This window comes from Euprymna scolopes, chromosome 37 (genome assembly GCF_053919585.1).
Source record: "Euprymna scolopes isolate OS-2025 chromosome 37, ASM5391958v1, whole genome shotgun sequence".
Classification (NCBI taxonomy): Eukaryota; Metazoa; Mollusca; class Cephalopoda; order Sepiida; family Sepiolidae; genus Euprymna; species Euprymna scolopes.
The window spans coordinates 7,760-79,848 of NC_136518.1; the positions used below are offsets into that span (position 1 = coordinate 7,760).

Sequence of the window (72,089 nt, forward strand, 5' to 3'; positions counted from 1 at the left end):
TTTTAGATCTGTATAATGCACTGCCGTTAATGCAAAAATGCCTCAGGAGTCGATTTTTGGACCACTATTATTCCTGATATTCATAAATAATCACTCTGATAACATTGTGTTTGACTTCTTTGATATCTCAACTAAAGAATCCTCCTTGATTTACAGTGACTCTAAAATAATCAAGAACATTCTATGTTTTTCCTATTGTTTTATTGTTACATTTTTTAACATATATAAAATATCTTTTGTAAATGTATGCCCCCAAACTCAAACTTGTTTGAGCTTATCGTAACATGTCTCTCATTTTCTCACATTTAATTATAAACTTAAAAACCTTTTTCACTGAAAATATTACTCTGAAACCGGCTATCTCAAAACATCTCACCCAAAATAAACTCTCCAAAAGTATTTTTCTTTCATTGCTTATTCACACACACACACACACACACACACACTTTGTTTAAGAAGCCACCTCGTTTTTAATTTTGACACCGAATCGTTTTCCTTCGTCTCTTTCCGGGTTTTTTACGTATTTCTGTGTCGACAAAAGTCGGTTTTATCTAGTTAAAATCCATACTATTATCACAAATTATTTTTTAATTATTTATTAGTAAATTAACAAACTTGTGGAAACAAATTATTTGAAAAAATCTGATCTAACAAATAATTGCGTTTTTTTTTTTGGGGGGGGGGTTCAGTTTGCACTTTTCAATACGAAGGCCATGATGAAGTGAATAGTTTATATTTTATCAACTATACTAAGCATCTACTAAAACCAATGATACGTACACGACTTTGAGGGAGGGGAGAACAAAAGGAAAAGTTCGACAAAAGGGGAGATAAGTGGCTATGACTTATCTTTTGTCATTAGACTTCCGGTTCCGGTTTCAAATTTGAAATCGAAACACAACACAAAATAATCTTTTTTGTTTAAAACTCATTTTTCGTTTTTAACAGAAAAGAAGAAAAAAAAACACTTTTTATATTGGTAACAAAAAAACAATTATGGTAAGTAAAAGTCAATTAATTAAATTTCATTTGATTGTTACTTTCTTTTTTGATAAGTTTGTTGACTTAACTCGACGTTGGATAATTTACAATCAGGATATTTCTCGTGTGTGTACATTTCTCGTGACAACGCAACTTTAATAATTATACATTGAATGTTTTATTTACTATTAATTGAATGTTCATTCAAATGGAAAATTGAGTAGGTTGAAGTACTAAAACGATTATTTGAAATCCTATTTAAAAATAATATTACGAAATTAAATTAATCACAGTGCATTTCGGTTTCTTCGTAAATAAGTCGGCCATTTTAATTTTTTGTTTATGTTGAAATATATTATTCTTTTGAGAGTACTTCTTAGCATTCCAGTTTTTGAAAGGAAGTTGAGTCTTTAAACTTTAAACTATTAAATAAAAAAATCATTTGAACTACATTTTAATTCCTAGCAAATCCTCGTTTTAATTTTAACATTTTGGGAGCTTTTTACATTCGAGATTTTTTAGAAATTAGTTATAGTTTTATAAGTATTTTGTTTAATTATTAATTTAATGACCAAACGATTTTATTAAAATAAAAAATAAAAAACAAACAAAATCAATTATTAAATTGAGCTTTTGAAATAGACAAAACCGATTTTTGCCGGCGCTGAATTAGATAAACAATCGAAAAAGGCCGAATGAAAACGAATCGTTGTCAAAAGCAAAATGAGGCGGTATCCCCCCCCCCCAATATATATATATATATATATATATATATATATATATATATATATATATATATGATGAAACATCATTTTAAATCAAGAAAAACATTAACAGTATATTTATTTTTATTAAAAATTATTTTTTGACAACTTTATAATTCATTATTATTATTATTATTTCACGAGAAAATTCAATTTTTTTCGATACTGGTTCAGCTTTAGAACCAGATAATTGTTTTTTTAACCTTAGCTAATTTTATTGCTTTTGGTAATAATTATTTGTTGACTATTTTTTCTTTGTTTTTCACCCCCCCCTTTTTTTTTTCTCTGGAACTTTCTGATAAACGCTAATTTACAATTTAATCAATTTAGAAGTAAATTTATCATCTACTTTTCTTATCCTCTTGCATCTACCACCTCTTTGCAGAAAAGCTGAACGAAAAATTGGCTTTGTCTGGTTCAAAAGCTTTACCAGTACCATTTAAATTATCTTTTCTTTCTTCTATCTTCTTCTAATAAATAAATTAATCTCGATTTTTTCCCCCCTAAACTTCAATTTCAATAGGAAAATAACCCAAGACTTCCTAGACAAGCCCTTTTCACTCACCACCTGCAACACATCCTAAAGCGGGTTTCACAAAAATATTCTTATATTTTTTAATAATGGCAAAAATATAACATTAATTCCAAGATATGTTTCTTCCAAATACGTCTTAGCAACCATATTCTCTCCATATAAATTTACTACCCCCACCACACTCTTTTACACTGTGTCCTTTCTTTATAGAAGGGGCATTCTGTTACCACATTTCAGATTCAGAGAATTTTATTCTGTATAAAACTTTGGGTACCGGGATAACGTTTTAACAAACACAATGATGCCAGCCATGTTTCTGATAAGAATACATTTCTGATTTTCATCTTTTCCATTTATATTTCTACTAGCATAGATACTCAGCATTGCCAGAGTCGACATGACGTTCCGTTTGAACACACCTCGTATACTTAGGATATTAAGCAGTTTTTCATTACTATGTCATCTTGATCGTAGGCAACCTTCAGAACAATTGTAAAAATATAAGATTAAAAACACGAAAATGTAATTGCCCCCCAAAAAAGTAGTATGTGACAACCTTCCCACCAATTATTTTGGCAGAAGGGATATGAAGAGAAGCTATTCTCCAGATATTGAACACTTTTTGCTGCCTGTGCACTTTAAAAATATCCCCTCCACCCAAAATAAAATAAATAAATCAAAACAACTTTTCTTTCATTCAAAATAGCAAGGAGTGCTCATGCGACCAAAAAAGAAAAAAAAATGGGCTCGAACGTTAAATGCAAAAGAGAGGAAGACTGTAAAAACTTACAAACTATTTTGCTCACACAGCCATGAATGCTTATGTGTCATGACTTTGCAAAATAAGCTTTTTAAACATAGTTTTAGTTTGATGTGTGCGTGACTTGCAAAAAAAGCAATACTAAAAAGGACTCCTCTTCCAAAAAGTGGTCCAGTTGACTGGCACAGAATTAATCTTTTTTTTTCTAATTTTGACATATTATGCAGTCAGGGCATTGCTCTTGCAGATGGTACCAGTTTCAACCCAGTCGGATGCGGATGACAAAAGTTTTTAGCAGACATACAAATGCATAACAGCATAAAAAAACAAAGAAATAATATCTTTAGTTTTTTAAAATTGGCCCATTAGAACTGGAGTTATGACCATTCAAAGTATCAAAAAATGTGTGGTTCACTGAACATTTTGCCTTAAGTCAGTCCTATTCAAATGCATGTAAGCTTGTGACTGAAAATGGTAGGAAATTTGCACAATTTACAGACTAACCCATCTTTAAAAAGTTATAGCTTCAGATCTTTTTAAGATATTATGAAATTTTGAACATAATATCATAATGCCACAAAGTTCAGTTGGCGTTATTTACGACCATCTCACTTGAAAACTTATGGACTAACTACCATACTAATTAGCTTATTCCAGTTTCATTTTAACAGATTTAAGTAGAAACATCAGAGAAACAGCTAAGAAAAATGATAAGTAAAGCTTTATCATCATACAAAGTATTATTCTGATGGACATTATCATTTGCCATTATAACATGAAAAATCCAAGATGATGACCAGGAAATCCAAGAAAGCAGCCAGGAAATCCAAAATGGCCACCATGACACGATTCAAAGAAATTATTAACAAAATATGGCTTGTAGCTTATCAAATGAAAGGAAATTTTGTATAGATCAAAATTGTTTTCAATTACATTAAACTAATTAGCATACTAATTAGCAAAATTAAGTTTCATTTTAACGGCTTTAAGTAGAAGTATCATAAAAACAGTTTTTAAAAAAATAGGAGGTAAGACTTTATCAACATGCAAAATATTATTGTTATGGACATTATCATTTGTCATCATTACACCATGAAATATCCAAGATGGTAACCACGACACGATTCAAAGAAATTATTAACAAAATATGGCTTGTAGCATATCAAATGAAAGGAAATTTTGTACAGATTACAATTACAATGTATCCAAGTACATTAAACTAATAAGTATAATTAAATTTCATTTTAACGGCTTCAAGTTACTGTGACAATTATCGGGTGTGTTTCTACCACTATTTTGTATAATTTTTTTAATTTTTAAGTCATTGTCGAGACGTCAAGTGACGTTGCAGCCATTTTTTCTTGTTCTTATGTAACGCTCGACACTACTTGTTTTTTTGACAGAATAAACATTTACAACACCAAAAATTTATCGAGGTAGGTAGAAGAGTAACTTGCCTTTAATACTTATTTGTTATATATTTATTTTTTGACCACTTTTTCATACCTTTGTGGATTGTAAAACAAACCCTGTAAAAGTTATGCTTTTACTTAACGGGATAAGTGGTTTATGCATTTTAGCTCATTTAAAAGCATGATCATTGTCGGCCATTCTTTTTCAAAGAATTTATTTTTTTTAAATATTCTTTTTTTTGTAAGTTAGTTATTTTTTTGTGTGTATCATGGCACACAAAAATTCTCATGTTTATATGTGTTTCTCACTACTTTTATCTACACTAGTATAAAAAGTCTTTATCTAATTCTTTTAAAATTTTAGGACAAAAGAAATTAATATATTCACTATTAAACAGCACTTGAACACAGTTTCTATCTTTACTTATCTTTGTACTACAAAGCATCAACTTTGAGACATTCTAACTTTGGACTGGAAAGATGTACATGTTGTGTTCAAATTCCATAGCAAAGACAATTCTTTTCTCTAATTAGCTAAAACAATTAGAAATGTATTCAGTGTGTACAACTTCTGCTTCGAGTAGTTATGTGAAAACACCCTGCCCGCTTATTTGCTAAAGGTCCTCTAACGCAAGCAGGCATGCTATGTTGGCATGTTTCATCGTTAATAGTTGGATTTAAATAGTGATTTCTTTGAATATACAAATTACAACAAAAATATTAAAATATCATTTTAAAGTAAATTTTATTATGAATCCAGTTATATAAGTTTTATTTTGATGGATGTAGGAGAAATGTACTTATTACTGATTTAAAAACTATGAGTGTCAAATTAAGTAGCAGTGTATGCCTTGTCCAGTGCTGAATGTTATGGTGTCTGATATTGCTAATTAGACTAGCATCGATACCCGGTGTTGCCTAGGTGAACATGAAGTTCAGTTTGGACAGAGCTGCTATACTAAGGATAATCAGCAGCCCCTAAAAAAGAACGGAAGAAGTAGGTGATAACTTGGAATGCATCCCCCCCAAAAAAATGAATCAAAACAACTTTTGTTTCAATCAAAACAGCAACGAGTTCCCATGCGACTGCAAAATAAAATAAAAATAAATTAGTTGCAGTAGGCAGGCTCAAACATGAAATGGGAAAGAAGGGAAAAACATTACTTGGCAAACACTTTTGCTCACCAGACCATGATGACTTGTGATGTCACTAGCATGAGTACCCAGCATTGCCCGGGTGTGGAGAGATGATATAGTAAGGCTATTGAGCAACCAACACCCTAACAAAACAACTAAAATAATAGCAAGTTCCCGTGCGAGTGCAAAAAAAATTAAAGATTAGTCGCAGTAACCAGGCTCGAACCTGTTATGTGAAAGAGGAAAAGAAGGTGAAAAAAAGCAAACGCATTAGCTGTTTCGCCCACAGCGCACTTGTGAGATCACAAACCTTCGAAATAACATTTTAAACGTACATTGAGATTGCGAGGCATAAATGACTTTACAAAAATGTAGACGCAAAAACTGAACCATCCTTGCAAAAAAACAGCCCAGTTTACTATTAAAGAATTAATCTTTTTGGCCAATTTTTACATACTTGTCGTCTGAGAGATTTATTATTTTGACAAACCAATTTTGTCAATGTTTGTTATATGTTTTGAAAGTTTTTGGCAGACATGCAAACACGCATACTAACACACATTTTGCCTTTTATGTAGCAGGGGTACCCTGCGTTGCTTGGATGTGGAGAAGTTTTATGGTAAGGGTATTGATCAACAGAGCCCTAAAAAAATGTTTCAAAACCCTCCAAAAAAATGAAAATAGCAGCGAGTACCCAAGCAAGCACAAAAAATATATATATACAAAATAATTGATCAATTTAAAAAAAAAAAAAACAATTAGCCAACTCTCTAAGAAAAAGAAAAATAGCAGTGGTACCTGTGCGAATACAAAAAAAAAAAATTGTAAGCAGACAGGCAGGCTCAAACCTGTAATGCTAAGAGGAAAAGGAAGTGTAAAAAAAGTTAACAGTTTAGTCACCACAGCCCCCGTGACATATGACGTAGCCACCATTCAAATTAAGCTTAGTCATTGCAAGGCGTGAATGTTTTTGCATAAATGTTGATAAAAAAAAGTGACCCCTTCTTGTAAATTGGACCAATTGTTTTTTGGAAAAAGTGAAAGAGAAATATAATATAGATTACCAGAAATTGAATGATGTCATAAAGGATAAATGGTAGCTTTTGGTAATTTCTAAATAAATAAATGCAAAAGTTCTTTTTCATCCATCCTAACTATAATAATTAGTTAAACTATATTAAAATCAAAACAGGCTCTGTTTATTTAATTCTATCATGCTACATAACACTTTAAACATCTATAAAACAGCTTTAGGTATTCCTAATTTGATTATTTAATTTTTTAAATTTCTAATAAATTAATATTCTGTAGCATACATTTATAATTGTGTGGTTTTAAAAACTAATTTGCATATGATGAGAGGAGTGGCTGCAATAACACAAATGAATTGTGGAGGATAATAGGATGAGTATTTGACAGCATAAAGAACATGTCAAAATCAAAAAGTAGTGTTAATAATGTGAATGTCAAGGGCTAGTTGTGCCTAGCTGCATATCAAGGGCTAGTTTAGTCTGGTCATGTATCCAGGGTCTTATATACGAGGGGCGTGCAAAAAGTAATGCCCCTGACTCACTTCCAGTTGTCTGATCTAGCTGAAATTTTGCATGTGCAATGATTTATATCTCTACGGGTTATGTGGCAACTTATAGCTCTGAACTAATTGTGGTTTCTGTTTTACAGGTGTTTGAACTGAGTCGGGTGTGAAACGGAGCCTGTTGAATGTCGAGCAGTGATCCGGTTTTTGTATTTGAAAGGACACACGACAGAGGAGACTTTTGATGAAATTAAAGAAACTTCTGGTGATAATGCCCCATCATATGACCTTGTAAAACGCTGGCATCATGAATTCAAACATGGCCCCCTCCCCTTCTGCCATTGATGAGGTATCTGTCCGTCAAGTTGAGGCTGCCATTTTGGAAGATCGGCGCATTACTATTCGCCAAATAGCCGAAGATGTCAAGATTAATACAGGGTCTGTGGAAACTATCATTTATGACCATTTGCATATGCATAAGGTGTCTGCCAGATGGATTCCCAGGTTGCTCACACCATTCCAGAAGTGAGAACGCGTCGAGTGCTTAAGGATGAATTTGGAGATGTGCCAAGAAGATGAGTCAAAGTTTTTCAAAAGACTGATTACACAGGATGAAACCTGGGTCCATCACTATGATCCAGAGACCAAAGCCCAGTCAATGCAGTAGAAGCACTTAGACTCACCCCCTCCAAAGAAGGCAAGGGTGCAACCTTCCGCTGGCAAGGTCATGCTCACAGTCTTCTGGGACCAAAATCAAAATCTAATTAAGATTTTTTGGACAAAGTTATTGTTTTATTAAATAGTCAACTTTTCACTACATTTAATTATAACAACCGTTAGAAATGTCCATGTTTAGTTTGAAGGTTAAGATGATTAGTAGTAAGGTGGCTTGTCATCTTATTTGGAATCATTGTATCATTAGACAGTGTTTGGCCACACAAAACACAAAGCAGAAAATTAATCTACCTCTAGATCACTGAAGTCCAACTTTTAAATAATTGTCACAATACAACCACTAAACTGTTGGTCTTTAAATGAAGATGTAGAATTATTGTTGTTATTGTCACCTTTTCTTTTTAGAAATTTGTCTATAATTAAGAGTGAATAAAATCTAAAATTGAAAAAAAAAAAATCAAAGAGGAAGTTTATCGTACTCAAACATGTTTTTTTATTTTCCTGTTTAAAGCATAAATTTACACCACCTAAATATCAGATAAGAAATATCTACAAAGAATATATTAATATTGTAAATAAGTTGATAGAAAACATATAAACACTTACCAATGTTTATTAAAATTGAAAATTTCAAAATATCTGACAATTTAAACACAGTGTTCATTATACATTTTATTTCTTCTTTATTTGATATTTAAGTAATGAGTAATAATATCACATAAGTAATAATGTGAATTTTTCTTCTCCAGTTATAACATTATGAAAATTATTTCTCACCTATAACAACTTGTAGTTTCCTATAACCTATTTATGGTTGATCAATATTCATTCTACAAGACACCAATTTACTGTGGCACAGTGGTAGGAAACTTGACTTTATAATTCGGATATATTTTTTGGCTCGGAGCTGTTAACTTTTTAATATTTCAACATGGTGATTTGTAAAAGGCCAAAAACAAATGCACATGTTATCCAATGAAATACAAATCTAGTGTTAGCCACATATTTTTAAAAGAAATTACATTCTTATATTCTTGATAAAAACTCTTTGCAAAAGGTATGGACGTCATCTTCCTTTATGCTATAAGTAACATTAAAATAGAGATGAATCATTGAAAAGAATCGACTTCAAAATTACTCTTCCTTTTCATATGATCTAGTAAAAATTAGTCAGCATTTTAGTTGATTATTAATACAAGTACTGTAGGGACGAAATTTTTGAAGGGTCTTTTTAGTGGTTCTAGTTTGGAGGAGATCCTTTTAAGGAAAACAGTTTTAGATAATACTTAAATATGAGGGAGTGCTAGAAATGTATATGTATATAGATAAAAATAAATAAAGTAATAGTCATTTGATGCCTATGGTTTTCATTGTAGAAAAGTTCAGTGAAAAATGTTTGAAGTATTTACATGAATAACTTTATACATTTGTTTGTAATGAGCAGACGACAATGTGGAATAGTTAACGTGTTATGTGTGTTGGTGTCAGAGTGTTTATGCTTATGATTGCATCTGTGTACATCTACTGCCACATCTGGGGAGCTGCTGCTTAGAGGACTTTTTCTTGCATTGATAGAGTATAAAATTGACTTTGTAATCTAGTGTGGGATGATCTCTTCTCTGCAGTCTCAGAAGAGACATTAATAGTCTTTCCCTACTCTACCAATAGTACCATGGTAAGTGCTCAACTGAGTTTCAAGCTTTTCTCTCTGACCACTTGAAAAAATCTTCTCAGCAAGAACTTGTCTTTCAACGAATACCAATGTATATCAAAGAATTGAACTTTCAGAACAAAGTGTTTTTCAAGAATTTACCACCTGTGGAACATGTTACCACGGGAATATTTCTTTACAAATTACAACAGGGTCATTTTATAGCCCAGTGTCAACAAATATCTGTGCTATCATTTTGTGGATTAATCATAGTTCTCTATCCTTTATCGTACTGTTCCATCATTCAACTAACAATATTACCAACCCTTATCCTGGAATGGCTTTTGGCTTTTGGAAATGATGAACCATTAGTCTGAAAAAAGAAATTCTGTGGGGCACATATAAAGAGCTAACTGTCCAGTTACGAATCATCTTATTATTTATTCATTTTGAGCCATGGTTAAGTTTTATTCAGTCAGGAAAAAATCTTCAAATGATTTTGATAATTCAGCTTCTCTAGCAGCTCAGCCTCACAACATTTCTAGAACTCGTTAATGATCCAGCACTCATCATCATCAAGACAAAGATATGACAATATAACGTCTTTGATCGATGATCTAACATTTTTCTTCTATCAAAGTAGGTAAGTTTTATTTATTTTTCTTACTACTTATCTGTTTCTTTTGTTTTTCAGATTAACCTTGGTGCATTCTTCTCTGACATTGGGAACTACTTTAAAAGTAGTTACAAATGTTATTCTGTATCGATGATGGGTGATCGGGACGACTTGGAGAAAGGAGGAAAAAGTAAGTGGTCCAATTAAAAAAAATTTTTTTTCAACTCTGTTATACGAGAGAAAATGAGGCCTCTATTTTCTCCATAACTCTTAATAAGGAATAACAATTTACTGGTAGAACAGGGTAAACAAACCTACTTGAGTCTTGCTAGTATGGATCGAATTTGCCTTCTTTGTAAAGCAAACATAATATTATGTGAGATGTATTTGAATTCAGGTATAATGCTCAGACCGGTCAAGAGTTATGTGGTTATGAGGGGCATTAGTGGCTGGAGGAGTAAAGAAGTGCTTTAGAAGATGTCTTACATTGAAGATCATATTCAAAGTTTCTTTGCAACAACTTCTCATTAATGGAACACGTTATCATGGGAATGTTTTCTTACAGATTACAACATGGTCGCTTTCAAATCCAATATCAACAAATATGTCATGTCCTGTGGATTAATCATATTTCTCTATCCTTTCATAGTCCTGTTATTACAAATAAGTTTTACTTTAAAAGAAGATTTTTTAAAAATGATTTCCAAGTGAAAAAGCATGTTTCATTTTTTTTTTTTTTTGTATATACTTTTTAATTCATAACTTTCTATTAAATTTAAATATAAATCTTTAATCAATAAAATATTCTAAGAATCATGAAATCTGCTGTCAATTTAAGCATGTCAGCTCAGTTTATCAAAATAGAAAAAAATAAATATCATTCTCTAACAAACCATTTCATTTTTTTAATCTATCTGTAAAGATTCAGGTGTCCTCAATCTTGATACTCCATGAGTCATACAAAACATTGAATGGATGATAGCCAGTTGTAGGACAGAGCCTTGAGAGATCGTTTGTATGTTTGAGCTATAATCATCCATGATCCTGCAACACCTAAATCTTTGAAGAAACCATAAAGCAAAAGAAAGTTTTTTTGTTTTGTTTTTTTAAAAAAATTTTTTATTACATTTTCACCCCAAACAAGGCACATTGCCACTTTGTTGTAGGGGGCTACTATCAGGGACATAGTCATCAGGGGTACTGTGTAGGGAGTTGGGCAGCAACATGTCGGTTCACGTTACACTTGAACTTCTGCATGTCAGTACAGTTGGGGAAGCAGGGACCCGGAAGGGAATTCCAAAGTCTAGCTGTCCTGGGGGAAGAAACTACTGGAGTAGAAAGCTCTCTTACATCTAGGGATCTCTATTGTGTAGGGGTGGGATTTAGCCGCTTGTTGTGTTTGTCGGGGGTATTTGCATCGAGGGGGCACAAGTGCTTGCAGTTCGTCAGAGCATTCACCGTTAAAGTACTTGTAGAACAGGCAGAGGGGTGCAACGTTTCGTCGATGGGACAGAGGCTGAAGTTTAGATGACAGCTCAGGACCTATCAGATTGGCGATTCTCTTTTGAACCTTATCTAGGAGGTAGAGACTAGTTGCAGATGCACCAGCTCAAATATGACAACAATACTCCATACATGGGCGAATGGTGGCCTTATAGAGGTACAGGATACTTTCGAGCGTTAGTAGCTTTCTAGCACAGTAGAGAGAACCTACCTTCTTCGCAGTGGTCCTCTCAATGTAATTGTTCCAACTCATGTTTCCTGTGAACGTTAGACCAAGGAGTTTAAAAGCTGTACTTTCAAATAAAGAGTCATTGGCCATTGCTATTGGTGGAAAAGAAAGTTTCTTGTAATTATCAAAGGAAACAAGTTTAGTCTTGGCAGCATTGAATGTGACCATCCATTCCATTTCTAATGACGATATCTTCAGCTTTCATTTAAAAAATCCAAAGTTGTATTTTGCATTAAAGAGTATCGGTTCAGTATTTGTATTTAACATTGGAAAGCTAAGGAAGGGACAGCTATTACTATGTAATATAGATAGTTGTAAATCAAGTACAGACTGTTGTTAGTAAGTATCTACCTGGATAAGAATAAACTAATGCATGCCTAAGGGGTAGAAATGTACAGATGTTTAGCGATCATGACTTCCAGTCAGTCAGCATGCAAAGGTTAAGGGCTGAAAGCTAAAGACCCCCATCCAAGTCGGGTGTAATGTATGAGTGTTAGTGGCAGCTTGGGGAATAGAGCAGATTGTTAGTTTTCAGGAGATGATTAAACTTACAGAATACAGTAGAATTAATTATTAGAATTTTGAGTGTTAAGTAAAGTTTAGTTAGAGAAGAGAAAAAGAATTTTTTTTTTTTAAATTTAACATGCAAATCAGACATAAGTAGTCGTCCTGGAGGCAAGTACATATTGGATATACGTAGCAATCCAGCAGGGGTGCTTGTACCGTAATGAGAGAAACTATTAGTACATGGGGCGTCGGGATTAATAATTAATGCAGTCAGTTTGGTAAAGCTCGAATCATTGTGTATCTATTCAGTAATAGTCCTAGCGACATAGCTAATGTCAATGTGCATTTTAGTTTCAAATATAATTGAAATTAAGACTAACTATATTCGATGGTTTGATTGGCTAGCAAGGAAGCAAACATTTTCAATACAAGCAAGCTTATAGTAATAGATATTAAGTATATTACTTAAATAAAGTCCTAACTTTATCTAACATAAGAGAATAATTCCCGTTTTTTTTTTTATCGCTAGTTTACTTGAATATAGCATGAGTGAACAGTGTTTTGCCTGTTTGAGTAGTGGTCGCGTGAGGGGAGGGGGTGACGAATTTCATCTTAGAACGTTTGCAAGACAAGAAGAATATAGAGACAAATAAATATACATAAATAAAACAAGAAAAACAAATTAAACGAGGCAATATGAAATGCATTTGTTAGGAGTTAAGATGAATTTTAAAATTAATACTTAACGTCCGTTTTGCCACAGTGGTTCAGTGTCTGTTTTTTTTTTTTGTTTTTGGTTTTTTTTTTTTGCCGAATGGCCATGGCTCTTTAGAGAGGAAGAACTTTCTATTTCCGGATTTGTGCACGTGTGCCTATCTATTTATAGAATAATAGTCGTTACGTTCAAGTGTGTAAATGTTAATTTTATTTAATTTTTTTTTAAACATTTATCTTGTGTTCTGTACATTGTGTTTCAAAATATTACAAGATTCTCATTGTAATTTTTAAAAATGATTTTATTATTTTATTATTTTTCAGTTATCATGCCTACGTCTGCACTTGATAAACTCAGTAAGTATATATCTATGTTTTTTTTGTTTCAAGATTTTGCCCAATGTACATTGTTGTTGTACAATCATTTTAATTTTGTTTCTTTTTTATTGTATTTTAATCCCAAACAAAGTATGGTACTACTTTGATGTAGGGGGGGCTACTATCTAGGACATAATTGCAGGGATACTATGATGAAAGTTGAGTCTCATGATGTCTGTTTAAATTACACTTGAACTTCTGCATGTCAGTACAATCGGAACCTGGAAGGGAATTCCAACATCCAGTAGTTCTGAGGAAGAAACCATTAGAGTAGAAGGCTTTCTAGCATCTGGAGATCTCTACTGTGTAGGGGTGAGATTTTGCTGCTTGACGGGTTTGCCAGAGGTAGTTATGTTGAGGGAGTACAAAGGCTTGTAGTTCATTGGAGCATCTACCATTGTGCTTGTAAAATAGACAGAGGAATCCAACATTTTGTTGGTGGGAGAGAGGCTGAAGCCTAGCTGACAGTTCAGTACCTATTAGGTTGGCGACTCTCTTCTGAACCCTGTCCAGGAGTGAGAGACTAGTAGCAGATACACCAGCCCAAATGTGATAACAATACTCCCAACATGGGCAAATGGTGGCCTTGTAGAGGTACAGGATACTTTCAGGTGTAAGTAACTTTCTAACGCAGTAGAGAGAGCCCTCCTTCCTCACAGCAGCTGCACCAATGCCCTCAATGTATCTGTTCCCTGTGAACATTAAACCAAGGAGTTTGAACAAAGTACTTTCAGGTAATGTATCATTAGTCATAGCTATTAGTGGTTGAGAAGGTTTCTTGTAATTATTAAAGGAAAGAAGCTTAATTTTTGGCAGCATTGAATCTTACCATCCATTTTTGTCTCCATTCCACTACAGACTGGAGGTCTTCCTCTAGGTTTTCCGCCATTACCTTAGATATGTGTTCATTCGTTTTCTCCTTGTGCCTATCATAGAGTGTGGTATCACCCGCAAATATACCCATCTCAGAAAAAAATGTTAAGATCTCCATTCCTTTTTTTCTAGCCATGCTTATCTTGAGAAACACTGCTTATCTTGAGAAACACTGTTTCTTTGGTTTAGGAGCACAAATGAACCATAATACTTGTCTTTTGTTGTAGAATGATAGAACCACACCTCATGATCTGAATGAACTAGTTTTAAAGACACTGAATGTTTTCTTTATATACTAAATGTCACTGTTTATCAAAGCCCAAAGGCTACTTGAGGAATAGAGCAAATGAGTGTCAGGTAGACAGTGAGTCAACAGTATGATTGTTTAATGATGGATGTGATTGGGTAGAATTTGATTATTCACAAGGAGAGCTTAACAAGAATGTACGTAAAGTATTATAGAGTGTGCTATGTAGATAATAAAAGATAGTGTTTATTGATATTATTGTCTTCAACATATATCATTCTTTCTACTCTTAATTACAAATAAGAATATAATACTTTGGTATTTATGCTTATCATTACATATATATATATAGACATATGTAATTCAGTAAATTTTCATATACCAATAGGTTTTAAGCCAAAAATGGTTGACTTAAGGATTAAGCTACAAAATTATCACATTTCATAATTGAGCATTAATATGCTGTGTGTGCAAAATCAAGACTTCAAGACAAGGTGTTGATGGCAACAAAAAATGTATTTCATTTTACATTACAATTGTTTCAATGTCTAGTTCGACAATTTCAAGCATTATATTGTTTGAAAATTTTCAAAAACCAGCATTTCTTCAGACTTTATGAATAAACACACTTTAGGCAATGTAGGATTTTTTGAATAGAAAGAAAAAAAAGTGCAGGGGGGGGGGTCCCTAACGGGAAAAGCATGCAAGAAACATTTACCTTAGTTGTGGTTACGGAAAAGCCCATTTAAATATTAATGTTTCGCCTAATTTTCATATCCTTATTTAAGAACAGAGTTATGTGAAGTTTTTACGGGGAGCCCTAAGCCATTTAAAAAAAGAAAAATATTTGTTGGCTTCCTAAATTCCTTTATTTCCCAATGATTGATTTTTTGTAAAAACAATTTTTAAAAGTTTGGTATCTATATATATATTATGGCCGTAATAACCTTGTAAAGATGTTACGGTTAGTTTTAGTTTCGTATTAGTGGCAAGTAATGTTTTTATATTATCGTTCTATTGGTATGTGGATATAATATCATTTCTGGTTTAGAATTTGATTGAATATGAGAATAAAGTAAAATGGGTGTATTAAATATATATAAACCTTGTAGGACATTTCAGGTGAAGTGTTCTAATCTATTTACTGTCTGAAGATTCATAGTTATTTTACTTGAAAAATGTTATGTCATTGCTTAGAATGATTTGAAGGGAGATAATCCAATTAAGTTGTTAAGTACTGCTAGTTAATTCTGTTTGAAACTGGGTCGATTTTGTTTCTTATAATGGTTAAAGGGAGGTAGTTCAGGCCGTTTGTGTTTTCGGTTCATTGATTACTTGAAGGCGACTATGATTTAATAATTAATTTAATCAGATAGGTCCAGAACTTGCTACAATGGCTTATTTAACAAATTAAGTATATAAATTAAGTTTTTGATCTAAAGGAATGGGTTGTGTTATTAATGACTTATGCTGCTCCTGTCATATAATTCACAATCATTCTTGTATTCAGTCATAGCAGTATTAACGGTAAAATAAGTGACACCCTCTTCAAATCAATAAAACAACTCAGCAATTATTCTAGTTATTATTAAAAATTAAATTAGCAACTTGGATACGAAAATTAGGCGATACATTAATATTTAAATGGGCTTTTCCGTAACCACAACCAAGGTAAATGTTTCTCGCATGCTTTTCCCGTTAGGGATTCCCCCCAACCCGCCTTTTTTTCTTTCTATTCAAAAAATGCTACATTGCCTAAAGTGTGTTTATCCATAAAGTCTGAAGAAATGCTGGTTTTTGAAAATTTTCAAACAATATAATGCTTGAAATTGTCGAACTAGACATTGAAACAATTGTAACGTAAAATGAAATACATTTTTTGTTGCCATCAACACCTTGCCTTGAAGTCTTGATTTTGCACACACAGTATATATATATATATATATATATATATATATATATATATATATATATATATATATATAGCATTATATTTATGCTGTGTTATCAGAATTTTCTAAACGGTTTTATGTAAAACACCAAAAGGTGCCAAAACACTGAGCCAATAAAATTTCAACAGCCAATACCATTTAACAAAATATTTGCTATCATTGGTTTATTATAAATAAAGAAATATATAATATAACAAAAAAAAATCATTAAAAAAGAAAAAAAAATGATATAAAATTTTTTTTTAAATTTTTGTTTGTTATTAGAATATTTAATCATGAAACTTAGCTTACAAGAAGTGTTTGTTTTTTTCTTGATTTGAATTTTAATTCTCTTAAATTTCATAAAATTTGTCCAATCATTATTCACTGTATTTTCTTCATAACAGCGAAAAGAATATTGTCTTTATTTTTCAATTAATTTTTTTATTGAAGTACCTTCATAACAATAGAAACAATATATTTTTTGTTAAAAAAAATTGCCAGTGTTTGTGTAAAAAAAAAAAAAAAAAAAAAAAATCACAAAAGGTCTGTTTGGCACCTTCCAGCATTTTGTATAAACTGCCTGAAAAATTTAGGCAATGTGTTAGTCCTTATTCTGCATAAGTACCAACTTTTTTCCTATAAACTTGCCATTGCCTAGTCATGAAATCTGCTTAAATATAATATTTTATTTTATTAAAAAAAAAAAATAAGACTTGGATGCCATCAGTTTATACAGAATGGAAACTGAAAGCAAAATTTGTAAGCAGTAAATAGGGATGGACAGACAGTGAGTTTTTCTAGTCGTAAAATAAATAAAAGAAATGGAGGGAATGTGAGTTCACTTTTATTTGGAAAACAAAAGATACAATTAAAAATATGAAAATGTTGTGTCATGGTGTAAAATGGATGAAAAAGAAAAAATAACAAAAGAACATAATTGTTGGGCAGTTTAAAAAAGTTAAAAAGAAACGGTTTTATATTTATCATGTTAAGATAGGATAGAAAAAACTTATGCTGGATGCAAACTCGAAAAAGATAAGACTAGGCGAGCATGTTATCAACCAGACCAAGACACCATCAATATCATCACATCGCAAATCTACCTATTAAAAAGCAAAAGTTAGAAACTCGCATTCACACATGCGCTATTAACAAACTGCATCAAAACCAAAATTTTTACATGACTCCTCCCCTTCAAACAATATAACATTTCTACACAAAATAATCAAGGATTTTGTCTAATTTTTCTTATATATCATGTCCAAGAGATGGCTCTTTCCAACAATACTAGGTCCATGTTGTAAGAATGCGGCCGACAAAAGTTTTTAAGAAACACACAAGCACAGACGTTTGAGATCTATATAATAAACTAGCCTGGGTGCCTGGCGTTGCCCGGATGTTTGAAGGTGTGTTGAGCAAAAGAAAAAAGTTGTAGTAGGCAGGCATCCATACCGCGAAGGAGAAAAAGAACATGAGAAAAAAAAAGTGACGTCTTTGTTGTCGTGCCCGTTACCAAACCGGAAGTGACGTAGGTTTAAATTAAGGCAAGACAATCAAAAAGAGGGATGACTTTCGAAAATATCGGATAAAAAGGCAACCTTTCCCTTTAGAAAGATGTCTAGTTGAGATTGAAGGAAACAATGTTTTTAACCAATTTTTCAATATTTTTCATCCGAACGGTCAAGCTTCAAAATCATACCGATCTCGTGAAAATCCGTCGCCTCTATCAAAAGTTTTACGCAGACATACAAACATACATACACACATTTGAACAGATTTTTACCCTTTATATATAACTAGCGGGAGGGGGTACCCGGCGTTGCCTGGGTGTTTCTAGGTTTGTATGGGAGTGGGGAGTAATAACCTTGTTTAAATATTATTAAAAAAAATGATATTAAAAAAAATCAGAAAAATCAAAACATAAAAATAGCGAAAAAATGGCATAAATAACCCTGTCAGATCGAAACTGCAATCTTAAGATAACAACGCTGTGTGTATAGGGGGAGGGGGTAAACTAAAGAATAAGCGAAGTAATAACCCTGTTTAAAAAAACGTTGCCCAGGTGTTTAAAGGTGTAAAAGAAAAAAAAAATTGTTTTGGTCCAGAGGCGGGATTGAACCCGGAAGCCTTAACGCGGAGGTGGAAACAAAAGCCAACCACTTAACCGTCTTGGCCACGAGTGAAAGAAATTGATTAGCGTGTTAAGTTAAGGCTTATAAAGCAAGTGAAGGAGGTTCGATTGACAGGTAGCCACTAAATGAGGTCATCGCGGGAGCATACAATAACGTGGCAGTATTTTTAGTTTCGCTTCCCCAAGGGGGGGGGGGCAACTCCCCATTTAACGGGGATTGTCAAAATCGAATAGCAATTGTCTGATATAAGGAGAAACTCCACATTGATCAAAAGCTGATTGCTTTCTGGACATTTCGGCGCGAAAGCCGAGAACACAACATTTCAATTTAGTTTCACTGTATTTATACTAAAAAGCCAAACAAACAGGCGACGCAGCGAAATAGCGCAAATCTTATAAAAGTCGATGTAAATAAATCTAGACGCGACATGCGTTCGCAAATCTTCAATATTATGATTTAGACGGTATATAAAATTTCTAAGGCATAGTAACCCCGTCGAAAATGCCGGCGAAAAAAACCTTTGGTAGACATACATAAATTGATCACACACATTTTGCCTTTTATATATATATATAGACTATTGGGGGTGCCTGGCGTTGCCCGGGTGTTTGTCAGTGTGTGTGTGTGTGTGTGTGTGTAGGAAAAAAAAGTGGCAAGCTCAAATCCAAACAGCGAAGGAGGAAAAGAATGTAAAAAATGTGTTAGTAGGCAGGTAGGCTCAAACCCGAAGCCTTGAGATGAAGTCGGAAAAGAAAACATGACATCTTACCGCTACGCTAAGAGGAAGTGAGAATCGTTGAAATTAAATGCTTCAAAAATGCAGGTGCTTAAACAAACGTCTGCTTTTCTAGGTCAAACATCACATCATAGAGAAATGAAATTCTGGCTGCAAGCTAGTTAAGCTTGAAGCTTTCTGTGTATTTGTTTGTTTCCCCAAGATGTTGGGGAAAACCAGCTCCCCATAAAAAGGGGAGTGTCCGAATGAATAGCAATTGGCTGATATGACAGGTTTTCCCCGCATTGATAAAAGCTCATTGCTTTCTGGACATCACGACACAAAAGGCCGAGAACATAACTTTGCTTTCGTAGTTTCGCTTTTATATACGAAAAACGCGAATAAACACGCAAGAAGAGAGAATAGTGGGAATTTTATAACATAAAAGTTGCTCAAATAAAAGATAGAGATGACCTCCTTTCGTAAATCGGAGATCTTATAATCTAGGGAGTATATACAAAGTTCTAAGAAATGGTACTCCCCTCCCCGAACGTTCCTCCTAAAATAGCCTTTGCAGGACATACAAAAAAAAGTGCACACACAAACACACATTTTCACTTTTATATAATAGATAGCGGGGGTGCCCGGCGTTGCCCAGGTGTTTGGACGTGTGAAAGAAAAAAAAAAGTGTTAGTAGGGAGGGAGGCTCGAACCTGTAACTATCATGTGATGCAAAGACTGAAAAAAAGTGATATCTTATCGCTACACTAAGAAGACATAGGAAGTGAACAGTGTTCAAATTTAACGATGTCAATCAAAACGTTAACTGCTAAGTGAATGAGTTCACATAGGTGCAAAAATGAATGTTGGCTGAAAGCCAGTTCCGCTTTCTGCCGATTTGTTTCCCCATGATGTTGGAGAAACCAAGCTCCCCCGAAAAATGAATAGCAATTGTCTTATATGAAGGGTTTTATCCACATTGATAAAAGCTAATTGCTTTCAAGACATTCCTGGCAGGAAAGCTAGGTAGCCTACTTCGGTCTGATTAGTTTAACTTTTATACGAAAAAGCCAAACAAACATGCGACAGAACAATATAGCATGAATTTTGTAAAAATTGCTCAAATAAAAGATATAGATTATCTCCGTTTGCAAATTGTAGATATCACAATCTAGGGAGTATATCAAAAGTTCTAAGAAATAGTACCCACCCACCCCCGAGAAGCCCAGCAAAAAAAGCCTTTGATGGACATACAAAAACGCATGCGGCTTTTTTGTCTTTTATATATATAGATAAATGGTTTCTATATTCAATTCTATACCAGGTTTACTCAGGAATAACATGCAACATGAGAACAGTAGTCCTAATAATCCAAATTATCAATCCTTATCTTAAAATTCTGAAACAAAAATGCAAAAAATTGCATAAAACTAAGTTTCCACTCAAGATATTCTATTAGATGAAGGCATAATTCACAAATCACTTTTTCAAATTATTTTTTAGACAAACCTTATAGATGTGCAATTTTTGACATTTTAATAATATTAATATTTATTTCACTTGTTGAATATCTAATATATAGTTAGGTATGTGTATACGGTTAGATCTATTTACAGGTTTCACTCCTAAACTAATTAACTGATCATTATGAATTTTGTAACACAGCTGCTATGCATAAAGATGAATAACGTGGATTATATTTTGTTAAATCAAGGGAGCAAAGATAGATGGGGATAATACTTTGTAGAAATTCTGATTTTTGTGAAATTTTAACAATAGGTATTAACCATGAATTAATAAATAATCCCCAAATTTCAGTTTCTTACAAGTATTTTAAGTGTGTATAATATGAGCACAATAGCTCATTTGAAATTGTTGAGCAAAAAAAAGAAAAAAAAGTGGGAGTAGGCAGGCAGGCTTGAACCTGTGACACGAAGGCAGAAAAGAAAGTGAAAGTAAATCTGACATCTTGCTGCTACTCCATGAGGCGACTGGAAGTCTAAAGCGTTCAAATTTAACGTAGTCAAGATGACTTGCAGAAATGGTGTTGCTTTTAAACCTCCGAGGAAAGCAAAGGTGTTAACATTTTTAATGTGGGGGGAAACCAGCTCCTCCTAAAAGGGGGCACTCTTTCAGTATCCAAATAAATAGTACTTGTCTCAGTATGAAGGGTTTCCCCTACATTGACCAAGAACCAATTACAAAACAGATACTACCCGGTCTGAAAGCCAGGCAGTTTTATTTATTTGCTTTCCCACAAAAGCAAATTAGACACAAGATCATTTTTTAATGTGCAGGAAAACCAGCTCCCTCAAAAAATAGTTTATTTGAAATTAAAATATTTCAGATTTGCATTAAATTTAATCCATAGTTATTAGACATCAATTAAACAAAATTTTGTGAATTTCAATTTCTTAAGACCTCTTTTGCACAGTTTCTAAAATCAAAATCATGTTATGGATTTTGATCAAACTAAGAATAAGGATTCTAAACATAGGGTTTAGTATTAATTATTATATCTTGATTTTAATATTTTATAAGTTTTTATGCTTTAAATTCTTTGTATCTTCAAATATTTATTCATGGTATTTGGTTTAGTTGTTTTGTGGAAGAAAATTGTTTTTGGTTTTGTCAGAATATGATTAGGTCTGCTAAAGTGAAAGGAAAAAAACAATAACATCAATGTTTGGTGCATTTTTGGCCAGTAAGCCAGTATCTTCAGACAGCCTGATCTGGTGCCACAAGAAGGAGAGATTTCATTTATAAACAAAATAATGGGATCTCTAACAGGAAAAAAATACAAAGAGAGATTTAATTGTTGATTTTTAAAAATTCATAGGATTACTAACAGGATAAGAGGGATACATTGAAATGGCAAGTGAGTGTTAACAACAAATAAGCAGGATAAGAAGAATGCTTGGAAATGCTATTATGAAAAGTTATAACAAAGTTATAATTAATGTTTTTGTTTCTATCCCAGTCAAACATCAATAAAGACTTTAGATATAAGGTTTAGTATTATTATCTATTGCTTTTAATCTTTGTACCACTTTTATGTCCCTTTACAAACTGTTCTATTTGGAGAATTAATTTTACTTATCCTGGGACGAGTACTTTATTATTAAACAAACATTTTCTATTTTTCTTAAATATTTAAAAAAAAATTTTGTCATTAATGTCTTTTTTTTTTTTTTTTAGCCCGGTCAAACATCATGTATCCGATGTTATTTAAATTGAGTAATACAGAAATGAACAGGCACACACATTGTGGCGTCTTAGAGTTTGTAGCAGAGGAAGGACTTGTTTATCTGCCATATTGGGTAAGTATCCCTTTATAAATCAACTAAAATGTAGTAGTAATGCTACAAACAACTTTACCTCAAAAAGCAAAAGGTATGCTCTCTTTGCTGCCAGTGCGGGTAAATCAGAATAAGACACAAGCGGTGTGGTATGTTTGGGGGGGGGGGGACCATGTGAAATGGAAAAAGTTGCAGAACATAAATGGGCAAACTCTGAGGAAAAGGACTCAGTTTTTTACTCATGCCTGATGAGTAAACCTCCGTCAGCAAAAGATGTGCATGCATATGAAACTAATCAACGATCAAGGATAAGAGTCCTCCTTGCACAGTGTTCTGGTGCTGTGAGCCATAATTCTCCAAACTCTACAGAACATAAAAAAAAATTTAATCTGTTGGTTCGCTCAATCAACTTTGTTTAGATTGTTTGAATCAAGAAAAAGTGAGTGCAAAACCAATTATTAAAAAAATATATATAAAATCCATTCTCTCTACAGGTACCAGTTAAATAGTATTAATACTTTTTGTGATATTCCCTTTTGTTCATAATGAATTATTCCGATCTGACCAGGTCTTTATCCCTTTTTTTTTTTTTTCAAATACATTCATATCACTTTGTCCATGTTTTTCTCGGCCTTTCCCTGACAACTCAACTGTTTTACATTTATTAACTCCTCATCCAATTTTTTCAGTGTGATCAAACCAACAAAATCTACTTATATTGTTCAGATTTAATTTTCCTCTGAGGTTATTAGGATCTGCCTGTTTTTAAGAGTCATCTTACAAATCCATCATATAATTCTCGCATCATTTCTTTTCAGTTAGATATAAATCTGGAAGGATAAATATTCAAGTAAATGATCTGTTGGTAAGGAAAAAGGGCAGAAAACTCTTAAGTGTTGTAAAAGTAATACCTGTTGAATAAATTGTGATAATAGCATAAACCAAGCTTTTTTGACTAAATTAAAGGAAGCTTATGAGGTAATGAGAAAGTGTATCTCCAGAAAGGAGGATATGTTACATGATAAGGGCTGTCCCCTGTTCATGTAAGTATAAAAATAGAGAGATTAGTTAAAATGGAAATAAGAGAAAGCAGAAATCGAACCCTGGACATAAGTTTTAAAGAACAATAGGTTTAAATGGAATGTCCAGTAAATTGTTAATTCGGATGAAATAAATAATAAATAAACTATTCAATTGTTAAAAGAATGTGGATAATAAAATATGGTTAAATAAATTAGATATGTAGGTTAAATTCCTTTGTGGAAACAACACAAGAAAAATAGGTTATTGGGAAATCAATGTCGAAAACGTGTTAAGTCGCGCATGTTGAGACACGTGAATTTTGCTCACGTGGCCGGGATGCATGGAGTTCTCAATATAGGAGGTGGGAGTTAGTTGGTCGTAGAGAGAGTCAGAGACAGTCAGAGAGACAGTCAGGGGAGACAGAGACAGGCGGACATCTGAAGCGAGACATCACTTCAGAAACTAAGATGTGAAACTTTGAGTTCTTAATGAGGAAATCCCGACCGGTCGTATTAAATAAATCCATCATGTGTTTTGGATAAAGCTCATCTTTGTGTTTGTGATTTCTACAAAAAGGTAAATTGTATTGTTATTATATGTCTGTATAAAATGTCATTACAACAACATCTCTCTCACTAAGACTCATATCATTACTAATAAGAACTCACGTAACATACGCGCACAAGTGGTATCGTCTAATAATAATAATAATAATAACTATATAACAGATAAATGAAGAATAAGTAAAATGTGAGTTTAGTGATTAGGTGTTCAGTTAATATATCCACTTAAAGTGTGGAAAAAGTTGAAGGATACACTGTTGGGAATAACAGATCAAACTTGTAGGTGGATGAAAGAGTCTCCAAGACATAGCGTTACATGGTGATGGAATGATAAGTTTAGAAGTGTATCAAAGAAAAGCAGAAAAAATGAAATGAGTCAAGAAAAGTTTCAGTGAATAAAGATATGTATTTGATGACAAAGAAGACAAGAAAATCCAGATACAAAGCCAAAGTAGAGGCTGAGAAAGGCAGATTTCCAGATATATGAATGATAACCAAAAGAATGAAATATTCGAGCTAACTAAACAGATTCCAAATATGGATATTCCTGGCAAGAAGTGTATTCAAAATGACAATGGAGTGTTAGCAACAAGTAAACAGGAAAAGAAATATGCTGAGAAATGCTATTATGAGAGATTATTAAATACATGAATAAGAATATCTCTAAGTTGCAGAAACAGTATCTTGTCCAGTTATAAGAATTGAGAAAAACAAGTTACAGGAAGTTGTAGGATGAAGAAGAGTAAGGTTCCAGAACCCCCATGGGTTGTTACAGGAATGTTGTAGGTTGCAGGTATAAAAGATATTGAGATAATCACAGATTGGACAAATTAGATCATAAAAGTAGCAATACACATGAAAAAATTGGAAGTGCTTAAAAAACGTCAATAATGGCATACATAGAAAGAACTTGATGATCTAAGAAAGAATCTTAATAAATTTTTAAGAATCTGACCAAATATAGGGTGTCCGAAAAGTCACTGAAGGGTTTTTATTTTTGATATCTTTATTTTTGATATCTTTCTGTAATTTTAAAGCAATCTGACTAAGACATTATGAAAATTTATTTAAAAAATGCAAAATTCAAACAACCTTTATTTATGAAAATAATGTCTTTTAAATGTTGCCCATTTTCAGCTTTGCTCTTTCCAAAACATTATTCATAACAGATTGCAGGATCTCTGGATTGTGATTTAACTCTCTTATTTCATTCCTGATGTTTTTCTTCAATTCTTGCAGGGTTTGAGGTTTGATGTTTCGAGGTCTGCCAGCTCGCAGAATGAAATAAGGGAGTTAAATTGCATATCAAAAGAATTTGGAGTACTAATCGCTATAAAAGGCAGTAATGGTTGGGAAATGGAGGTCATTATTCATTCATATGAAAAACTGATGCCCCTCTTCTCTAAATTCTAAATTCTTTTTGTTGTCATTTTTTCACAAAGTTTTTTTTTTAGTATATTCACATATAATCGTCTAAAAGAAAAAGTATAATCTTTTTTTTTTAATTGGCAGCTAGAAAATCATTTCTTACTATAATTAAAATTCAAAATTTTGGTATATTTGAAATATTTCTTCAAGGAATCACTATTATGTAAAAGAACCACAAACTATATTAATTTTAAACAAAAAGTTTTAGTTTTATTTTTCAAAATGCAAACTGCAAACATAGTCTACAAAACTTGTTGATTTTAAACAAAACAGTCAATACCGGCTACTGTTGTTGCTTCAGTTGCTGACTAGCTCAAAATTATTAGCGCTACTGCTACCTTGTGGATGCCTTGGGAAAGGCAAAGGCTTTGGGAGTAGACCCTGATAAAAATCTGGTTTGAAGACCCAATAGGCTGATAGTGAAGAACTGCAATACCTTTCCAGCAACTCCTGCAGCTGTGCTGGCTCCAACCGTATTGTTTTGCCTTTCTATTGGACTTTGTCTGCAATGCCGAGAGGGGGAATCTGGTAACTGGTCAAATCTAGGTCTCTTTATCCCCTGCCCAGGCCTGCATCTGAAAAGACAACTCTAGCTTTGACTGTATAGCCACAGCAGACGCTGCAGTGCATCAGATACAGAAAGCTATTGTCTCACAAGAGAGAAAGTTGCTATCATCATATTCAAATTGTTTACTTTCATTGAAAAGCATTTGATATTATGGAGAAGAGGTTAAAAAAACAAAAGAGAAATCAACACAGAATTATTATTTTAATACATAAAAATAATAAAAATATAAATTTATTTATTACAAAAAATATTTAGTTTGGTGTTAGGAAAAATATTTAGAAAAAAAATGTTCGATACACGTCATGTTGAAGTCTTATTCTAAAGACAACACAAAAATGAATGGACTCATTTATTTTGTACTCCAACAATAAGTGGGATTGATGTTTTTTCTGATGATTTTCCAAATTTCATTATGAAATTTCTCATAGGGGAGTGGTATCAAGCTTTTAAACACCAGGAAGGTAAAAAAAACAAAAAAAAAACAACGCAAAATAATTGTTTCATATAGTTAACATTTTTATCATTACTTTCCTAAGAACTTTTAAAATATATCATGCAGAATATTATTTATTAAAGCACATGAAAGGATATTTGTTTCTGAACAAAATGGTGGTATTTTGAGGATTTAAAGTGTTTTAGTTTTTAAAATATGACTTTTAATAGAACTATCTTGAAATCTGTAATCATCCAGAACATTTTATGGTTGATGAGCATTGCTAATAAAAGAAGAAATTATCCCATAAGACTGAGAACTTAGTACAATTGTGAATTGTTACAAAGGTAATGGGAAAAGTGTAAAGAATGAATCACGTTATTCATCCTTGTAGCAGGCAATAGATTCCCGCTATTATTAAGTAGGAGATTAAAGAAAAGTTGCATGGTCTCCTTTGCCATGAAATGAAGACACAAAATATGCTGATATATAATTACAACCAAAGTAAATTTAGTTACATCATAGTACAAGTATTAAATCATGGAAGCTTATAGTTAGAGATGTATGAATAATGTTACTTGAGTTTTCACCTCAAGAGTCCTTGATGAGAGGTTGAACATCGATTTGGCTGTCTCCGAAACCAGGGAGTGTTTGTCGTCACATCTGTATTGTTTCAAGGTCCAGCAAAAAGAGAATGAATGATACAAACCGGAAGGAAGTGAAGGTAGCTGTATCGCCCTCTTATGGCCAAAAATGATATTACCATAGTTAAAGGGCAATAATCATGTTTGCCTTAAGGTCATTCATTTGTGTTTGTGTGTCCACTTATATGGAGAACTCAGTTCCCATAAAAGCTCTTGATAGAGGTAATTACAGAGGCTTAAAATTAATAGATTAAGTCCTGGAAGTAATGTAGAGAATAAGTGAATCGCAAACAAGAAGTTATATAGGCATAGATTGAATTCGGTTTGGTTTTTATACCTCCACAAAGTGTCACTGGTGTGATAGTTATCCTTAGACAAATGCAATAGAAGTAACTTGGTAAGAAGGAGAATCTGTATTTTCCTTTTGTGTATCTAGAGAAAGCTTTTGGCAAATGCAAGATGGAGTGTGGTGGTTGAATGAACAAAAATTCTTATAAAAGATGTGAAAAAGAAGGAAACTCTTAACAATTTTCTTTGAAATAATGATTTTAAACTTTTTTTCCTTTTCAGATGATGAAAAATCTTCTGTTGGAAGAAGGGACAAAGATTACTGTCGAAAATGTTAATCTGCCCGTTGCAACCTTTGCAAAATTTCAACCTCAACAAATATCATTTCTTGACATTACAAATCCTAAAGCCGTGTATCCTTTCTTGTAAATTCTGTTGCTCATTGTTGTTATTTTGAGTTGTTTTTAAGTAATATTATAAATGCAGTGCAAAAGTTGCACCTATTTTTTGCATCAACCATTATATAAAAAAACTATTAAGTTAATTTAACTATACATAATAGACACACCATCTTATTTTATGTATGTTCTATTTCTTTATGGAAATCTCTTCAAACAGGGCATGAAGTCACTTGCTGTTCAGAGCCAAAAATTAGCCAACAATAGATGTTAAATGGATAAATTCTGACCCAGAAAACAATAATTCTTTCTCCTTTGTAAAAAAACATTGCTTATGGAATGTGAAGACTAAAGGACAAAATAAGAGAAGTGAGAATTTTGTAGACCACCAAAATTAAACCCATGGTCCACTTTCTACTGTCCTAATACTACTTAAGTATATGTGATATCAGTCACAAGGTTAATTAATTTTTGTGTTCGTTTTGAAAAGGGATATCTTATTAAAACCTATTATGTTTTGTTTTTTAATTTAATGATCATTTTTGTTTTAATTTAACAAATAATTCTGTATTGGGATGGACTTGATTTTTTAAGAAGTTGCCATCTAAAGCATCAGACTTAGGAACCCTCGTGTCAGACTTACAAATCTTTGGTTACCTATCTATATGAATAAATGTGAAAGATTTTGTTTGGTATTTACAACAAAGTTATAAATGACATTTTTATTATAATTAAGGTTTCACATATTTCAAGTGGCAATCTTTGTAAAATGATACATTTGAAAAAGCCAGTTTGTACTTTTCATAATTTCACTAGCAGTGAAAATGGTGTTGCCTAAGAATGAAAATGGCCCTTATGTATAAAATAAAGAAGTCTCTATTTACTTGCCTCTCCTCATTATTTAATGTAGGGGAAAATCCAGTTTCTAACAAAGGATTACTTTGGATTAGGACAAAAATTAAAATTGCTTCAGTCTAGAAAGATTTCTCCTTCTTGGACCAAGAACAGAAAAGATAAAATATAGTATGAGAACAGATACTACACATTGCTCCTAGTCAGAAGTCAGTTATGCTCTTCCTCAAACTGCTGATATTTCTATTTGCATCATTTTCTGTGAGGCACATTGCTAAACAAGATTTCACACTGTGGTTATATATAACCTAGCCTGGGTGCCCGATATTGCCCAGGTGTTTGGAAGTGTGTGTTGCGCAAGAAAAAACAAAAAAGTGGGAGTAGGCAGGCAGGCAGGCTTGAACCCATGACACGAAGACGGAAAAGAAAGTGAAAGTAAATCTGACATCTTGCTGCTACTCCATGACGCGATTGGAAGTCTAAAGCGTTCAAACTTAACGTAGTCAAGATGACTTGCAGAAATGATGTTGCTTTTGAACATCCGAGGAAAGCAAAAGTGTTAACATTTTTAATGTGGGGGAAAACCAGCTCCCCCTAAAAGGGGGCACTCTGGCAGTGTCCAAATAAATAGTAATTGTCTCAGTATGAAGAGTTTCCCCTACTTTGACCAAGGACCAATTACAGAATAGATACTACCCGGTCTGAAGGCTAGGCAGTTTTATTTATTTGCTTTCCCACAAAAGCAAATTAGACACAAGATCATTTTTTAATGTGCAGGAAAACCAGCTCCCTCAAAAATGGGGGCACTCTGGCAGTATTCAAATAAATAGTAATTATCTCAGTATGAAAGGTTTTCCCTACATTGATCGAGGACCAATTAATCAGAAATCTCGACCCGAAGGCCAAGAAATGCCCGATGTCCAGGTGAAGTAATAACCCTGTTTAAATATTATATAATAAAAAAAAAAGTTTCCCGAGTGTTTGGAGGTGTGTGTGTGTTGGGGGTTGGGGTAGGGTAGATCAAAACAAAATGGGCATTTAAATATTATAAAATAAAAATGTTGCCCGGGTGTTTAGGGGTGTAAAATAAAAATGTTTTGGTAGGGAGATAGGCTCGAACCCAAAGGCTAAGGCGGAAAAAACAGTCTGACACATTACCCCGACACTAAAGAGACAGAACACTGAGAACGGACGAAATTAAACATTTAAAAGAACAGCAGGTGGTTAAACTAACATCAACGTTTTCTAGGTAAAACATTATGCCACTGTCATAGTAGAAAAGGAAAATGAAGGAACGATTTTTTTGCTACCCCTCCCTGTAGAAAAGCGTCTCATTGAGGTTGAAGGAATGAATGTTTTTAGCCAATTTTTCGATATTTGCATCCGAAGGTTTGAGCTTCAAAATGATACTGATCTGCCAAAAATCCGTTGCCTGTGTGAAAAGTTTTTGCAAGACATACAAACACACTAACACACATTTTGCCTTTTATTTATATACTAGCGGGGGGGGGGTGTACCCGGCGTTACCCGAGTGTTTGGAGGGGGTGGGGGTGTTAATGAAAACCTAAGAATAAGCGAAGTAAAAAAAAACAACAGAAAAACGAACGTTACGTGAAAAATAGCTTAAATAACACTGGTTCAATATTTAAATTTTAAAAATCGTAATCTGACGCATGCGTAGAACCGATCTCATCATGATAGGACAGTTTTTTTTTACCCCTCCCCCTGTAGAAAATTGTTGATTTCAGGGTGAAAAAATTAACGTTTTTGGCCAATTTTTTGATATTTTTCGGGCGAAGGATGGAGCTTCAATATGATACCAAGTTTGTCAATTTTTGTTCTGTCTGTCGAAAGTTTTTAGTGGACACAAACACACATACATACATACACACATTTTCACTTTTATATATATAGACTAGCGGAGGGTACCCAGTGTTGCCTGGGTGTTTGGAGGTGTGTGTGCTCGGGTGGGGGTGGGGGGATTGTTAATCAAAACATACGAATAAGCAAAGTAAATATATCGAAAAAAACACAAAAAAAAACTAACGTACGGCAAACAAATGATGTTAAATGTAAAAATGGGAAAAACAAAAAAAGAAAACGCGAAACAGAAAAACAAACGTTAAAACTTTGTTAATAAATCTGAAAAATAAAAACAAAAAGAAAACACTGGCTTAAATAACTCTATTTCAATATCAAACCTTTAAAAATAAAAAAAAAAAGACATCCCACACCACGATTTGAACCCAAAGCCTTTAGATCATGACGCCGACCTCTAATCAACTGAGCTAGGAAAACGTTGACGAAATTAGGTTGTTTTTTCAATCTTTAAACTAAATCAGGTTCCGACGTCATTTGCGCATGCGTAGAACCGAACTCGTCATGAGAGGACAGTTTTTGCTGATATAGAAAACTGCTGATTTCGGGATGAAGGAATTAACGTTTTTGGCCAATGTTTCGATATTTGTCAGGCGAAGGTTGGAACTTTAAAATAATACCAATCTGGCGAAAATCCGTGACCCGTGTCGAAAGTTTTTGCAAGACGTACAAACACACATACATAAACATAAACACATTTTCACTTTTATATATATACTAGCGAGGGGTACTCGGTGTTGCCCGGGTGTTTGGAGGTGTGTGGGGGGTTTTAAACAAAAAAGTAACTATGAGGATCGATTCCCGAACCGTTGAGGCAAAGTTGTAAATTAAAGTGTGAAAAAAAAAAATGTGCGATGTTAACCATTGCCCCACCGCGAGATGCTAACAGAAACACATTGGAATTTATTTAATTACTTGGATTCGGCAAGTGCCCGTTTTAATGAGTTAATGAGGTCAAGTTTGACTGCGGGATTTTTATTTTCCCAAGATAGGAAAAAGACTAACAAACATGCGGCGAGCGACAAATGTTGAATATTTATCTTCTCGAAATCGAGCAAATTAAATAGACAGGCGAGCTTCGTTGTTAACTGTGATATAAAAAGTTGTGAAGCGACCGACCGCTTCTCTGAAAGAAGCCTTTTATAGACTTACAGAAAAAGTGAACACACATACATACATACATTTTCGCTTTTATAGCAGAGGGGGTACCCGGCGTTGCCCGGGTGTTTGTAGGTGTGTGTATGGGAAGGGGATAAGTAATAACCGTGAAACAATGTTAAAAAAATCAGAAAACCAAAAAAAAAAAAAAAAAAAAAAACGCTGTGTATATAGGGGGGGAGTAAACTAAAGAATAAGCGAAGTAAAAAAAAATAAAGAAACGTTGCCCGCATGTTTAAAGATGTAAAAGAAAAAAAAATAGTTTTGGTCGTGAGGCTGGATTGAACCCGGGAGCCTTGACGCGGAGGTGAAACAAACTCCAACCACTTAACCGTCTAGGCCAAGAGTAAGAGGAATTGATTATAGTATTAAAATAAGGCTTATAAAGCGAGTGAAAGAGGTTTGATTGACAGATAGCCAGATAGAGGTCATCGCGGGAACGTTACGAGATGACGTAGCAGTATTTTATTTTTTTTGTTTTACTTCACATTTTTTATGATTCAGCATGTAGCGTTTATTAAATTACATATTTCGTTTCCTGCCTAGACATCTCTCTCTATCTGTCTCTCTCTCTCTTTGTGTATGTGTGTCTCTCTCTCTCTCTCACTTCGTCTTCCTTACTCTAAAGAGTGTTACTAAAAAAGAAAATGGCGTCTGGCTGTTTTTTTTTTTTTTTTGTAAAAACTTCGATCGCTAATATTTTTTGTAAGAGTATTTTTTTTTTACTTCACATTTTTGGCTTGTTATTTTTCATTTAACTATCGTATCTAACTATTTTTAACGTGCTAATAACTTTGGTAACGTTGTCATAGTGTAGAAGTTCATAGTTTAGCTTGTGTGAGGGTTAAAAAAATTTTTTACCGATAACGTTTTTAAATTCAGACTGCCATTACAGCTTGCTGACATCAAGATCACGTGACATGACTCAGCAGGTTTTAAATACAAGTTGACCCAAAATAAACATCCCCGTGTACACTTTATGTAGAAGAGTTGGCGCCCGTATTTTTGGGGGCAGTTATAAATCGATTTAAAAATATGTAATGTTTAACATTAAAATGTCACTTTTTTGGGCCCCCCCCCTGCAGAAAATCGATCAGTTGACGCACTTCTGATGGTCCTTTTGGGCCAATTTTTCGATATTTGTTGTCCGGAGGGTGGGGCTTTCATATGAGACCAAGTTTGTGAATTTTTGTTCCGTCGGTCAAAAGTTTTTAGTAGACACACAAACATACATACATTTTCGCTTTTATATATATAGATAGAAGATATATACTAGCGGGGGTACCTGGCGTTGCCCGGGTGCTTGTAGATGTGTGCGTTTGGAGGGAGGGATAATGAAGAACAAAAAGGAAACTTAACCCTGTTTAAATATTTAAAAAAAACGGTAAAAAAACAGCAGTTTTAAAAATGGGAAAAAACAAAAAAATAGGGTGGGGGGGGGCTTAGTGACAGGTTGGCTCGAACCCGGAGCCTTGAGGACCATAGGCCAAGCCTGAACACCTGCGCTACAGCGACAGTAAGAGCGATTAAAAAGTGAATGTCAAACATCACAGTTTTTAATGAAGTCAAATCGTTTCACTGCGGGATAGTTGATGATGACGTTTACATCTGATCTTTAGCGGGGGGTACCCAGCGTTGCCCGGATGTTTCGAGGTATGTGCTCTTAAATAAAAAAGAAACAGGGGGGGGGGGTAAAAAGTTTTGGTAAGTAGGTAGGATTGAACCCGAAGCCCTGAGGCGAAGTTGGAAAATAAAATGTGAAAAAAACATGACACATTAACTGCTCGCCCAGCCAGAATGAGTTACTGAAAGACGTTAGAATTTATTTAAGTAAGAAGAGAATTGACAGGTGCCCACACTTGATGACGTCAAGTAGAAGTCATAGAGTTAACGACGTAAGCAATAGCTATTCAGCAGGTAAGATTTTTTGCGGGACAGTTTTTAATGAGGTCAATAACCCGGTTTGTTTGTTTGTTTTTACCTAACTTTGAGGAAAAGCAGCTCCTTGTTTATTAGGGGGAGTGTCTCATTTCGAAATGAAAGCAACCGTCTGATATGACGATGATAAGCCGACATTAACCAAATGTTAGGTCGCATTCTGGAGACCACTGGCCATGGGCCAGTGATTCGAATCAAGTTTCACTTTTTTTATACTGAAAAATGAAAGCAACACGCATCGATCCGAAAATGTTGAATATTTAATGTTTCAAAGTCGGGCAAATTAAATAGAGAGGTGACCCCCCCCCCCCCCGTTGTTAAGTCATAGATATTATCATTTAGACGTGATATAAAAAGTTTTTAAAATGAGCGAAGGCCTCGAGAAGCCGCCAGAAAGAAAACTTTTGCAGACATACACAAAAAGCGAACATACATACATACATACACAAATTTTTGCTTTTATATATATATATATATATATATATATATATATATATATATATATATATATATATACTTCCGAATCGATTTATCCAACAATCAGCTGTTATGGAAACCTGTGATCATAAGATTTACAAAATATTACTGGTTGTAATATTCTACATATTATCCCATCTAAATAGAAATTTATCAATATACAGGATAGAGCTAATAAAGTTTAATTTCGTCAGTTCTCAAAAAAAAAAAAAATTCTAACCAGACCTTAAAAATCTATTCACGGGCCCATGAAGAAGAATTACTCCAGAAATATGCCCAACTTGGATTTCTACTCTATGATGTGGATTACACAATATACAGCTTGGATCTCATTACCTCACTGCTTTAAAGGACAGTTACCTTGGATTTTACCGCGCAATTTGGAACTAAACCTTTACATCCTTTTCTTCAATTTCCCCCGCTATGTGATTTCTATTTTAATCAATTTTTGATTATGATTTCCCATGTCTAACTGACTTTAGCAAATAGGGTGAATACTGTTATATCTATTTGCTAATATTTCTCCTCTTAAGAGATGGTAGGCATCTAAACCCTATAGGATAAGGAGATAAAATTTTGAAAGTATTCTTTGCCTTACTTGGAATAATAAAAAATCCTTGATTTGAATAAAGGTTTTTTTTTAATTTCATTGAATTACTATAATTTGCTATATATATATATATATATATATATATATAACTAGAAGTATATCCATCCCAGGCCAAGTAAACGGAAAAGTTTTGTACAACTGTTATGTCTCTTTGCGAAGATGAAATCAAAATATGATACTAAAACCTTATGTCTAGAAAAAACCCTTATTCTAATTTTAATCAAATGCCATTTTGATTCTAGAAAATTTTTTAAATTTAAAACTTAAGGGGTCTTAAGAAGAAATTGAAATTCAGGGAATCTTGCTTAATTGGTGTCTAATGATTATCGACCAAATTTAATACAAATCTGAAATATTTTAATTTTCGAATGAGAAGTTGTGTCCATATTATGCTGACTAAAAACTCTTTATAATACTCTAAGAAAATTAAATTTGGGGAGTATCAATTGTTGTCTAATATATATTGTTAAAATTTCACAAAAAAATCAGCGCTATCTGAATTTTCACAAAGGACTTACACTTCCTTTTTACTCTCCTTGCATAAAACTGAACTCCTTTATGCCTAGCAGCTATGTTCCAAAATTTATGATAATAGTTTGTGTTAGGAGTGAATCTTGTACAATACAATATATAACTAGAGAATAGCTGTACTGAACCAGTGTTGCGCAGAATCCATTATGTTCAAATTTCTCTTGTAAATATTTCTGTTTTTTAACCATGTCTTTTTGATATTTTGTTCAATATCTAAGTGAAAAGTGAATCTAGTTTTGATTTAATAAAACTGAAGCAAAACATGAGAAAAAAGTAATGAATCTGTCAATAATCCATCAGTGCCAAAGTTACAAATAAACCTTTCTTTTTGTTTATAAAGAAAAGCACAAGAAAATATGAACATTGGTGAACCTTGAATGAAAAAACAAATAAGGATCAATAATTTAACATCCAGATACATTTTTTGGTGCTTCTTGAAAGATATGCACAAATAAAATATGACAGTTCAAAATAAATTAACTGGAAAACTCTCAGGTATCAAGAAAAATAGATATTTACACCAAAGATTATGTAAAAATTATCAAGTAGAATTTTAATTAAAAATAAAAAAATCATTTTTTAATATATTTTCGATGCTAGATTGGAACAAATCCATTTTACGTTTATCTCCCCTTTTCCTCTCTTTTATGTAATTCTTTTAAATTAAAAAAGTAAAATGGGTTCTGTTCCTAGAATCAGACGTATAAAAAAAAATAGATTTTTATTTTTAATTAAAATTCTATTCATTAATTTTATGTAATTTTTTAGTATAGATATCTAGTTTTGCTTGATATGTAAGTATATGAATGGAACTGCCTATTTATTTTGAACTACAATATTTCGCTTGTGCTATTAAAATTTAATCTAAAGTGAACCACCCTGACAGATTTTGGAAGATATGTAAGGGCAGTAACTATGAGAGCATAGATTTTCTTCAAATATCTAAAGATTTGCTGTAAATCAACAAAAAATTGTGATCAATGTTTATATTAAAATATTAGCGAACGCTACAGGACCACGCACTTGTTTGATTGTTGTCTAATTGCCAAAATATATATTTTTTCTTTGTACTTTTATTTCTTAACTAAATTTATTAGATTAGAAAATGCTCTAAGAAATTTTGCCTGCCTTACACTTGGAGACGTCCTGTCAATCAAATATAATGACAAAGTAAGTGTCAGTTCCTTTATTTTTATTTTCTCGTTTGTTATTTAAATTTGTGGTCAATAATGTATACAACACTTGTTTATTAAGTGAATTAGACCAGGTCAGCAATCACTCATCTGGTCGCATCTTTAAACTTGCATTATTTCCTGGGTTTCCACCATGAAGATAAAATGAAATGCCATGGAGATAGGATGTGTAAAACAAAAAAAAAGAGAAAGAAACAAAAACAAATTAAAGACAGGAATCATCAAAAACAAGAGCTTAACAGAATTCGTTTTTGATGATTTATTTCTGTGCTTAATTTGTCCTGTCTTTTGTCTTTTCACACCCACACACACAAACTAGTGTTAATTGTCATATATATTTTCATAACTTATATATATATATGATGTAATGATTGAATAGTTTTAGTTTCCTAGATGTAAATCCTCTGAAACTCCTGCTTATCAAAAAGTGCTCAATAAATGACCAGAGCATGATTATAATATTGTTGCATATTGTTGTTGAGAAGGAATGTCTGTCTTTATCGAGTCAGTGTTCACATTTACAGCACATCAGTTCTTTTGAGGGGTTTATAAAACTGAAGCAGAATGTATCTTATTATATCTTCACATCTCTTGCCATGTCCTCATTTCATTTCTCTGGATAATTGGAACTTTATTCAGTTTCGCGGTTGAATGTTGCATTTCTGTTTCTGCGTCATCCTTAGAAGGAGGGTGGGAATTCTACTATTGGTCCATCTGTCACCAATCCCCATCTCTCACATCGCTCCCAAAAGAAGTCTTCCATCTTCTTGGCTTAGACTGTAGACTTTAGACTCCAATTGAAGACTGTCTAGCAAAACGCATATGCATCCCTATTTACTTTAAGGTGTGTGTGTGGGGCTGTATCCCCCTCCCCCAACCGGCTTACACTCAAAACGCACGTCTTCAAGCCATTGTAATCATTGAGACCAAACTTAAGAATATTAAATTCTTTACATACAAAAAGTTTTTATCCAATTATACTAAAGAGAGGAGAAACAGCAAAGAAACAGTGTACATGGAAGATGGAGGTAAAAGAAAAGGGAGTTGAAACTTATAATACTGAAACATCAAGGACCTTTTTTTATTTTTAATCTTTAGTATAACTCAGCCAAGGATTGACCCCTGGTCTCTCAGCCCATTAGCAAATACTCTTACTATTATGCAAAAGTATTTAAATAATATATTTCTTGGTGCCAAATTTATTGTTAGCTTTGGAGATATTGTTGCAATTTAAAAAAAAATTTTTGACTGCCTGTAGCCTTAGATGATATAATAGGATAGCCTAAACTTTCAAACTGTGGTAAATTTGTCTAAAAAATGGAAAATAACAATATAACATTTGTCACCAAATAAATCTGTCACATGACATGCATGCAACTGAACAATCATCCTTTACCTGATGGAGAGAGCGTTTGTGTACTCTACAATATACTAAAAACAAATTAATGAGTAGAGTATATTTGATAATTTCAGATTGTTACCCTCATTTGTGAACAAAGAACTGATGTTAAAATTCTACATAATTTCACTTGTGCTGAAATAAACATTCAAATGTGACATTCTTTCAAGACAAACTTTTAGATTTAAATTTTTATGATTTGAAAAAAGAAAATGTCCCAAATTTTTTCTTTTTCTTTTAACAGAATTATGATCTTTGTGTGTTGGAGACGAAGCCAGGCAATGCTGTTTCGATAATTGAATGTGATATGAACGTGAGTCCCATTTTATTACCATTTTTTTAATTTTATATTTTCATTACTATAAAACCTCACACATTTTCTAGCCTAACAAAATGGCTAATCCTATATATTTTGGATTATTCAAACCATTGATCTTGGATGTTATTCTCACAACGTTTTGGCTGGTGTAACCGTTGACATTCTTCAGGTGCATCTTTTTTAATTCTGGAATTTGTACAAAATTTCCAGCAGAACCTATCCATGAGGATAGCTTGCTCTTGTTCTATGAGCATTCTATCAGTGTAGCAGTCTTAAGTAATTTGCAATTATATTCTTCGTATCATCCACACTAATGATTGGACTTTCAGAAAGGTGCCACTTAGAACTGATTATTACTTAACACTTATATCCAAGAATTTTGTATGCATTATCTGGAAGAACTACTGTATGCTGATGATTTATTACTTGCTATGAAACAATGGAAAACCTACTTGTTAAGTTAAAAACTTGGAGAAATGCTATGGAAAGTAAAGGCTATGAGAGTGAATGTTCTCCAGATCAAAGTGGTGATCAGTGGTTGTAGCGTTGGTTAGCTCTCAGGAAAAGGAAAGTTTCGCTGGTCAGTTTATGGAAAAGAAGTTGAGTGGAATAAAACGTTTTGTGTTCTATAAGCAGATGCAAACTTTTTTGCTTGCATGAATTGTAAGCCAAGATGAATGAGAACTCAAATGTGGAGAAAGTATATTTGGTTGACAAAGCTATTGAAATTGTTCAGAAGTTTTGCTACCATAGTGATACCATTCAAACACAGAGAGGAATAGGGATTAGTATTATTGCAAGAATTAGGAGTGGTTGGAATAAGTTCAGGGAACTTCTACCATTACTAACCAGCAGTACATTATCCCTGTCAATCAAGAGAAAGATCTATCAGGCATGTGTACACGATATGATAATGTATGGAAGTGAAACTTAATGACAAGCATTACATTCAGAGAAATGATATGAGAAGCTGCTTTCAGGACTGCCAGCAACCACTGTAAAAGAGTAATAAAAAATGCTAGAGAGCTATATGCCCAGTCTGTTAAATCTAAGGTAGCTGATCAGCGGCTTGGTTCCCACCAGTTTTGGCAAATAACAAATAGGATCCTGAACAGAAGTGTGCGTTCTATCCCAACCACTATCAATGGACCAGAGGTCATCTCGTCAGCGTCAGACAAGGCCAAACTATTTGCAAAGAACTTTGCAGCTAATTCTACCCTATGCGACGAAGGCCATCAACTCCCCATATTTCCTTCTATAACACAGAACAAGCTAGATAACATACAAATATCCGTGCATGAGGTCGCCAAGCTAATCAAGAACCTAGATTCCAGTAAAGCAACTGGCCCTGATGGCATCCCAATTATAGTGTTAAAAAAGCTTCAACCAGAATTTGCTCCCATACTTACGAAACTATTTAAGCGCTGCCTTAAGGAGAAGTGCTTTCCGACTCCCTGGAAGACCTCATCAGTTTGCCCTGTATTTAAGAATTCAGGTGATAAGTCATCTCCCTCTCAGTACAGACCAATAAGTCTCCTGTGTGTTATGAGTAAGTTGCTGGAATCCATATTAAATAGAGAAATAGTCAACCACCTCAGCAGGAACAGCCTTCTTAGTGACACACAATATGGTTTCCGTTCTGCAAGATCTACCGCAGATGTGCTGACGGTTATATCCCACAGGATTAGTGAATCTCTTGACAAAGGCTTCCTTTCTAGGGCAATTGCTCTTGACATATCAAAGGCCTTCGACAAGGTATGGCATAAGGGTCTACTTCACAAGATTTCCAGCTACGGTATAACTGGAAATGTTTTCTCAATCATTAAATCATTTCTATCCGATAGGCTCATAAGAGTAGTGGTAGATGGACAAAAATCGAAGGCCTGCAATATAAATGCTGGAGTCCCTCAGGGGTCAATCCTGGGCCCAACTCTCTTCCTGATCTACATCAATGACCTCCATAAACGCATACTTAAATCATTTGTTGACATCTATGCTGATGACACGCCCATCTATGGCAACACATCAAAGGCTGTAAATGACAAAGTTCTCTCTGATTCTCTCTCCTCTGATCTCGAGCGCGTGGTTCAGTGGGGGAAGACGTGGCTGGTTACCTTTAATGCATCCAAAACCAAACTCTTATCCTTACATCATCAACGCTCTGATCCCCATCTGGTATCAATTGTGATGGATGGCTCTCGTCTGGGTGAGGCCCCGTGTTTTGACAAGCTTCTAGGTTTGACCTTTACTCCTGATCTGAAATGGAACACGTACATCAAGTCTGTTGCCAAGGTCGCTGGAAAGATGGTGGGATCCTTCTACCGCTCCAGGAGATATCTCACTACTGATGCAATTCTCTATCTATATAAAAGCCAAGTACGTCCAAGGATGGAATACTGTTGCCATATCTGGGCAGGAGCTGCTAAAAACAGCCTATCCTGCCTTGACAGAGTACAAAATAGACTTTGTGGCTTAGTGGGGGATGCCCTTTTCTCTACCCTGCAACCTCTCTCCCACAGAAGAGACGTTGCAAGCCTATCCTTGTTTTATCGTTATTTCCATGGCAGGTGCTCGTCTGAACTCCAATCTCTGGTCCCCCCTCGCCAATCTTTCATGAAAAACACGTGTAGTTGAATCCACTGTGAAAAATTTCCCCATCTCTATATCTGTGCCTAAATCAAAACGTGGATTCCATGAACAAAGCTTCTTTCTTAGAACTGCACGCCTGTGGAACTCTGTTCTGTCTGCCTGCTTCCCACCGGACTACAACTTGGATGTCTTCAAGTCCGTTAACAAATTCCTAATGAACTGCTCCCTTAAGTAAACACTTCATCAAATCTCCACACTAACGTAATGTACTTGCAATAACCCTTATCCCTGAGTGGCTTCCGGGCCTTGATAAGTGGTGATCACTGTGTAAAAAAAAAAAAAAAAAAAAAAAAAAGATGGATGTGTAATGTGAGTCGTGACAACAGGCTTAGATTTGATGACTTCAAAAGAAGATTAAATTTTGATAGTATAGGGAGATGTATACAGAACAGGAGACTGTTAATCTGGTCAGTGTTAATATCAATGGATTACAGTTTTTGGGTTAGTAAATATACAAAAGTTAAAGTAGCAGGGTTAGTTGGCAGCAAATGGCAAAGAAATACATGAAAGCAGAGTGGATTTTTGAGAAAGAAGAATAAAGATCTGACCAGAGATAAGTTAGTTTGGAAGTCAATTTCTAAAAAGCCAACTAACCCATGCCAACTTGTTAAACTGATGATTATTTTTTGTTTTAAATTCTGGGTTTTCTTGAAAATCTTGGAATTTCATATTTTAGCATATATAATTGAAGGCTTCAACAAAAAAGAATCTGAAAAACACAGATCTGAAAATCAAAGAGACCTCCACAAATTGAACTAAAATAATAATTCATCAACTAGCATAAAAGATGAAAAATAAAATAGGCAGCAAAGTAAAATCTATCAGAAGTATACAAGCTAAAAATGTTTTTAAAATAATCCAAAGTCAAATGAGTGTTGAGTGAACTAAAGTTGCATGTTTTTCAAAAATGTAATGCAACAAAGTTTTTTAAATATTTTATTTTGAATGATTTTGAAGTTATTTTGTAGTTTCAATATAGATTATCATATTTAAAATGATCTCTATTTTTAGTTTGTTATATATGTGCTGATTTCACAAAAGTATAGTTTTGTAACTAAAAAAAAAATTGTTTTTCCAATTTAAATTTATGTAAAATTTGCAACTCAGATATCACCAGAACTCACTGCAAGCTCAAATTATTCTTAAAGTTTCACATAATCACTACATTAATATTAATACAATATATTTTCAAGAATTAATGTATTTGAGAGAAATAGGGATAAACTACCTGACCAAAGATAAGTTAGTTTGGAAATCAATTTCTAAAAGCTGTTCAACACATACTAGCATGTGTTGAACAGACATTAGGCAGAATATGATGATTACAATGATTTTATAGAAGTCTCATTTTTACTAAGTATTTGTTGTTAGAATTTTTCTTTTCCTTCCAATAATGGTTATTGAAATAGGAGGCAAAAATTACTCCCTTCTCTAGATTTATTGATCGTTTTTTTGTTTTTCAGGTTGAATTTGCACCCCCAATTGGATATGAAGAACCTGGCTCACATCAGAAAATGAATACAAATGAAGATGAAGAAGATGTAAGTTAAACTGAATACTTTTTCTACTTTTAAACTTGATATAATGTTAATTCATTTAAAAAACCTTTTATTCACAAACAATTGTTTCTATCGGGTTTTACTAAAAATGTACAACCAAAATTATTACCGATCAATGCACAACTGACTGCTCCTGCTGTTTGCCATATAGAAACAACATGTAAAGTTGCTTGAATCAGCAGGAGCTGAATCAGACATTTTAGCCATACATAAGCTTTACTAAATAATGTATGACTATTCGTTCCTGTTGCTGATTTGCTATTAAAGTAACTTCGACATGGATGAACTACTGGGTTTGTCAGCACAAAATATTGTAAAAATCTGTTGTGGCATTATTAAAATAAACAATAAAATGAATTTACTTACAAATTTCAGTTGACAGGTTATCTTTTGGCAAATATATTTTTACATTCATATAAAAAGTATTTACAAAAAAAAAATATTTTAAAAAATATTCTCTCTTAAGGCAGAAAGTAAATAGATACATAAGTATTTATTTACATAATGAATTCCTTAAAGATTGAAACAATTATTTTTTTCAATTTCCAGTTCCACTTTTATTTTTTTTTGTTTAAAATCTTCTGGTAGCACGAGAACATATTTTTTACTTTTAAAGATACTTTCAGTTTCTTATGTTTACATGTTATACATAAAAGTACCTGTTCTAGAAATGGACCACCTAGAACAATTATCTCAGTCCAACAGAGCAATGCCAGAAAATGCAATAATGGTTCACTCTCTATCAACTAGTAACACTATGTAAAGAATTCTGAACATAGAATGGCTCAGAAAAAATTGTTATATACTATTGTGTGAGGAGTCAAATTAGCTTGTAGTATTAATATTGGCTCATTAATTCAGAATAATTTCCTTTATTGCATGTAGATAACTGCACCAAAAAATATTGTCGTCTTGCAGATATTCATCTCATTTCATACCAAAATCAGACCAGCAGAATCTATTACCATTTAGATTGAGTTGAAAATTCTAAGTAAAAAATAGCACAGATCCATAAATTGTAGTACTTTATTTTTTAGTTACAATTCTATTCTAATTTATGTTTTTGCCTTTTATATTTTTTAGTTAACTGTCGATGCTGTGGAAGTTGATCCATTCATGGTATGTAAATCACACTTAACATTTTAATTTTTTGTGAAGAGAAATAATCAAACGGTTAGACACATGTAAATACCTCGCTTGCTTCAATTTTTATACTCCATAGTAAAAAAAAATAACCAGAACCATGGATTGTTAGCTTAGAGTAAAATCCGAACGAGACGTACTCTTTTATTTACATTGGAAGAAAAAAAAAAGTACAAAGGGAGATAATCCATACATAATTTTCTTGGAACAAGAGCAGGTAACTCTTTTAGACTGTCGGACATTGATATTTTTAATATGTTTTTCTCAAAATCATTGAATAATGTCAACACCATCGCCAAATGTGTCATATGATGATCAATGTTTCTAAAACAAAGGTTTTATCTAGCTTCTGTGAGAAGTAGATCCTCACATACTTGAGGTTTTTGACATGTACTGATTGCGACATCTCATCTCTTCGACCCGATCCAAAACTGCACCATCCATGCAAGATGCAACATCATTGGTATCATAGAGATTTTTCTCCAAAGGAGACTTTGTCGGTTTGATCACATTCTTCGATGTCTTACAAAAGAACTCATCTACAAGTTGGTAGATTTTGTTTTGGTGTTTATTTTTTTGTTTGTTTTTTCCTTAAAAGCCTTGAATAATGTCAACACTACCATCAAACATGTAGCATGTTGATCAATGTCTCTGAAACAAAAGTTCTGTCAGCCAACTACCTTCTTTCTGACTAAGTTCCTATTATTTTCAAAACCACTCTTGTCGAAAAAGTCAAACAGTTCAACTATCCTAATTCAGCCTCAAAGATGAGATTGCAATACAGTAAATTGTAGCCCTGCCAAGAGATAAAACTCAACAAATTTGAGGATATACCAAGCACTGATATGTACAATACTGATGTAAATAATTTTCCTTTTTTTCTTTGTGTACCTAAAACTAAACAAAACTTCCATGAGCAAAGTTTCTTGCCAATAACTATCCGTCTGTTGAAAACAGGGTTGCTTCCCAGCTGACAGCAGCTAGTTTTCAAGTTCAATGTTAGCAAGTTCTTGTTCAGTCATCCTCTTAATCAAACTCTGCCCAGTTTAAACAATCATTACCAATCCTCACAGTATGATCTCACTGTCCACCTGTCAAACCCATTAACCCTTATCTTTGAATGATCTATGTGCTTTGATAAGCCGTGATTGTTAATATATAAAAAAAAAAAATAATTTAAAAACTGTTTACAAATCAACCAGAAATCAACCTGCGATATTCATTTTTAGCATACCCGAAAACTTACAAAAGTCATTTTTTTACAAAATGTTGAGACGTCTTCAGCTGACGTAACGGAGCACATTGACCTAATAACGTGCTTATTGATCATCTAGTGATTGTTTAAACAGGACATATAACATTAAGAGAGAAATAACAGTCTATGAGGTTTTACATCGACCGATGGGAAAGCATACCTGGTCTATCTTTGGTTGATCTGCATTTGATGGATCTTTGGAAAAGCTGTAAATGAAGATTCATACAATCCAGTCTTTATGGTATTTACAGCAGGTTTATTTACTGAAGCTTCTCCATTGGAAAACTGCAAAGCTGATCCTATAGTTTTACTATCAATATTTTCCTCTCCTTGGAACCATTATTGTCCATGGACTATCTTTCTCCCTCTGACTCCCAACTCTTGACTGATTGATACATGTATTTTTAAGTTATCTTGTTACATCATTTTGTTCTAACATTCTTTTTCACCAAGTTAACAATTTTGCTTATGCTAGTTATGAAAACTAACATTCCTTTCTACAACATTTTAATATAAATAATTTTATCTGTAAATATTTCTTTTGCTATGATAACATTCTTTTTGACATTCTATTTTTACAAATTTTAATAACGATTATAATAATAAGCATTGACCAACACACCTTTTGGCATTGCCCTGCCAATATCTAACACAAGTGCAGTTGATTCATCAAAACATATTCCATGGAACTACCTGTAAAACGGGCAGGGCTGCATCATTGTGGCAATGGTGCTAAAGCTTGGCAGATAGTGCAGCACCTATTAGGTTTGTGATCTTTTTTGTACACTGTCTGAGAGAGAGATTTGTAGTTGGTGCACAACAATATTCTTTGCATGGGTAAATGGTGGCATTATAGATATATGAGATACTGGCCAAGGTGAGAAGTCTTCTAGTTCTATAGAGGAAGATTATGTTCTTTTCAGCAGACCTGGCCATATTCTTTCATTGTGTGGAAACAGAAGATATAACGTTTTATGTTTCAGAATATGACAGGGTAGGGACTTTACATTGACCAAAACATTGTGAATATAACAAGTAAGATGAGAATAGTAGTCAAAATAAACCAAAATGTTTTTTTGAATATCATTAATTCATTTTATTTTTTGTTTGTGTCAGGAATTTGGAGGAGAAGGTAATCGTTTGGATGGTAAAAAACGGGTCAGTGAAACCCAAGCTGTACCAGTAACAAACAACATTATCCGACGGTAAGACTTTTTTGTTCTTCTTTATAAAGTTGGAAGTAAAGTAACATTAATTTTGATAAATTTATAACTCTGAACCTCCACAAGACACATCTAGCATTTCCCATGAATCAATAGAGACCCCTACGCACTTCTACTACAAGCTCTAAACTCCTTATTAGCAAATCTTTAAATTAAAAAAATGTGAAAGTTTTTTTCCATCTATCCTAATGATTATTAATAGGGCTAGGACAACAGCATATTCTTTTCATTGTTTTGACTCTCAGGTGTGGATCTGTTATATATAGAGTGATATGATTCTCGGTTGATTAACTGTGTCTGTGTCAGATATATACTCAAGAGTCAAAACAATGAAAAGAATATGCTGTTGTCACATCCCTAATTATTAACATCGAAGCAGGTTATGTTTATCTCACTTTATAATACAACATAACATATGGTAATACCATATATATAATAATCTGCAAACACAAACATCTTTGGGTATTCTTAATTTGCATATTTATTTTATAAACAGTTTCTAATAAATTAATATTCTGTAATATATATTTAATTTGCACTGTCATATTTTTATATATAATAATAAATTCAAAACAAAATAAAATAAATGTAGGTATATATAGATTTATTTGTCAGTTTAATAAGGAAAAAAACATTGTATAAAAAAGATTATAGAAACTCATTATACCATAGCATTTCAAAGCCTAATGCTTCTCATCAGAAAAGGAGAAAAGAGCTAAGTAACAATATAAAATCATCTGTGGCATCTAGCAATGTTTACATGAGCCTGGAAATGGAAAATTAAATAGGATAACAATATAAATAAAGGATAAGGGACAGATTAAAAAAATAAATTTAAATTATAAAAAAAATAAATACAATTAAATGTAAGGGATATAATAGAGTTGATATATAGCTGGGGAGAAGAGTTTAAAGGGAGTAGTGGGAAGAGAGAGATAATAAGTGAGTAATTATAAATGAAGTATGAGTATGGAGGCTGTTACAACTGAAATAAACTGAAATTTGGAAATATTTATCAAATGATGTCTAATCTCTATAGTTAAAATTTCATAAAAATCAGAGGCAGGTGAATTTTCACTTTATCCCCTTCGCATAAACCTAAACTAAATATAGCCCACATTAAAAACCCCTTACACTTAACAGCTGTGTTTCAAACTTCACAATATTTTGTAAATTAGTTTAGGAGTGAATTCTACACATAAAAATATATAAACATATGTACATAACTTTACGTAAATCTCTCTTTCAATAATATACACAAAGGAATGGCTATTTATATATGTAGAATTTGAATTGGATAAACTCAACATATTTCGCTGATTTCATCGTTTTATTTGTTTTTTCTTTTTTTTTTAAATTTCAAATCGTTTTAGTGGCATTCCAAATTATGATTTTAAACGGAGAACAATATCTTTCATCAGGACGGGACGACGTCGAAATGAGATTAATGTAAGTTTTTCCCTTTCTTTTATTTTAGTATTCAATTGGCCATCGTGATATATACTGTGTTCCATGTTTAAGTTCGATGAAGACTGTTGCATTACTTCCCCTGGCTCTCTTGCAAATGAATATTTTCTATTTTTTTAATTCACCCCAGACATGGCATATTGCCACTGAGAGAATCCAAAGTGAGGAGTTGTGCAGTGAGATGTTTGTTCACATTACATTTAAATTTCTGCATGTCGGTACAGTCAGGGTAATGGAACAGGCAAGAAGGGAATTCCAAAAAGTAGCAATTTGAAATAGGGTTTTAGAGTAGAAATCTCTGGCATCTGAGGATCTCAGTATTTAATGGATAGGATTGAGCTTTGGAAATTAATTGATTTTCGATTGGTCGAGTGTATTTACATCGAGGCTGCACCAGAGCAGCTAGTTTCTCAGAGCACATTCCATTCAAGTACTTGTAAAACAAGCACAAGGATGCAACATTGCAGCAATGAGACAGGGGATGAAGCTTGGCAGACTGTGTTGGGCCTATTAAATTAAAGGTTTTTTTTTTTACTCTGTCTAAGAGGGAGAGCTTCGTGGTTGATGCACAAACCCAGATGTGGCAACAATACTTTAAGCATGTGAATGGTGGCCTTCTGGAGATATAGGATATTGACAGGTGCAAAAGGTTTTCTAGCGGCAGAGGGAGCCCCTTTCTTTGCATGTGTGTCACCCCTTGCTTTAAGGTAAATGGAAGTATATAAATAAGAAAAATATATATTTTTTTTTCTTTAATTAAATAATTTTTTGATTATTTAATACCAAATCCAGAGACTTTAATTAAAGTATTTATTATTCAAATTCTTAATATCTTATTCATGTTTGATTTAACTAATTATTTACAATGAAAATTTACGTCTTCAAGGACTCGTAGTACAATGAATAAATGTGCTAAATAATAAGTTCTAAGTGATAGGCTTTTGGAAGTTGAAGGTTCGATCCTCAGTATAGGCGATATAATTACGATACAAGATACAAAGAATACAATTACAAATTACTTAAAGGTTCTATCTATGATGTCTGACAGAATGAGAGCTGACTACTCTTATTACTTAAATAAATAGTTCTGTTCGTAGTTCGGTAAAACACACTTGAAGATTTGAGGTTATGTTGGCCCAAATGTTGTCAGAATAACATCCAAGATGAGAATAGTAGTCCAAATAATCGATCCTCATCTCAAAACTTCTGAAACATAATGTCCACAGAATTGTTGCAGACAAAATTGTCTCTCAATGATGCTTACTTGGAAGAAATGAAAAATGGTTTTGTTTTGATATTAAGTCCATTTAAAATGTAACATTCTGTTGAAAAATACAGCAAATAATTTAATTTCATTTTTAAAAGGAAGGGAAGAGATGATTTTCGTGTGATCACAAGATAGAGTAAGTTCAGAGAACTTTTGCCGTAATTAATCAACAGAGCATTGTCAACTAAGAGAAGAATCTACCAGGTATGTGTATGCAGTGTGATGTACGAAAATGTAACCTGGCCAGTGAGGGTTTGAGGACATGCGTTATATGTACAGAAATTATATAAAAATGATACAATGGGTGTGTATTGTAAGTTTTAAACATATCTTAGATGACAGATTAGTTTAGAAGTCAGTTATAAAAGTCATCTAGCACATGTGAACATGAAAAAATGGATGTTAAAGTGAATGGAATGATGAAAGAAAAAAATTGTGGCTATTCCCTTCCAATCACAATGATACAGAAAATCTTGCCTCTCATCACAACTAATCAGATATTGTAATGTCTTTTAAATAATGTACAATCCCTACCAAAAAAGAAGTAAATAGATAGTAATATTTAATGATACTAAATCAAAACTCCTTTCCTTTATCAATTATAAGAAACTTTTTCAACCACTGATTGCCATGGCTAATAGCACCCTGCCTGAAAATCAATCATTCAATCTTCTCAGCTTAGTATTCAGGGGTAACTTTAATTGGAACAAATGCATAAAGATATTGCCAAGTCTCTGACAGCATAGATACAGCACTTTCCCTCCACACTTGCGCACAAGTGCATGTATTTGGAGACTTCAATGTCCACCACAACTGCTGCCTTGGATTTTCTACTTACACAAACGCAGCTGGTACCACAACACATAGCTTCTCTATAACTCATTCCCTATCACAGATGGTTATGTTTCCAACCCGTTTCCCTGACCAGCAAGAACAACACGCATCACTTTTAGATCTGTTTCTAACCACAGTTCCTGATGATTGTGTTACGAATGCCCACAGCCCACTTGGAAATGCTGATCATGTAGTGATAATAGTTGAAATTGCCCTAAACTCTAGAGCCAAAACGGAAGAGCTATTGCTCAAAACAACAAGATATTATAAAAACGCTGACTAGGAAGCCATCAGGATCTCATCAGAAACACCCCATGGCGAAATATCTTTTCACTTCCTGCTGAACAGTGCGCAATGAGACCACTGAATGGTTCAAAACAGCAATTGAAGCATATGTTCACATGAACAAATTTTATAGCAAGCCCCACTCTCCCCAATGATTTACTTCAAAATATGCAGCTGCCATCGCACAAAGGCAGCATGCGTACTGCAGATTTAACTGACATAAATCCAGTTCAAACAGACAGAAGTATATAGAAGCCAGAAGTAACTAAGAAAAAAATAGCGACAGCTAAGAGAGAATTTACTGAAATCACCAAAAAATGCATCGAAGCACAGAAATTAGGAACCTGTGACTTCTGATAAATCTACAACAGTGTAGTAAATAATGGGCAATCAACAATTTCCGCACTATCCAACAATCATGAGGTTGTTTTCTCAGCAACCAAGAAGGCTAACATGCTTGCCAGTCAGTTTGCTTCCAACTCCACGCTGAACCCGGCTAACCACCCTTTCCCGGACTTTCCTTTGCGGACAGACGCCACACTAGACGATCTGAAACTCACCCCTTCTCAGGTGCATGCTATCATAAAAAATCTTGACACTTCAAAAGCATGTGGACCTGATCTCATCCCGGCTGTGCTATTAAAAACGTGCTCCGCCAAAGTAGCTCCAATCTTCTCTAAACTTTACAACAAATGCCTTAATGAATCTTGCTTTCCTGCCTGCTGGAAAACTGCTTCTGTGGTACTAGTTTTCAAGAATTCTGTCGAAAGAACTGACCCAGTAAATTACTGCCCCATTAACCTCCTCCCACTTTTTGCCAAAATATTTGAGTCCATAATTAACCAAGCTCTAGTTCATCATCTTACAGATGCTAAACTTCTGACTGACCAACAATATGGATTTAGGCAAGCCTGTTCCACAACAGACATCATAACTGGAAAACAAAAAAGAAAAAAACAAGTCTGCTGCAAAGGAGATGGGCTCCTATCATGATAGAAACCTATATCCTATATCTCTACAAAACCATCATTCGTTCATGCATGAAGTATTGTTGTTACATCTGAGCTGGTGCACTAACCACTAGTCTCTCCCTCTTAAACATAGAAAAAAAAAAGCGCCTCTTATCTAATAGATTCCACACTGTCTACCAAGCTCCAACTCGTGTACCATCACCATAATGTTGTATCCCTGTGCTTGTTTTACATGTACTTAAACAGAATGTTGCACTGGTGACCTCTCAATATAAATATTACTGACTGACTTAATAAGAAGCAAAATCCTACCCTTTCACTGTAGAGGTTCTCATATGTCAGAAGGCTTTCTACTCTAATCACTCCTTGCCTCGAACTGCTTGGTTTTGAAACTCTCTCCCTGCTCCTCTGATTGTACCAAAATGCAAAAGGTTAAATATGTGATAAAGCATCTTGCTGCAAAACTCCCCATTTATAATGCTCCTTTTAATATGGACACTAATTCTCAGTTACCCCTTATGTCTCAGTAGCAATGTGCCTTGTTTGGGGTAAGTAAAAGTTTAAAAAAAATTTTTTTTTGTATTGAACTAATAATTAACTCGCAAAGTTTCCATTTGCCATTGAAGTAAATAAATCCATTCGCAATAAAAAATATTTGTTTAACTTTTATATCAATCTCGATTTCAGTATCATAACTTTCTTGTAAAACATAAGCTATCCTATATCTTATTCTTCTATTCATTTAATGTCACTTTTCCCTAATCAAGGGTTGGGATGTTTTTTTTTTATATTATGCAAGCACACTTTTCAGTTCTTGTGATTCAGTTGCCTCCAAATTCCACTATGTGTAGCCACCTGCTCCCATGTTTTTTTTGTCCGGCCAAGCTTCCTGCAATTTAACACATCCATGCTTCTGCAACATTTTATCCAGTAGGATGACTGTTCCATATACCCATGCCAGCATAATTGATTCATCTCTAGTATAAACTCCATGCTCAATCCTCTGACTTGATGTGCCCAAACACACACCAGGTCAAAGGATTTGCTGAAAGCACTACAGTTAGCATTAATGTCATTCTAGGGATGACTTGATTATGCTAGTACAGTCATGTGAAACAATAGTATTAAATACTAGATGCTCACTATTGTTTCGCAAAGTTTGCTAAAATACTTGAAGCAGAAATTGGCAGCATATGTATTCCAATTTATGATACATGTGAAGCCAAGGACTTTGTATGTTAGACTTTTGAGAAGGGTTCTATGAGTTGTGGAAATAGTGGTTGGAAAAGAAAATATCTTTGTCTTAGTATACAAAATCAGTAATAAATAACAGGCATGAAGGCCTCATAAATTGTACAAAACAGTTTTCATATGTTTTATTTAACTACTAGATAACTTCATCAGTTCACTACTTGAAATAAAAGTTTTAATTCAAACATTTCATTGTTGTAAACGCAAACGCTTTCTCATTTATTTATAGAGAATGCATACATATTAATATTTTGGTAATTTTTATACATTTTTTTTTAAATAAAAATCACCCCAGATAAGGCATGCATTGATGTAAGGAGCTAAAAAAATTCCACTTCGATATCAAAATTAACCAATAATATGTGTTAAATGGATAGACAGTAATTCTTCCCTCTTTGTCCAAAACATTGCTCATGAAATGTGTGGACTAAAGGACAAAAAGGGAAGTGAGAATTATGAGGCTGCTAATAATAAACCTAAGTTACACTTTCTACTATCCATCTTAATTTTTTTTAAATTTGACCTATACAAAAAAATAGAAACAAAATTAATTTGGGTGATTGTGTGTGTGTACGTATGCATGAGAGGAAGCTTTGCTTTTAACTTATGATTTATAAATGGATTGCAATTTATTGAAAATCAAGTCAGTTCCTCCAAATAATAAACCAAAAAAGGAACACAAAAGTTGTGCATAAACAAATGTCCTGTCATCATAATCAAAAAAAGAAAACCCACCATCATTAGAATTTCTGAATTCCATTGACTTGCATTTATCCACAGAATAAAACCATATTCTTAAAATATTTGTAATATTAAATTCAAAACAATTGTTGAATAAAAAAAATAATAAAAAGTATAGTTAATTAACAAAGTATCATTTTACTCAGCATTATGCCAATTAATTAACTTTAATACTGACATCACATATAAAACAAATAGGGTGCTTTCATCATGTATACTTGAAATAACATGTTTTGACATTACCGTTTGTGCAAGAAATGAGCCCAACTTTTGTATTTGATTGTTTCAATAATTGTTCTTGTGATGAATATTGATTATTTCTTTTATTTATTCTTGTTTCATTGCAGGATATGAAAAATAAATTTGAAACCTTTTCTGGTTCTGGCCAAACTCTTGGAAAAAAGTAACTGATTGTTATGACCCAACAACTTTTTTTACTTGTTATAAATTAATCAATATAAGAAAATAAAAGTTAAGTTATTTTTCCTTGTTTTTATTTTATTTTATTGATGACTAAAAAAATAACCATTTACAGATGTCATTTTTTTTTTTATATAGAAATATTTGGGGAATACATTTTTTTATATATAAATATTTTTAGATGGGTTTTTTTTTTTTAATATAATTTTTTATATATAAATTTTGGAGGATAGATTTTTTATAAACTTTTGGGATGAATTTTTATATAAAGTTTTGAGGGGATGGATTTTTTTATATAATTTTGAGGGGATGGATTTTTTATATAATTTTGAGAGGATGGATTTTTTTATATAATTTGGAGGGGATGGATTTTTTTATATAATTTTGAGGGGATGGATTTTTTTATATAATTTTGAGGGGATGGATTTTTTTATATAATTTTGAGAGGATGGATTTTTTTTATATAATTTTGAAGGGATGGATTTTTTATATAATTATGAGGGTGATTAATTTATTATATAATTTTGAGGGGATTAATTTATTATGTAATTTTGAGGAGAGGACAGATTTTTTAATATAATTTTTTGAGTATGGATTTTTTTATTTATAAATTTTTCAGGATGAATTTATTTTTTATATATAAATTTTTGGAGATGGAATTTGATTTTGAGGCTATGCAGAAATTGTCCCTGCTTACTTGCTTCTCTGCAAGGATTTCCCCACATTAAAAACTAACTTTCTGACTAATCTGTCAAACAATGACATCATATTCAGTTTAACATCACATCTGTTTTACACTAGTGGGGTGGCCGGCGTTGCCTGAGTGTTTGTAGGTGTGTGTTGAGCAAAAAAAAAAAAGTGGTAGTAGACAGGCATGTTCGAACCTGTGACGCAAAGGCAGAAAAGAAAATGAAAGAAAACCTGACATCTAACCACTTGGCCCTGACGCGACAGGAAGTGAAAAGCGTTCAAATTTAGCGATGTTAATCAAAAAGTTGACTTGCAGAAATGGATAGTTAAGTGAATGAGTTCTTGCAGGTGCAAAAATGAACGTTTGGCTTTCTCCAGCATTCAAATTTAGCAATGTCAACCATCATGTCATAGCAGAAAGCGAAATGAAATCACCCACTTAAGTCTGGCTGTAGGCCAGTTAAGCTTTCAGCTTTCTGCCATATTTGTTTGACTCTTTTGTTCAGGTCTTGTTAGCAGCCCTGGCTCAGATTGTAGACACTTGGCTTTTATTCAGTATTTTACTTAGTAAATCTATCGTCAGCCAGAAGAGTAAAGAAGATAAGCTATTCCTTTGTAAGATTCCTCTTTGGATGTTGATGTCATGATATTATTGTTCCATTAGTGTGGCTTAATGACATGATTGTTTGCCATGTCTTTATGTAAAGTGCCACATGTGTTGCATGCTATCATATGCCCTTTAGTCATTAAATCAAGCCATGTTTAAGTTCCTCTGTCTCTTCCTACAATCCTCAAGAATTGTCTTATTAATCAACAACTGGTCCTTGGGGTTTAAACGCTCCTTCCTGCACCCTGCTTGTTTTTTTTTTTTTTCCAGGTATGCCCCAAAGAACAGTGGAGAGCTTGTAGGTGATAATGAGACACCTGATGGGTTTGTATTTACTAGGATGTTGTGTTTCATTCATTTTGAGTATGAGGGTTGTATCACCTTTGCTGGTGTGGCTCCTTCATCCCTCAACAGTTTGGTGGAGCAACTACTATAATTACTATGAAGTTTTGTAAGTTGTTTAAGCCAGAAATTAGCTAGGATGTATATATCAGGCTTTTTGTAATTCTGGAATTAATATTTTGACCTCTTGTTTTTATCATTCCAGTTATCTGTGTTTCTGGCATTTCTGCTTTGCTTTCAGCCACATCTAAGATCCACTTTGCTGCTTGTTTGTTTCTACTCATATTTTAAACTGAGCCTGCAGATGATATTCTTTAGCCATCTTTGCACTGTAGAAGTGACAAGAAATTCTTTAATTTGACATAATTTCTTTCTACCAAGGTTCAATGGATTTTGGAATTTCTAAACATAGTGTCTTGTTTTGTGTTCACAACTTTGATTGCTTTTGGAATTGAGTGACTATTTGTTTGACAATGTAGGATCTTGCAGCATATGAAATCTGGTTTAGCTTCATGAGGGATGCATTAAATGGGACAAATACAGCGTGAAACGATAAAATTGTCGTCTTAGAAAAGATGTCATGATTCCATTTCGATTTCATGAAAACTGGTTTTCTTTTTTGTTGCAAACCATCTACTAGTTGGCCAGTTGTGTACAAATCCCAAGAGCGATAGGAGCCTTCTATCATGTCTAAAAGTGACACCATGTTCAACAAGCGAGATTGTGATGAAGATGCATCGCTGTACAACTCATGCTCTACCAGTCCAGCTATAACAACATAACCATTGCCAGCACCCTCAAAATGTATTGCTGGATTGCCACGAATAACAGGGATGTGCCCAGGGTGATGAAAACAAAGTTTCTGGCCATGGTTATGGTCTTTGGTATGGTTTCAAGTGAGGGCCACATCATGCCACCTCACATTTTCGAAGTCGGCTTGAAAGTCAACATCAAAGTGTACCTGGATGTACTGAAATGTGTGGTGATCCCCTGGTGCACTCTGGTGGCCACTGGCAGACACTGGGTGTGGTAGCAGGACTCAGCACCAGCCCACAAGTCCAAAGAGACCCTGACTTAGTTTCAGAATGAGTGCTACCTTTGTACCCTTCTCTCACTGTCTCCACTCCTCCTCTGACCTGAACTCACTGGACAACTTAGTTTAGTCATACGTTGAGAACATCACCAACATGTCACAACATTAATACCAGCCTGATCACCACTATCCACCGAGCTCCTACCAGCGCTTGTGGAAAAAACATGCTCCCAGTTCCGGACCTGTATCAAGGCGGTGATTGAGACTGAAGGCAGCTACATTGAATAGATGTCAGCTCTACTACATAATCAAGTTACCTGAATTGATTTTTGCAATAAGTTTTAAAATAAAGCTGTAGTTTTGTTTTCTTTAGGGCGACAACTTTATCGTTCCACCTTCTATTTTGATAGTAATATTAATTCATTTTTTTTTTGTATTTACATTTTCACCCCAAACAAGGCATAGGGCTACTTAGATGTAGGAAGCTACTATCAGGGACCTAAGTTGCAGGGATACTATGTAGGGAATTGAACAGCAAAATGTCTGTTCACATTATACTTGAACTTCTGCATGTCAGTACAGTTGAGGAAGCAAGAACCCGGAAGGGAATTCCAAAGTCTAGCAGTTCTGAGGAAGAAACTATTAGAGTAGAAGGCTTTCTTACATCTAAGGATTTCTATTGAGTAGGGGTGGGACTTTGCTGCTTGTTGGGTTTGTTGGGGGTATTTACATCGAGAGAGTACAAGTTCTTGTAGGTCGTTGGAACATCTACCATTAAAATACTTGTAAAACAGGCAGATGGATGCAATATTTCGTCACAGGGACAGAGGTTGGAGCTTAGCTGAAAGTTGGAGACTCTTTTGAACTATGTCCAGGAGAGAAAGAGACTAGTAGCAGATGCATTAGCCCAAATGTGACAACAATACTCCTTACATGGCTGAATGGTGGCCTTGTAGAGGTACAGGATGTTTTCAGGTGTAAGTAACTTTCTAGCATAGTAGAGAGAGTCCACCTTCTTAGCAGCAGCCTTGGCAATGCTCTCAATGTACCTGTTCCAACTCATGTTCCTTGTAAACGTTAAGCCAAGGAGTTTGAACAAAGTGCTTTTAGGTAATATATCTTTAGCCATACCTATTGGTAGTTGAGAAGGTTTCTTGTAATTATTAAAGGAAATGAGCTTAGTCTTGGTAACATTTTTGTCCTCATTCCACTGCAGACTTGAGATCTTCCTTTAGGGTTTCTACCATTGTCTTGGATATATGTGTTCATTCATTTTTCCCTCATGCCTGTTATAGAGCGTGGTGTTATCAGCAAATATACCCATCTTAGAGACTATATTTTATCATTTATAAATATCAAGAATAATAAAGGGCCAAGGATTGATCCTTGAGGTACACCCACATTTATATCATATTGTTTAGACGTACAACCATCGTGAACAACATGAATTCTTCTTTTATTTAAGAAGGATTTAATTATGTTAAGTATTCGTTCAGTAATACCATAGGATCTAATTTTTATGAGAAAACCATTGTGCCATACCCTGTCAGAAGCCTTAGATATATCTAAGGCTACTGCCTTCTCCTCCCCTGCCTTATCCTGTGCATGGCATATATGTTCAGATATTACAGTTAGGATATCTGCAGTAGAGCGGGTTTGCCTAAATTCATATTAATGGTCGGACAGAAGTTTAACAACTGTAAGGTGGTGGACTAGCGTTTAATTAATTATAGACTCCAAAATTTTGACAAAAAGCGGTAGGAGGCTTATGGGTCAGTTCTTTTGCCAGAATTCTTATAAACTTGTACCACAGAAGCAATTTTCCAAGAGTCAGGGAAGCAAGATTCGTTAAGGCAGTTGTTGAAAAATTTGGAGAGAACTGAAGCAATCTTAGCAGAGCATTTTTTTAGTAGTACAGCCGGAATGAGATCAGGTTCACATGCTTTTGAGGTGTCTAGGTTTTTTATGGTATCAGTTACTTGAGAAGGGGTGATTTTTAGATCATCTAGTGTGGTTTCTGTCTGCAAAGGAAAATCAGGGAGGAAGTGGTTTGCTGGGTCCAAAGTAGAGTTTGAGGTAAACTGATGAGCAATACGTTAGCTTTCTCGGTTGCTGTGCAAACAACCTCATGATTGTTAGATAGTGAGGGAATTGTTGATTGCCCATTATTTTCTACACTGTTATGGATTTTCCAGAAATCATGAGTTCCTAATTTCTGTGCTTCAATGCATTTTCTGGTGGTTTTGGTATATTCTCTCTTAGCTGTCGCTACTTCTTTCTTACTGTTACTTCTATAAATTTTTGTTTGTTTGTACTGAACTTACGCTGGATAAATCTGCAGTATGCATGTTGCCTCTGAGCAATGGCAGCTGTACAAGTAGAAGTAAACCTTTAGGGAGAGTGGGGTTTGTTAAAGAACTTCCGGATGGGAACATGTGCTTCAATTGCTGCTTTGAACCATTCAGTGGTCTAATTTGCGCACTGTTCTGCAGGAAGAAAAAAGATATTTCCTCATGAGGCATTGCTGATGTGATCTCTAATGGCATCCCAGTCAGTCTTATTGTAGTACCTTGTCATTTTAAGCAATGGCTCTTCAACTTGGAGTCGAGAGTTTAAAATGATGTCTATCATTATCACAGCATAATTCAGCATTAATTTTTTTATTGCTGCCTTGGTAGATCTTGTAGTTCTTACTTTTGACAGTGGAGGGGGGGGTCTTTCCTTCAACCTTATCTTCTGGACCTTCTCAATGGTGTTACTAAACTATTTCAGAGCCAGTTATTCATCATCTGGTTCTAGTACTTTCTTAGGTATAAGAGTCAAATATGTTCTAAGATTGGGTTCTGTTGACACATTTGGGGATGTACAACTCTGAGTATCCTTTCTTACCATTGACAGAGTACAAAATCGACTTTGGAATCTAGTGGGAGATGTCCTCTTCTCATCTCTATATTCACTTACTCATGGAAAAGAGTGCAGAGATTGTCTAGAATTTCCAACAGAAAAAAAGAGTGAAAAAAAACCCCCAAATAAATGTAACCAAAGGCGAAAAAAGTCACTTTGCTACTTAACTGTCTAAATTTGTGTTTTAAAATATTTGAAGCACTTTTCTTTATATTTTCCATCATTGTCTTTGAGCCTTTTAAATCCAACAAATTAAAGATAACACTGGATTTTACTCAATGTAAAACCTCAATATCATAGATTTAACAACTTAAAATTAAACAAATAGACAGCTAGTAAAATATACATTAAATTTTTGACCGATTGGTAACAGTTATTAGTTGTATTTTTGTTTCATTTTCTGATTTTTTAGTTAAATCTACAATATCAAAGTTTCGCATGAAGTAGAATTTCTCACTCTTTTTAACTTATTGGATTTACAAGGCCCCCAAATGCAATGATAAAAATGTAAATAAAAGCGCTTTAAAACAAAATAAATTTCGGTAGGTAGGTAGAAAAATAACTTTTGTTACGTTACTTCATGACTGTTTTCACTCCCTTTTTTCTCTCATTTTGAAATTCTAGACAATCGCTGAGTTTGCTAGCCTTTCTCTACTCTACCATTATTTTCATGTTAGGTGCTCAACTGAGCTCCAATCTCTGGTACCCCCCATGTAAAACATTCACAAAACTTGTCTAGCTACAACCTTTGTTAATAATTTTTATTTCTTCCTCTATGTACCTAAAACTAAGCGGAACTTTCATGAAAAAAGTTTCTTTCCAAGAACTGTCTGTGGATCACAATACCATGGGGTTCCTTCCCAGCTAACTATAATATGAACTATTTTAGATCTATAAAAAAACATCAGCACAAAGAAAAGAGAAAAAAAAACTATGTTAATAAATTTGTAGTACTTTTTCTTTTTTCATTTCAAAAATCCGAGTTTTATTTAAAGTGATTGTATTTCACTGTTGTAAGTCATTACCGAATTTTACTAAGCCAATATCGTCCACCATGGAGACCGATTTGTACAAGCATCAAAAAAAAAAAATAATAACATTTCAACTTTACATTGAAAGAAAAATTGGTGAAATAGATATCCACTTTATAGTTGTATCCATTCAATGCATAGTTAGGAATTATTAAGGATTAGTATCTAAGACAAAAAAATAAGCACACCATATTAAACCATCAATTTGGCATAAAGCAATCAACTTTGGTTGTTAATGGTCAATGGGTTGTAACTTTTTTTTTTATAAATGAAGTGTCATTTCTCGACCAGGTTGTGACAAAAGTGGGTTCTTTATGACAACCGGCAATACTCAACTCAGTGGTTAGACACCGGTGAAGTTCCACAACACTTCCCAAAGCCAGAGTTGCACCAAAAGAAGGTCATGCTGACTGTTTGGTCGTCTGCAACTGGTCTCATCCATTAGTTTTTTGAATGCAGGGAAAATTATTATGAAGGGGAAGTACTGTCAACAAATGAATGAAATGCATCAGAAACTTCGACAACAACACCCAGCATTTATCAACAGAAAAGGCTTAATTCTCCTCCAAGACAATGCTCGACCGCACATTACTAAACCAACTCTACAGAAGTTGAAAGAATTGAGTTATGAAACTCTGCCTCATCTGCCATACTCTCCAGACCTCTTACCTACTCTTTTTGCATGAGAAATGCTTCAAAAACTTAAGCGATATCAAAAACGTTTTCATCGCAATCAGAACACAAGATTTTTATGTTACTAGCATAAATACACTTGTTTTGCGTTGGCAAAAGTGTGTTAATTCTGATGGTGCTTATTTTGATCAATAAATTTTTGTTTGAGCCGAGATATGTTCATCTGAATTTATAAATTAGAAACCTGCAAGAACTTTCTTGTCATCTTGATGCAGCACATCTATACCAATTACAATCATCACTATCATCACAGCAACTACAACAGCTATCAACTGATCCAAACATCATCATCATCATCATCATCATCATCATCATTTGCAGCTTGTTCTCAGTCCAACTATGCCAAAAGCAACAACTCCCAGCATAAAAACAAAAGGACTCTTCAGCCAGGATAACCATCATCACTGGCTTATGGTAAGGATACATCATCTTTCTTGTCGACTCACTATATCATGAACTCTTCTTAGCAGTCACATATTTATTTATTTTTAAATAAACGCTACCTTATATTTTGATGGAGATACAAATTTGTTTTTCCTTCTTTGCCATTTCCATATTTTATGTCTGTGTCTCTTTACTTAGTTGTAATACCAATCACCAGTGACTGGCCTATGCAACAAACTATGCTGGTAGAGCATGAAAGGAAACTCAATGTCTTTGTCCTTAGTATAACTTAACGAGAGAGACAAAAAAATGCAGATATCAAAAAGTGATTTTATATTAACAGATCCATCAAGTGTTATTAAAAAAAAACTAGATTAATGTAAAGAAATCATATCGGGAAGATTTAATTCAAGAAAACTCAAGGGGACAACCACCAAAAAAATGTATGGACCAGATAAGAGTTGAGATTGCCATACAGCTTTTGACAACTGAAAGACTGACCAAAGATCATGATAAGTGGAATAATTTTGTTTTTTCAAGCCAAGTAAATCAAAATATCATATAGTGTTTATAAAATTTAGACTTGCCCCTTCCTGTTCTCTCCTTATCTCTCCCTCTATCTCTCTTTTAATTTTGAAATGTCGCAATGGAAACATATGTCAGCCATTTAAGTCTATGCAAACATTACTATTGGCAACATAAATGATTTTAAAAGAAATACAGTCAGGAAATTAGTTGTAAAAATTTTATTTCAATTAATATTGGTTTATCTTCTGCTGTCTGCTGTGTGCCATAATTGCTTATGAAATGTAATATTTAATTTAAAAAAATGTAAACAAGTAAATGATACTGGTGGCCACATAAACCTTAAATAAACAACTTTCAGAAGAAATAACATGGCTGACACATCATTACTTACTTTTGACTAACCAAAATAAATTGCTTGGAACTAATTTTCAAACTACTTGCAACAAATATGCATTAAAAAGAGTGAAATAAAAAACAAATAAGCTTCAAATAATTGTTAACAATTGCAAAGAAAATTTAATTTTCTACTTACCAATTTAATTTTCACATGTGTTTATTAATTGTAAGATTTATTATTTACTAGCGGGGGTACCCGGCATTGCCCGGGTGTTTAGAGGTGTGTGTGCTCGGGCTTGAATAAGAATAAGCGAAGTAAATATTTTTAAATATTAAAATGTTAAAACTTAAAAAAATCGAAAAAAACACCCAAAAAAATCTAACATAAGGCAAATGAACGATGTTAAATGCAAAAATCGGGGAAACAAAAAAAGAAAACGCGAATGTGATGGAAAAATAAAACAGAAAAATGAACGTTAAAACTTCTTTAAAAAATCTGAAAAATAAAAACCAAAAAAAAAAACACTGGCTTAAATAACCCTGTTCCAATATTAAAATTTAAAACATCAAAACAAAAAAGACATCTCACACCAGGATTTGAACCCAAAACCTTTAGATAATGAGGCCACTCTCTAAGCAACTGAGCTAAGATGACGTTGACGAAATTGGATGTTTTTTTTTTAAATATTTAAACTAAATCATGTTCCGACGTCATTTACCCATGCGTAGAAGTGAACTTGTCATGAGAGGACGGTTTTTGCTGACCCCTCCCTGTAGAAAACTGATGATTTTAGGGTGAAGAAATGAATGTTTTTGGCCAATTTTTCGATATTTGTCGGGCGAAGGTTGAAACTTTAAAATGATACCAATCTCGTGAAAATCCGTGACCCGTGTCAAAGGTTTTTGCGAGACATACAAACACACGTATATACAAATACACGTATATACAAACACACATTTTCGCTTTTATATATATAGACTAGCAGGGGGGGGGTACCCGGCATTGCCCGAGTGTTTGGCGGTGTGTGTGGTTGTTAATGAAAACCTAAGAATAAGCGAAGTAAAAAAAGAGATGTGAAGGTGTGTGTGGTTTTGGGTAAATCAAAACTCCGAGGGGGGGGGGGTTAATATAAAAAAAATGTTTCGGTAGGTGAGTATGAGGATCGAACCCGAACCCTTGAGGCGAAGTTGGAAATTAAAGTGTGAAAAAAAGTGTACGACTTTAATCATTGACCCACCGCAAGATACTAACAGAAACACGTTTGAATTTATTTAATTACTTAGATTTGGCAGGTGCACGTTTTAATGACTTAATGAGGTCAACTTTGACTGCAGGATAGTATCTCATTTACTGTGGGAAAAAATGGATCTTAAAAATTAAAGATTCAGAGCTAATAAACTTGTAAATTTGAAGAAGAAGCTTGTTGAAGGTCACTATTGTTGTTGTAGGGTTACTGCATCTATCCATCTTACTGGTGTTGTGTGAATTGAAGAAAAGAGTCACCAAGTTTTTGGTTAAAAGGATAAACTTCTCTCCAATTTAAATCCATTTTATTCAACAGTTTTGTTAACACAAAGCATGGGCTGAAAAGAGTGTAGAAATGAAAGGCAAAGTTTCATTGTAACATTTAAAACAACTTTAAGTTGTCTTTGTAAATAAAAGGATAATGAAAAAGAGAAGTGTTAGTAAAGGAATACACCCATAAGTATGGAAGAAAACAAAAGAAAGGTTAGAAGATCCAAGTGGTACTGTGTCTTGTTTGGATTGAAAAAATAAAAATAAAAAATATGAAGGAAGGATGAATATCCTGTTTGTAAGGAAAGGAAAAATGTTCATATAAGAGGAATGTTTGTCCATATACAGGGTGGCCGATAAGTCACTTTACATTTTAAAAATTCAATAACTTTTTTTCTATTAATATATTTTATTTCTCTTTTCAGAATTATAGAATAGAATCTTTGGAAATTTTTTGTATAGATAAGTTTACAACAGAAGTGAGGATAATTGAATTTCACTTTGAAAATGGACAGTCAATTGTTGCAATGCAAAGATTTTATATGCGCCATTTCAATGTTCAATATCCTCTTAAAAGATATGCTATTGAATTTGTTCAACCTCAGTTAATAAACATGCCAGGGTATTGGTGGCAAACAAAATGAAGCAACTGCATATACAGCTAGAGCAACAATGTAGTTGTTAACTGTGATGTTTCAGGATCGAAAAATCTCTTGAAATTTCGATTTTGAATGGCCTCCACGTTCATCTAATTTGACAGAACTAGACTTTTGGCTTTGGGGATATCTTAAAAACAAAGGGTATGCAAATAAACCTCGAAGCATCCAAGAACTTAAGGCAAACATACGCAGGAAATTCTTTCTCTTCAACTTCCAATGTTAAGAACTGTCATAAAGAATAGCTTAGAAAAAGCTCGACTTTGCAAAGCAGAGAATGAAGGCTACTTAAGAGACATTATCTTCCGTAATTAAGTCAGAACAAATTTCCACACTATAAACTGTGTAATAAAAAAAGAATTAATTAAATACATTTATTTAAGAAAAAGTTATTTGATTTTCAAACTGTAAAGTGACTTATGGGCCACCCTGTACATATGTGGAATTCAGGCTGTGTTTATATGTGTACGTCTGCTACATTATGTACTTCATGTGTCTTAGCAGTTTCTATGATACATCCTTGTATCTTCTTGTCAAAGTCGAATCCATGGACAGAGCTTTTGGAAGGTTTTAGCTGCATCCCAAGAGAGATTTTGGAGTTGGTGCCAGTAATATGATGAGTTGTTGTCATTCTCATGTTGTGGGTAAAAAATAGAAAGAATCTAGCCAGCACTCTCTTTTATTATCTCTTCTTGTGTACTCAGTTCATGAGAAATTGTCTCTCATTGGACAAGCCAGAAAGGAAGTTAAATTATAATGGTGGCTATTGTTGTTTGTAACACTACTGGTACAAAAGTAATGAAACCAGGAATATAAGCCGCTTACACAAAAATTGTTCTTATCACCTAATATATCATTACATAAAGGAGAACATGCCATTGACTTGTCGTTTGCCTAGATTGAAAGAGAAAAATGTGGAGGAGGGTGTTCAGATTTACTTTGTAAAAAAAAACAAAAAAAACTTGTTGATTTCTGTCCTAATCTTTTTTTTTTACAAGCAGGGGCAGGTTATATCCTATATATATATATATATATATATATATATATATCCTTCTTAGAGGATTTGTTCCACAAGTTGTAAATGAAAAAGTTTTGTATTAAAATAAATTTAGGCTCTCAGTTGCTTGTTCATAGAGTGAATTTTATTCCTTTCCATCAAGTGAGTGTTGATTTTACCGGACATTTTTGGATGATGATTAAAAAATGTATATATTGTTATTTATATGCATGAGTCTGTGGCTGTCGTTATTGCCAGACTAGGATACTCTTTGATTCTTGTTGGCCTTCATTGGGTTTACTCATTTTTTGGAGATACCCACCCATCTTTATTCTGACAATGCTAGAACTTTTTTAGTCTCTAGCATGTTGTCTAAAGTTTTTATTTCTGACAAATTAAGGGAGAAATTTGAATCAACATCTATCATTCCCAACACAATTTCTCTGTATTCTCCTTGGCATGAGGGCGCCTGGGAAAGAATTATTCAAACCATCAAATAATGCTTAAAAAAGCTCATAGGAAGAAAAAAGGTAGATTACTTTGATTTCCTGACGATTCTCTCTGATGTACAAAGAGCGGTTAATAATCAGCCACTCACATAAGTTACAAAATCAAATAAGGGAATTGATATTTTAACCCCCAACCACTTCTTACAAACAAGATATAATCCACGTTTGTTAATAAATAATCATGAGGTTGATGAATTATGTATAAAATGAAAAGGGAACAAAAAATGTGACTGTCAAACAACCGTCCTCTTGTCGATACAATGCACAAAAGTCCTTTTTTTCCTTTCTTTCTTCCACTTGCAACAACTCCTCATGTATTCAGCATTATCTTCCACCATTCGTTCTCGATCTAAGCTGTCCAACAAAAAAAACAACAAAAAAACTCAACCCTCATGCTTTAGAATTCGTCGCTTTTAACATTTACCAATTGTGTACATATGCAAATTAATGACATATGATCACTAATGAGCGACCTACAAAATTACGTTTGTCTTTTCTTCTTTTCTACATTTTCTGCCATCATTTTACATTTTTAAACGAACATGAGGTCATTTGCGAGAATGATGATTTCTATTACGCTCCCTCCTGATATCACTATCACATAATTAGCAGAGTGATGGTGATTGCCTTTGACATATATATTCTTCTACGTAGAATTGGAGGTGTCACTTCTTTGTTCCCGTCATCTTCATCACTACCATCATTAACACAGGCATGTTCCACAATTCCCTCTTCTGTTTCCATAGGCAGTATTTCTGAGCTCATTCAAAGGGGCAGTAGAGGATCAGGATCTTCCTTGAATTGAATGTTTTCTTCCTCATTGTCCTCTGAGGTAGAAGAGGCACAACAGGGACGGACATCTTTCACATGACATGGGACACCATTGACCAACATAGTCTGAGGAGTTATTATTTTTTCTATTTGTCTACTGCCAAATCTTGTACTGCACCAAACACTTGGTGGTTTTACTTAAACATGATCTCCCACTTTATACGGTGTGTCGACAACTCTAACCACTGATTTCAATTGGCGGGCACATTTGATGGTGTTGCATCATCCTTGAGTGCCACATTATACCAGTAAACAGCTTCTGGAATTGAACACTGCGTCCTGGCTGCAATTCTTTTGATGGTGTGGTGACCCCGCTCCGCTATGCCGTTACCTTCAGGAAAATATATACATTGGTAATGCATTCTAACCCCCTATTCAGTTGCGAATTTCTGAAATTCTTGACATTGAAATGTAGAGGCATTATCAGTCAAAATTTCAAGGGGGGGACCACATTAAAATAAGATGGATCTTAACTGTCGCAAAATGCTCGATGTATCTTGTCATGCCAACAGACGCCATATGGTGAAATGTATAGGGCCACAGTCTGTTAAAGTCAAGAAATGTTTGCCATCATAATGGGTTATATCTGACAACAGTTTTCCTCCACCTCAAGCTTCTCTTTTTGCCATCAGGATGGTGCTGGATCAATTTGCTGACACTTTGCACGAGTGTATTGTTGCTTTGATCGATGCCTTTGTAGTTGTAGGACACACTCTTCAGACAAAATGTGTGATTCAGTGAATTCCAGGATGTCCACTCTTCTGATGCATTTCACGGATATGATCTAGTGTTAATTGATCCATTAAGCCTGTGCATGTCAGTTGCGAAAGATTAGATCTCTGCCTCATTATATCAGTCCATTTCTTTGGCACTCGAGTCATCTTATCAGCCAAATTTTGCTCTGATAAAACTAAGGTAATGTCAACCTGCAAACTGTATTCATCAACTAGACGCTTTATCATCACTAGTCTCCTTCATATCAACATTTTGCTTGCAGCTTTAGTACTAACTTGTGCCTTTTCAATTAAGGTGTCAGTCAACCAGTGGTAAACACACAATGAGTCAGTGTGGTGGTGTATGACCTGGGCCTGCCACTGCAGTGCAAGATTAAGGCCTTTCAACATGGAGTCAAGTTCTGCCAAATGGATATGCTGAGCATCATTTTTCGGACGAAGCTAGCACACATCTTCTAAAACATTACCCAATCATTCCAACACTATGCCTGTAGCCAAAGAATTGACATCAACCCATGCATTCAATTTGTGTCTGGATACATGCCACTCTCCCTGGGCAGACTCGTTTCTACATATTTTAGTCAACCTTTCAACCATCATTTGCTGGACAGAATCATCATCGACTATGTCATCCCATCCTTTTGTGACTGCAGTTGCTAGTATTTTAGTACTCCTGTTGCCATTTGGAGCCATCCACAGACAGGTAAGTCTCTTACTAATTTACCGCAAATAGAAAATGTAATGCACCGTGTTAACACATTTAGGTGACTTTGGAATTGGGCTCCCTCACTTCCATTATAAAGTATTACATTTCTCCCAGACCTCAAGGCTCAACACAAGTGCCCCATTTTTTAAGTGCTTAGGGTCCTTGCTTATTAAACGGAAAGATTCCAGTTTTATTTGAATTGCATCTGCAGACATTATGTCTTCATTAATGTAGATGCCATCAATGTGATCTGAAGTAACTTTCACTGTGGTCTCATCTTTCATCAAAACAGTTTTAATATCATTATTAAGGATGCTACGTTTAGGCCCAAACCTATGCATGTCAAGCAGTATTGTTTTCCCTTGATTATTACTGTCTGAAATGGCCACAGTGACTCATGGACCCGTATCTGTAGGTAAGCTCTCTTCAAATCTAGCAGTGCTACATTACTCCCTTTCTGACGCCACTCTCGTAGTTTAGCAGCACACGTCTGCATTCCCAGTAAAGGCATCAACATGCTGATTCAATTCAAAATGACTATTTCGTTAAGAGAAGGTGATTCAAATATGTTAAATCATTGTCCAGACAAATTATCTGTGGGAGAGATTATTTTGATTAAAATACCAAACAAATCAAGATCCTTTTGGAGTCTCAGTAAGGTTATTCATCTTATTCAAGGGAATGATGGCCGGGTTCGTTCATCTTCTGCATTAAAGGATAGGACCGAACAAGTCTATTCTTTAAAATGTATTCCCTTTAGAAATGAGGAATTCTTCTGTCACAACTACTGCAGAATTTGAGGAAGAGCACGGACCTTTTTTTCTATTCATCTTGCTCCGTTATGAAGGATGGCTCTTCTCCAATGGTGTACTGCGATATGTACAACAAATGATACCATTTTGACTGTGTTGGAGTTGCTGAACATGATACAAACTATTCAACTTGTTCAGAGAATAATTCATGTTAGTTTATTCTCTGATTGCAACTAAAGTTGCATTATCTATTGACTTATGTTCTATGATTAAAAAAAAAATTAACATCCCATTGTTTGTTAATCTAGGTTAAACTAGATTTGTTATGTTAACTTGTATTATATCATACCAGACACAAATACATAGACTATATTAAATATGCAAATATTAAAAATGAATAAAGGTAAATAAGTAATGATTAGACATTCTTTTTTTTTTTTGCTCCTGTCTGAAGTGTGTTAGAAATTTGTATTGTGGAATGATAAACACAAAGCGGATTTTTACCACCAAATTTGTATTAAAGTTAGTTAGCATTTGGACTTTGGAAAAGCAACATGCACCATTTGCAGCTCACGTTTATATATTTGTTTAACTCTTTATGGCGTGTTTTACCCCCAATAATACAATTCTTCTTGTTGAATGATATGAACTTAATTTATGGAATTCCATTTGTTGAATTGAATGTTAATTGCTATGTCAGCAACAATTGTGTAAACCAACAGCTAAGATCTTTTTTCTTGAATTATCGAATTTCCATTTGTTAATCATGAACCTTTACTCAGCGAACCGACAGTTGCAGAAATCTTCTACTAGGCTAAATAGGGCCTACTAATTTGAGCAATATTTTTAACCTGTGATGTTCAGTAACCAAGGTAAGTGTTTGTCGTTCCTTTGTAGCCCTATTTCTTACATGCTATGCCAAATCCATGCAAGATATTTCTCGCGCTACCTACACCATAGTTCACTTGTTATTTACAGAAAAGGTTTTGTTTTCCTTTCGGTTGACGACCCTTTTGTTACAAAATTATTGTAACATTTGGGCTTACAATCCGTGCGAAGACAAGCTCCTATATCTGTTCATCATTCGATCCCAAATAACCTCGGATTTTTTTTTAGTAGGTAAATAAAATAAAAAGGGGACAGCATTAGCACTGATGAGCTGTGAAACAGCGAAACAGTACTATATGTGGATGACATATATATATATAGCAGTTGTTTTAAAGTTAGTAGTAATTAAAGGAAAAAAAAACGAAATTTTGATTTTTTTATATACGATCATGTAATCTTCACGTAACATCGGCGCCGTATACGGGAACAGAATGACACGGACTGGGTCAGAGATATCACGTGGCCGACTCACTCTGGTGAGGAATAAAAAAAAAAAAAAAAAAACACCGACCGCGACCTATTCTTGGTATCTCTCAGCAAGACTCAGACATTTGGCACGCACACATATTCGAACTGACTTCCTCCTTCTTTCCTTCACATTGATCATGCCCCCCCCCTCTCTTGCGCAAAACTCAGACATTTGACACATACAAAAACATACGCACATTCGAACAGATTCCCGTTTCTTCAAAATCATCACAATGACCTCCCTCCTCTCGGTAAGACTGACATTTGACGCGCTCACAATGTGAGTCTCTAACACATATACGCATACACACACACATGCGAACCAACTCACATAATCCCTACTCCCCTTCCCCTTTCTTCACACTCTCACTATGGCTTCCCCACTCTCTCTGTTAGACTCTGACATTACACACACACACACACACACACACACACACACACACATTCGAACCGATTCACAAAATCCCCCTCCTACTTCGTCCTAATCATTCGTTTTTCTCTTACTTCTCCCATGTGGTCTCATAGAAACTATTAATCCACTTGTCGCGTCCAGTGACGTGGATCTGGTTCCGTTACACACTTTCTTGTTTTTATTATTCTTTTCAAAAACGTGAAACTGACTCTTGACATTTAGGTAAGAAAGAAAGTAAGAATGGTGTGTCGGTGTGATTGTTTTTCTTCTTCTTTTTAACCATTGATTTATTTTGAATGTATTTACTTTAAAATGTCACCCCCCCCACTTCAACCGGTCTATGCCATATGTCGCGGTTTCTTTATTTTCTTTATTCTTGATGCTTAAAAATATATAAAATTAAAGTCAAATATTTAATTATTTATATATCGTGTGAATTCTCGATTCTTTCCTCGGACCTTTGACATCCCCTCCCGGTTACCTGTTTCCATGCCAACATCTTGGCATCATGCTGCCCAACTCCCCACTCAGGTTGCTAGCCGCTATCACAGTTGCCTATTACGCTTCTGAAGATGAACTAAATTAAAAAAAGAAAAAAAAAAAATACCCGGCTTTATCATATTGCAGGATAGAGGACTTCTTAGAGAAAAGTAATTCAAAATATAATTTTTATCGTTGAAATAGAATTCATTTTTTTTTTTTAATGTTGTTTTCCCCGTAAATGTTGAGTTCATCGTCGGGAATAGACTGCGATAAAATGTTGTTTAGGCAATAAAAATGGTTGACGCATGTTCGGAATAAGAACGAAAATCGAACATCGTAAAATTGAATTTACATTAAAAACACAGGCGTTTCTACACTATTGGGACGAAATTTCGGAAATCGTAATTCTGAATTTCACATAAAAATAATAGTATCTGCGTATTCCTCGTATTTTGAAGATGATTTTATCCAAAAATTACGAAAATCGATTTGGTAGAAAATTATTTATTAAAGAAAATAAATTCTATAAAAGCGCCAAAACACATATTATCTACTTAATTTTTATGTCAATTTCAACGAAAAGCAATGTTGTTTACTTAAGTCGGAAAAAAGTTGTCGAATCTCAGATTTTTTTTTGTTTTAATAAAACACAAATAATAAGTCAAAATTGAAGCAAGACGGAAAAACTATTAAAGCGTATTTCGCTTCATTTTTTCCCAAGGTCGAATTTTACATATACACCAGTCACATGGCATTTTGGTAGTCATGTTATTTCTTTTCGACATAAGACCTACAATTGTCAATATTGCCTTAGTTTTTGCACTTTTCGTAATTTTTTATGTTACCAGTTTCGACATGGCAATTAAATAGATACCGTTGGTTTCAATTGAAATGCAATTTCTTGGTCAACTTTCGGTCTTATTCCGAACAAGCGCCGAATGGTTTTATATATATTATATTTTATTTTAAGATTATGACATGATGAACAAATTTCTGTTGTAATATATTTTAGTACTACGCATGAAATCTGAAGAAAAGCATGTGGTTCTTGTTCAAAATTTGCCCTATATTAAAAATAAAGAAAAAGCGGCACTTGTGTACTATTGTCACAGAACAACTTTTTTATTTTACTTTTGAAGATCGCAGAACAGGGGGAGACAATGCAATTTCAGAAGAACATATTTAGATTTTCTAAATAAAACAAATGTTTTCTCAAGATAACAAAAAA

The 72,089-nt window shown here is 33.8% G+C and overlaps 1 protein-coding gene across 1 annotated transcript; it reads left to right on the plus strand.

The window, feature by feature from the left end:
• Nucleotides 1–854: 854 nt before the first annotated feature.
• LOC145261017 (ubiquitin recognition factor in ER-associated degradation protein 1-like) lies at nucleotides 855–53,426 on the plus strand. Its single transcript, XM_080119143.1, has 12 exons — nucleotides 855–999; nucleotides 10,144–10,255; nucleotides 13,343–13,375; nucleotides 22,496–22,617; nucleotides 27,826–27,956; nucleotides 36,483–36,555; nucleotides 38,222–38,290; nucleotides 42,409–42,486; nucleotides 43,588–43,623; nucleotides 46,019–46,107; nucleotides 47,499–47,574; nucleotides 53,289–53,426. Exons 1-12 carry the CDS (start codon nucleotides 997–999, stop codon nucleotides 53,346–53,348), a joined length of 882 nt encoding a protein of 293 aa, XP_079975269.1. The 5' UTR covers nucleotides 855–996; the 3' UTR covers nucleotides 53,349–53,426.
• Nucleotides 53,427–72,089: the final 18,663 nt, after the last annotated feature.

What these genes read in the sequence shown, in the direction of transcription:
- LOC145261017 (XM_080119143.1), top strand. An exon ending in CAATCAAATATAATGACAAA is followed by an intron (nt 36,556 to 38,221) that starts GTAAGTGTCAGT and finishes TTCTTTTAACAG; the next exon opens with AATTATGATCTTTGTGTGTT. An exon ending in TGGAAGTTGATCCATTCATG is followed by an intron (nt 43,624 to 46,018) that starts GTATGTAAATCA and finishes TGTTTGTGTCAG; the next exon opens with GAATTTGGAGGAGAAGGTAA.